General features: G+C 41.0%; 1 protein-coding gene across 2 annotated transcripts; it reads right to left on the bottom strand.

Moving 5' to 3' along the window:
• Positions 1 to 2412: 2412 nt before the first annotated feature.
• On the bottom strand, positions 2413 to 38271 carry SNX9 (sorting nexin 9). 2 transcript variants are annotated; one of them, XM_077925870.1, is made up of 16 exons: positions 37838 to 38271; positions 27125 to 27211; positions 25741 to 25815; positions 24824 to 24931; positions 17260 to 17343; positions 15994 to 16147; positions 15435 to 15588; positions 14311 to 14395; positions 12395 to 12520; positions 12104 to 12221; positions 9516 to 9646; positions 7596 to 7699; positions 7231 to 7334; positions 5030 to 5107; positions 3765 to 3841; positions 2413 to 2982 (listed from the first exon to the last, which is right to left on the bottom strand). In XM_077925870.1, exons 1-16 carry the CDS (start codon positions 37847 to 37849, stop codon positions 2863 to 2865), a joined length of 1617 nt encoding a protein of 538 aa, XP_077781996.1. In that variant the 5' UTR covers positions 37850 to 38271; the 3' UTR covers positions 2413 to 2862. The 2 variants fall into 2 exon arrangements, with proteins under 2 accessions (XP_077781996.1, XP_077781997.1); XM_077925871.1 differs by lacking the exon at positions 17260 to 17343 and having other exon boundaries at positions 37838 to 38267.
• Between the last annotated feature and the right edge of the window lie 12822 nt (positions 38272 to 51093).

Here is a 51093-nt window from a genome sequence, read left to right on the forward strand (position 1 = left end):
TCAAGAATTTACAAAGCGTGGAAGGAGGAGTGTTGTATGCTAGGATCAACCACCACATACTTAATTTTCCTCCAAACCAATTCACACAATCATGGGGCATGCTATGGGAACTATAAAACCAAGCTGCAATGTACACTAGTTTTGTGCTGCTATTTATGCATGCAGAACTGCAATCCTCTGCACAGCAAGCAGCGCTGTTGCAAAACTGGCTTGGGAAAGGCAGTGGGCAGTAGTTTCAGGTCATCATCAGATGACTATGAATCTGCCATCAGTAGTTTCAAAATTAAGTTTAAATTTAAGCTACTAAGATACATTAAAGCATAGCCACTAAAGATGCTTAGCCATTTTCATGTATCCTGGAGGGGGCAGTCACAATGGGTAAACACAGCTACAACACAGCTACAACACTGTTAACACCTAACTTGTCGTAATCAGCCTGACTTTGAATAAAATGCCTGGGTTTTGTGGGGCAGATAATCAACCAAAATTAGAGGTTGTCTATGTGGATATTTAATGTCTTAAGGCTAGATTCAACTAAGGACTTGTGCTAGCTCAAAAGCATTTTCTCAGCTTGCCAACCTCTCAACTGGCTCTTTGGGTGGTCAGGAAAACCCCTAGAACAGCATATGCAGGTGGAGGAGAGGGAGGATTGTTTCATCTGGCAATGTGATATGCTTGCACTGATGGAACAATTTCCATAATGTTACGCTGAATTGCTCCCCAATAGTTTCTTCCACAGAAAAGTGCTCCTGAAAGTCCTCTCAAAATAGAGACTGAAGCTCTCAGCTTCCATCACACTTTATAAACCACAGAGACTATTTGGGGTTTCCTCAAGTGTGAGAACTATACAGTGCACACATACTCTATGCAGGCTTTCTAATCTTGGTCTTCACAGGAAGCTGCCTTGTTATGAGTCGGACCACTGGACCATCTAGCTCAGTAGTGTTGAAACTCAGTGGCAGTGGTTCCCCAGTATTTCAGAAGATAATCTTTCTCAGCCACACCTGGGGACTGAAGCTGAGCCATTTTGCCTGCAAGGCAGATGCTCTGCCACTGAGCTATACCCCTTCTCCAAATACCCTAGGACAGGGGTCTGCAACCTTTAAGACAAAAAGAGCCACTTGGACCCGTTTCCGAAGAAAAACAACAACTGGGAGCCGCAAAACAAGCCAAATGTAAATAACCACACATTCTTCCCCTTCCCCCATTCTCTCTCTTTTCCCTGAGTCTATTTCAGATAGCAAAGAGGGGTATGGTACCTCTCATATCCATTTTTTGCAAAGCACCATGTGCATAGAGGGCATTATACAAATTAATACATAGGAAAGTGTCTGTCCCTCCCTGCAGTTCAACTCCCTCTCTTTTTGCTAACAGCTCATATCCATTCCTTCTGCTGGTGCAACTTTCTCATCATTTCTACATAGCAGCATTTATAAACCAGTGCCAGTGAAACTGGGTGAAAAGAAGGTGAGAGGGAAGAGATATGAATATTTATGTGTGTATATGTATACATACATACATACACCTACACAATTACAGGTTTGAAGCCAACTTAAAATAAAAAGAGCTGGTAAGCAAAGGAATCTGTGGTGCTTTCCATGGGATCCGGGGACATGTCAGCTAATACTCTTCCCTTTCTTCTTCATTTGCTTGTCTCTGCAGCAAATCTCGAGGGGGAAGGAAGAAGGGCAGGAATTGCATAGGCACGAGAGAACGGGGGAAATCCCGCATGCAGGATTTTGGTGCCTAACAGCTCCCCCTCCCTCTGCAATTGCTCTCGTGCTCCCCGCCTCTCTCCGAGGCCGAGATGCTGCATCACGGCACCTGCTGGCTACCTCTGGACCCCCTCCTCGTCACTGACGTAATTCACCCCTTCCTCCCTGACAGGGAGGGCGGGCCCATTTTGTGGTTCACCTCAGATGCTCTCCCTCAACTCGGCGGCCACTCAGAAGCAAGGCACGGAAAAGGATCCCGAAGCACCACCGCCACCCCTCACACACACATACACACACACACACACACACACACACCCCGCCCCGCCATTTCCCTCGAGCGTGCGTGCTCTCTCTCTCCCTCGCCTCAGGTGCCTCGCACACGGGGCTGAGGAGAGCGTGGCCTGGGAGAGCGTTCCCCCTCGCCGCCTCCGCTGCCCGTCCTACCCCGGGGGAAGCTATGAGCCATGAAGCCGCCTGGCAGAACTTCCCTCCGGCGGCGGCAGCAGCAGCAGCCCTTCTCTGGCCGCCGCCGCCTCCTCCTCCATCCCAGCAGCCGCCGCCTCTCGAGTTCCGCCGCCGCCGCCGCCTTGCTTTGCCCGGCTCGGCTGCCCAGCTCCATCCCCCTCCTCTTTCTGGCGCTTCTGCTTTTCTGCTCAGGGTCCCCGAGGATCCCCGCGGCAAAGGTGTAAAAGAGCCGCGGGTTGCTGACCCCTGCCCTAGGACAAGAACCCCCAACCTTTCTTGGTCTGCAGGCACATCTGGAAATCCAAGAACCTGCTGTGGGAAACACAAAATACCCATTTCCCAGTAGAAAAACTGGTGGTGCTCAGGACTGCTCCCCCCCTGCAAAAAAAGCACCCTGCAGACAAAACACATACACCCAAACCAAAAAAAGCAAACATCAAAAGCCAAACCTCCAAGGTGTAAAGCAATTCCCCAAACAATGCAGAAAAGGGCAGGCAGAACACCCCTTCACCCTAAAAACAAGCAGGAAAAATACTTCCATCCACTTCAGCAACCAATCAAATACAAAAACTAACTAAAATACACACATTCCAAAACTTAGGTAGTAGCAAGACCCCTTTTCCTTTCCTGAAGAGACCGAGAGTCTGCATAAGTTACACTATGATAAGCAGCACCCACCTCTTTAAAAGTCATGGTGAAAAAGGCTCCTTACCTTGTGAGCACCTATGATATCTGGGAAGCAACCAAGAAATCCTTTGTATTCATGATTGGTTTCCATTAGAAAATGAAGATCCTGCTTTGGCTGATAAAGAGGGGGGAAATCCAGTTATTGACTCCATAACAATAGGTCTTACAAACTCCACATCTAAACTGAAAATCAGAAGACTACCAATGGGGAGGGGACCATGAAATTTTGAGTGCTGAAAAATGGCAGCTCATCTACAAATTGCAAATGGATACATGTAAGAAATTGTTACTTTAAAAAAAGATAGCAAATTCAAATATAAAATCAGTGAACATAAATCACTGTATTTTACCCAATCTTTGTACAAATAGGCTTTAATACAACAGGGGGTATAAGATTTCAGGGGTTTTTTTTGCCCATGGCCCTTTAGAAAGAGGCACATATCCTGCAAATCATGTGTTGGTGTGGCTGAATCTAGCCCCTGCCCCCTGCACTTTATAGAGCTAGCAGGTTAGGAGTTGCATGCCCAGCTCCCAGTTACACACAAATTTCCCATTCATTTACTGATACAGAAGCAGGCCTCTGCATACCATGACTATGGTGGTAGATTTTATTTTGTAACATTTATATACTGCTTGATTGTAAGGGGGGGGACCTCAAAGTGTTTTTTAATCACCAACTCTTGCTAAATTCTTAGCTCCTTTATAATCACTCAAAGTATGCTATGCATTCCTAGGGAGACAGCCATCCAGTGAGCTTTGCCCACTTGTACAACATGACCTCTTGTTTCTCTTCTCCCCAACCTGCTTCAGAAGAAGGTGGCTCACCATGTAAGCAAACACCTGCTCCATTTGGACTCACCCATGGACTTCCCCCCAAAATGTAGTAGTATGACATACCTGTTCTGCTACAAGACTGGCAATTTCTTCATATGTTTTTCCTGCTTCTGTTATTGCTTCATGGAGGTCAGACTCTCCTAAAAACAAATGCGACACAGAGGTTTTCAAGTACGTCAAAATGAGTCACTGAAACAAACAAAAATGGGACATATAGAAACATCTACATTTCAAAGTAAATGTTTGTTGGTACATGCAGTGATTTCTATAGTAGAAGGTTTAATACTTCAATACTTAATATAAAAATCTTACTTAAGACTTACTTCAAATGTGAAGAATAAACCAATCCATGAGGAAAAATAAACTGCCTTTAATTATACCAGTAATTATAAATTTGAAACTAGAAAACTATCAGGACTAAGATGACAAAATTAAATGATAGCATCTTTATATTTTTCATATCCTTCCCTAGCCACACATGTTCAAATGTTTCTGCTGAACACATCAACACAAGGCTGGGGTTTAGTTTGGCACATTAAGTTTTGGGGCAAAACAGCAGGGCTTTCATGTAGTCTAATTCACCTATTCTTTGTTTACTGTTGCAAAGAAATGCTGTAAACATGTTTATGTTTGGAATGAAAACATGTTCTGTGACTTCTGCAACAGAGTTCAAAGCCTGCAGAGCTGATACTGGAGAGAGGAGATAGCTGCTTAAGATTTCATTATACAGGGCCTGGATCAGGTAATTTTAGTCTGATTGCTCTGGGTCACAACAATTAACTGGATGTTCCAGACAGTTGGGAGTTAGCTATCGGTTAGGGAAAGGCTGTTGAGGAGCTAGATGAGAAGCAAACAGCTGAGGCAGGTGTGTGGAAAAGGCCTGAGTATCAATACACAATGTGTGGTTAATACATGTCTGGCAAAAAAATCAGAAGGGAGCCAGTGATTGAGTTGGTCTGAGAGGCTGTCCATCAATATAACTCTCCAAACAGAGATTATATTAATAAATCGTATTTCTAATATTGATGCCTTTGCTTAAAACAAGTATTTAACCCCAATATCTAATCCTTATAAATTGGAGCATGACAGGGAAGGACTCATAGGCATCTTGGTAGCCACTAAGAGAACAGCGTGTGGGACTAGGTAAGTCTTTCGCCTGATAGGTAAGCTCTTTTCATATGTTCATCTTACCTGCCATTTGAAGGAAGTTTAGTCCATTAAAAACCCAAAATATTTATTCCAAGCTCATCCAATTAATGCAGCCCAAATACTAGAAACAGGTGAAGTTGCTTTGAAAGACAAATCAAAACAGAGCTAGAATGAAGTACCTTGATAACCACTGCTATGGAAAACCACTGCTAAACCCTGTAAAGCTTTTCCTATTTTCTGGTATTCCTTGGGCAATGCTGAAAGAAAAAAAAAGGATTTAACGTTAAGATATAATCTGGTAAAGCCAGAAAAATGCAATGAGCTTGTTTAAAAGCAGTGCTAGTGTTTAGTGGCTATGCAGGGTTACGTAGATGAGCTTCAATGAGCCCAAGTGAAGTACAGTACAGATCTCATACAACTCCCCTCCCCATCCTCCCATCAGGGGCGGAGCAAAGGGGGGGGGCAGAGCGCCCCGGGTGCCATCTTTGAGGGGGTGACAAGAAGGCACCCCATGGGGGAGGCTCGCCCTGCCACCACCTCCCATGCGGCAAAGAGGAGGACTTCTGCTGAGATTTCTTTGTTTCAAAGAAGCTTGACTTAGCATTATGCATGTATCAGAGATCTTGATTTACTAGCAATAGTTTGTTAAACCAGTCAGCTTTACTTGAAGCTGGCTTATGAAACCATTTGTTTGCTTTAATCCATCATTCCTGGCATAAACAGGAGGAGACATGGGGAAGCTCAGTGCTTCACTTGGGTTTGCTGAGATTCCTGCATGTAGCATTATGCATGAGCCAACTCAGCAAATAACTGACTACAAAACACTACCTTAATCAGAGGTGGGCAATCTTATCAGAGGATGGGCTGGTCGACGCTCCATCCGTCAGAGGATGGGCCGGAGCGTGTGCGTCCGCGCACTCTTCTGGGTTGGAGGAGCATCCGTGCATGCGCATGGGCGCTTCTCCGTCCTGCACGCGTGTGCACATGCTATTTCCGACACACATCCGAGTTGGAGCAGCGCCCATGCGCATGCACACAGGCACCCTCAACCCGGACGTTGGTCCCTGCGCTGGTAAGAGCGGGGGGGCGGGGCGGCGGCAGGTGCCGACCCCTGACCTAAATTTATGGCAGGCAGCCAAAGTTCTTTCTGATAGTCTCTGTATTCTCCACCTCTCTCCTCACATTTACAGTGGTACCTCGGGTTAAGAACTTAACTTGTTCTGGAGGTCCATTCTTAACCTGAAACTGTTCTTAACCTGAGGTACCACTTTAGCTAACGGGGCCTCCCGCTGCCGCGCGATTTTTGTTCTCATCTTGAAGCAAAGTTCTTAACCCAAAATACTATTTCTGGGTTAGCGGAGTCTGTAACCTGAAGCGTCTGTAACCCGAGGTACCACTGTATTTCACGTTCACTGGCTTGATTACTAGTACTTGCACTGCCCTCTTGGTGCCATTAGTTCATTTCCTTTGATCAGTGGGTATACGAGTGCTTCAGCTGCTTGGCCCAAGCTTGCAGTGTCCCCTGTGACCTCAAGATCTAATGGGAAACTCATTTCTGAAGTCCAAGGTCTATGGGGCTACATTAAACAGTTCTGTAGTGTATTTACTTTTCAAATGGCAGCTTGGTGCAGGTCAGTTAAGCAGTCTGAGTCTTTCACACAGAAAATGCTTTTCTAGAGAAATTGTGCTTTTTAAAAGACATACTACAAATGGCTAATGAATCATGTATGCAAACTGTCACACTACACAACCATACCAGTAATATGAACAATAGTTCATTTCCAAATTCATTCAAAAGGTGGATCTTGGAAAATTGGCATTAATCCAGCTATACCAAGTTGGATGACTCTGTTTATTCTGCTGTGATCTTTTCTGGCAAGCTCGTTTATGCTTTCAAAACACCAAGATCTAAAACATTTACTAGCTTTGAAAATTCATTTTGTTCGCCAAGTATTCTGTAAATAAAGTTGCCTACAGTAGATAAACACATGCTCATTGCAAAATCACGTGAAGGAGAAAAAACCATTCTGTAAGAGCTCTTTATACCCAGAATACACACTCACACACACCCCTTCCAAATCTTGAGAACTTATTCAAACATCTTAAAAAAACAAGAAGCATGGTTAAAAAATAAGAATGCATAAGCTGTGGGGCAACTTCCAAAGGCAACGTCTGTCAGAACCAGAGCTTTCAAGTGTTTATGAGGCAAGCACAGTCACTTTTGTGGATTGCATATTTTATATGGAATTGATTCATTCATTTCATGAACACTGCACTAGTAGTTCTAGTCTTTTGCCAAAGTAAGTCCTGTTACACATTGTATAAACACATTAAAAAGAAATGACAAATTTCATTGTGTTAAATATATTCCAACACTTACGTCCTGTACAGCGTTTCCAGTGTTCGTGGCCCACTGTCAACAACTCCTTAACTCCATCATCCATGGCTTTAGTGAACTTCCCAACTGCATCACATTTCTGTTCACTGTATAATAAAGAACTGAATTATACAGTGTTTTTTTCATTTTCTACTGTGAACATTTTGTATCTGGATTTTTTTTTCTTTTTGCATACTGACTAGGCCACATGCCCTCAGCATAGTTTACATCCCTTTTGCAAAGTGAAAACTACATTTTAGTCCTACATTTTTGATTAAATATGCTTTAAAAACAAATGCACCTTTTTTAAAAAGCAGGCAACAGCAATTTTGAAATAACACATGACAACGAAGAATCCAACACCTTACATTTCTAACAAATCCAAGTCAGGTGCTTCTGGTTCCATAGTAGAAAAGACCATAACACCCACAACCTCATCTTTTTCTGCCTTCCTTTTACCGGTTTTCCATTCCTAGGGAAAAGAACAAGTGTGGCAATGTGAGATAACACACTCTTGCAGTGACATCTTGAACAGTCTCAATCACATAGGGACTTTGGCCTGCTCCCATACGCTTCTTGAGCAGGGCAGGGGCCTGCCATAGATCTTCAGATTCCTCCCAGTCCTCAATTCAAAACTGGTATGAAAAGCAATAATCAAGCATGAAAGAAGCCGTGATCCAGACAGCCACCTATGTGACTTAACATCTATTATTCTTCAGCTTCTTTTTCAGAATGCTCCTTTCTGCAAAAATATCTTTTTAATCTTGGGGAAGTTTCACACTGAATTTTTAATGTAGCTATTTGAAAGCTGAGTGTAGCTCATTCACTGGTCACTTTAGCACTGGATTACTGCAATGTGCTCTATGTGAAGCTTCACTTGTGCTTGATCTGAAAGCTGCAGTTAGTGCAGAATGCCACAGCATGATTGCCGAGAGGAGTGAGACTCTGCCAGCATAGAACACCCCTGCACAGAGATCTGCACTGGTTGCAGATTTACTGCCGGCCCAAGTTCAAGATGTTCCTATTAATATATGAAACTTTTAACAGCCTGAGGTCATTTACTAGTGAGATTGCCTAACTTCATACATACCTACTCGACCACTTTGACCTGCAAAACTGGCACTGTTACAGATGCCACATAACTCTTGCTTCACGTTTGTAAGAAATCAATCATTTAGTGTGGCAGTCTCCACACTTTGGAATTCCCTGCCTATTGATGTAAGGTAGGCCTCTTTCACTGTACTCTTTTCGGCACCTGCCAAGAATATTTTTGTTTAGGCAAGCCTATCCGGATGCGTAGAATGTTGACATGTTTTTAGCTTATTGTTTATTCTAACTTTTTATGTTTTAAAAAGTTGTTTTTAACTTTTTTGGGGGTAATTTTATTGTTTTATGCTTTTCGTAAACCACTTTGAGGTTTTATTACAATCAAGAGGTATAAAAATCCTCTGAAATAAATAAAACAAGAACTATCCAAATAACTGCAGCAACAGCTTAAGCCCTGACCATGCACATAAAGGGGCTCTTTGCCTTATAACTTGGCCTGGAAAAATATATTGCCCAAACTTACTCATACATTTTCCAGAAGGGAAGCCATGTTAATTTGGTGTTTCAGTCCAGGGGTCTGCAACCCGCGGCTCTGGAGCCGCATGTGGCTCTTTTACACCTTTGCCGCGGCTCCGGGGCAGATACTAGCGAGGGGAGGAGGCGCATTGTGCGCCCCGACACTCCCCACTGTGGCGGGCGCTGTACTGGCTGTGATGTCACATGGGGGCGGTGCGTGCGTTAGTCACGCACCGTCCCGACGTCACCTTCCCGGTTTTGCGGCTCCCAGGTTTTTTTTAATTCGGAAACGGGTCCAAGTGGCTCTTTTTGTCTTAAAGGTTGCAGACCCCTGTTTTAGTCATACATATATAATATCGCTTAGCACTCTCAAGCCACCAGTACTTTAGACTTAAGTAAGGTTAGGTAACAACTTTACCAAATTGCTGCTTGAAAAATGTTAGTGTTTGTAAGCGAGGTGCTTCTACAAAAAGCCATATTCCTACCTGCCTTTGAGAAAATGGTCTTCTAGAAATAACAGTGTTCCATTTTATCCCCTTTTGAACTATGCACCAAAAGGTGCATAGGCGTCATCCCCTTTCTCACAATCAAGCTGTATATAAATTTTATGAAATAAATAAATGTTAAACCAGGGACTACTCGCTACTGCTTTTGGAGATGCATATCTAATGGCACTGTCTAGAACGATTTCTCTCAAAGCAATTAAAAACAATTGAATGTAATACCTTTTCATCACGGAAACTAAGGAACTGCTGAAAAACTTCACTTTCTGAAACAACTGGATGACGACACATCCTGGTCATCCATGCCTGTAGCCTCTCCATCCTCATTTTGATGAATTCTTCCTCGAAACGCCCTGCAGGCCAATTAGTAACAGATACTGACATTCACACTTAATGCCATCTATCCCCCCCCCCCCAATAAGACATAAGACAAGCAATTTTTAGCTCGTTTACTTATTTGAAGCCTTTTAGCCTGCCCTTCACTAAAAATCCCAGAGCAGGGTACAATATAATCTAAAACAAACAGCAAACATCCAAGTCACATGAAATTCAACAAGGGAGGAAAATACTTCTAAAATTAGCTCAGTCAAATGGTTAGGGAAATAAATAGGATATTCAAAAGGTATCTATAACCCAGCAGGGTTGGCACCAACTGTTTTGGGGGGGGACTCAGATTTAAGAAAATGGGAGATGTATGTATAAGATGTCCCCTAATTTTTGACATTATATTTAAGGTAAAAAACCTAGTCTTATACATGGAAAAATATGGTATATTGGGGGGACGGGGATGGACATTTTACAACCTAGGTGTGATGATCAAGACTGCCCTCTTATACACGATCACATATTGCATGCTATGTGAGACTGTTAAGAGGACATCACCACCAGATCTCAAGGACCCTACACAAAGCTGTATAGAGTTAATTCTTTGGTTTTGCATAAGCTGCAAGTTAGTCAGCTTACAGATTCTATGTAATGTTTCAATTTATTATAACACACACACCTGCCTGTGAAACTTAAGATGTACTTCAATTTAAAACAGAAGATCCACTTGGCTTAGGAACACTTAATCTCCCTTTGAATAATGGTGGTGAATTGTTAGGTTGCTTGTTTTAGAAAGTGGTAAGTATGGAAGGTTAGGGAAAGAAAAGCTATGGTCAATGACAAAAAAATAGAGGAATAGCAGTGGTAATGTAGTCCATTGCAACTTGTGTGCCATTTGCAATCCCAGCAGTTACTGACCCTTGGAAGGGTAAGAGTTCTATTTAAATCATCCACACCCAGCAGCATGCTATAAATTCACTCTAATTTTCTCTTTAAGTCACAGTGAGGCAGTGGAGTCCTTGACAAGATGCTGGAAGCTAGTAACATTGTGCCCATGGGTACAATGGTGCCCTTGAAGTCTTCTCCTAGTGCTCATGAAGCCTGAAGGCTCCCCACCACAGCCTGCCCCCTAGTCATAAGTTGAGGCGTGGCAACTTTTTCCTCCCTTTAAAAGGTACATACAGCTAAAGGACAAATTTGGAAGGGCAACACAGTTTCCTACTTTCTCTTTCAGTTCTATGTGCTTTTCAAAGTTCAGATTAAATCTACTGGATCCAACTTTTACCTAGACATCAAGGAAAAATGAAGTGTTTCTGTGCATGCACTCTATTTTAATTGTTTTTATTGCTTTGGGCTGCAAAGCAATAGATTAATGTGAGAAGCGCCACAGTAAAATAAAAGGCAGTGCCAAGTCTCTCATTTGTTTTGCATATGCTAATTGCCAACATTAACACTGTAAACATACTTTCAAAAAAACAACAAAAAACAGTGCATTTACCAAAGAAAATAGCAAGAAGCATACAATTTCTCTATATTGCCATTTAACAAGGTTAGAGGGAAATAAACACTGATTGGAAAATAAGGTTTCTTTCAATCTCACAATACTCAAAATAATGGAGAAAAAATTCTCGAAATCTTAATCAGTGATTCCCAATGTGCTCGTCTGCTATGGCTTTCTTTCAAGCTCATGTGTGCACTTCAGAAAAAACTGCTGGAATTCTAAGCTTGAAGCTCTAGCTAAGGAAAAAGTAAATCACTTCCTTAGTTTTCCACTTCCTTGGCATGCATCGTAGTACACACATCAATGCTCAATTTCCTTCTCACGCAGTATGCTGCTTGCATTTCCAGCATTACACAGAGCTATAGAGCAGGCTGCACATCAGATTCTTTTTTACTGGCTGGCTTTAAGATATCTGTTTAAAAGCTCATACTTTAGGGGTACAGAGAGTCAAATGGAAAGAAATGCCAATTAATCAGAACAGAAGTGGTAAGCTTAGTTGCCCCACTGCAAGAAGAGTGTTTTCCACAGCATAATCCTTCGACATTACATGCTGAATTACTTTAATCTTATATTTTATAAAAACTGGACCATATTCCAACACTCCTTTGGTTTCAGAATAGCCCAATCAAGCACATAATGAATGGAAATAAAAGCCTCAACTCTATCAAGGCAGTATAAACAAAATATCAACATCTACTTTTTTCAGGAAGTGTAGCATTCGGAGGCAGATTAAAGAAAGACTAGTGCAGGCTCTTAAACAAACCAGCAACAGCATACTCTGTTCTCAACTACTTTGTTGCTGCTCTTCATTTTTATTCCTCCACTGTTCTTATGAAATTTAAGGGGATGGTCAGTTTTAAGCTGAGAAGTCCTCATTTTCAGAGTGACCCTCTTGCATTAATATCATCTTTCAGAAAAACAACAAAGCTAATCATAGAGCGACAAAACTTCCTGTTTCAAGAACCATCAATTTGGAGAAGGTTACCTGTCACTTGCTTGTCTGGAAGAGATGGAATTGGAATGGCTGATCCAAACTTAATCAAGAGGCGTTCATATAACCAGTCGAAGTGCTTGTATCTGTGGTTGACAGCTCGATTAGTGTTCTGTAAGACAGGCAGACAAAACACTCTTGCTTACGGCTTCCAAAATATATTTACTACTATGTCTGTATAAGTCAGGGTTATTTAACTGTATGATGTAAATCATAGATAAACGATCAAAAGAATTGGGACATTTTGAGATGTCACCTAAACAAACTTCTCTGGTACGCACTTACTGTACATGTAAGCTGATATTCGATGTAGCTCTTCAAACCATACATTTTAGAACCTTTTTTTGGATCAGCCACAACACAGTCAAATGTAGAGGTAGGATACACCCACATTGGCCCATAATCTCCAATCTACAGGACAACAAAAGTATTTATTAACTCTAAGCATGCTACACAAATCTAAAATATGCAATTGCATTTAATGCACACTAAACCTACATGTGGAGTCAATGATGTATCCATTCCATACCTGAAAGTAATTACTACAATAAGCAATCCAGAGGCTTAGCAGGCTGCATTATCAGGCATAATACAGAAATGGGCCACACAGAACTTTACACCTGGATGCCAGTTTGAAGCAGGTGCCCAAAGCACCTTTTGCAAACAGCATTTTAGGATCTCTCAATGATAGTATAGCATTTCAACTACTCGGCACAAATAGCTGCCTAGGAAGAAAATTGCTCAAAAAGTTATAGTGGTGTTATTGTGCTGTAGGGTGATCAACAAAGACTTGAATCCTGGTCCCTGTGAAATACATGCTTAATTTCTGGAAGAGTGCCCTTGAGCCTTCACAGTTCCCATGGAAGTATGCAACATACTCAGCATGTTCAAGGCCAGACAGGCTTTTCATTCAAGAAGCACTTTCCTAAGTACATACTGCTTTGGCTAAAAGTGAGTACAGTGGTACCTCGGGATAAGTACTTAATTCGTTCCGGAGATCCGTTCTTAACCTGAACTGAAGCACCACTTTAGCTAATGGGGCCTCCTGCGGCTGCCGCGCCACCAGAGCCCGATTTCTGTTCTCATCCTGAAGCAAAGTTCTTAACCTGAAGCACTATTTCTGGGTTAGCGGAGTCTGTAACCTGAAGCGTATGTAACCTGAAATGTATGTAACCCAAGGTACCACTGTATGTACCGTATTTTTCGCCCTATAGGACGCAGTTTTTCCTTGCAGCCCGAAGCACGGGGCGCGTTGCGTAGCACGCCCCCTACTTCGGGCAGATGTCCGCAAGCCTGGAGGTCCCACCGGGTGCGCAAGGCTTGGGGCGGCAGCCTGCAGCCCGAAGCAGGGGGCGAGCTGCGGAGCCCGCCCCCTGCTTCGGGCAGATGTCCGCAAGCCTGGAGGTCCCGCCGGGTGCGCAAGGCTTGGGGCAGCAGCCTGCAGCCCGATGCAGGGGGCGAGCTACGGAGCCCGCCCCCTGCTTTGGGCAGATGTCCGCAAGCCTCGCGCACCTGGCGGGAGGTCCCGCCGGGTGCGCAAGGCTTGGGGCGGCAGCCTGTTCTGGGGGCTGGGGTCAGGGGAAGCTCAGGCTTCCCCCGCGCCTGGGGGGGAAATAAAATTTTTTTCCTTTATTTCCCCCCCCAAAAAAACTAGGTGTGTCCTATGGGGCGGTGCGTCCTATGGGGCGAAAAATACGGTATATGTTTACACACTAATGCCACATGCAGTTGCCAAAGATAGATACAGTGGTGCCCCGCAAGACGAAATTAATTCGTTCCGCAATTTTTGTCGTTTAGCGAATTTTTCGTCTTGCGAAGCACGAAATCCCATAGGAATGCATTGAAAATCAATTAATGCGTTCCTATGGTCAAAAAAAGTCCAAACAAAGCCAAATTTGGTACAACAACAGTTTATTAACTGCTCTTTGAAGTCACACATACTGTAAAGAGCAGTTCAAAAATTGAAGGGAAAATAAATTAACTTTATAAACAAAAACATGTCTTTGTTTTTAGACAAAGAAAACAAAGTCGCGAGACGTTTTCGTCTTGCGAAGCAAGCCCATAGGGGAAATTCGTCTTGCGAGGCAAATCGAAAACGGAAAAACCTTTCGTCTAGCGAGTTTTTTGTCTTGCAAGGCATTCGTCTTGCGAGGTACCACTGTATGAATACAACACACACACACACAATATTTTAAACTTACAATTATAGGAATTTTCTCTTTGGGTTTTGCTAGCTGCTTTGACAAGAGATACTGCTCCACTCCAGGTTTTGCAAATCCAGGAAATCTGATCAGAGAAATTAAGTGTGTGAATCCTTCTTTCATAGGCTCTTTGGCAGATTCAGAACTGCTTGCCATATTTTATAGACATTTGGTGTATCCAAAAAGGTAAATACGTCTGTTACTAAAACAATGGTGCTGAAAGGATCTAGTTAATTACAGACCGAGCAACAACTGCATTAGGAGTATATAAATATGCACCTACAATTAAGTCATTGCTGATTGGCTGAATTCAGCCAATCAGAACAAACGGTGCAGAGGAACTGTTAGTACCAACTGCCACTATAACACCATATAAGAGGCCTCTTGAATTCTCTTCTGTCATTTGATAAACTGACAGTTACATTCTCCCGCAGTTCAGAATCCAGAAATATTTCAAGTACATGAAAAGGCCCAGTCCTTAGCAGGAATTTCATCTCCTCACTTCCCAGTCAACCCCCACACTCCTGACTGTATTACTAACTTTCTTTTTTATAAGTGACAGACAGACAGACAGAATATCCAGAATGTATATCTCATTGCAGAGCCGGACAACTGGGCAGAAGGAGGCTGCTGAAGAGTGGGGGTGGAGGTGCATACAAAAGCCCCACGGGGCAAGGGAGTGCAAAGGATTTATATCTCTGGCTGTAAGCAAGAACTATCCTGTTAAGACACTATCCTGTAAAATCCACTTGTTGCAGAAAATGTGAAAACTAAACTATATTGTCAAATCATTCCAGCTGTTCAAAACCACTTAAGGGACACCAACATTTTGGTCCAACAGGTCCACACAAAAGAGATGATAAAGCTCAATTGAAGGGCATATTTTATTTGAGGAAATAAGTTTTGTTTAGGACTTATAAATAGGTTTTGTTTTTGTTTTTTACTATTTTCTTTAGCTGAATACTGATTTTGTTACCCTTTCCCACTGAAACAAGTTTATTATTTGTAAACTTTACATGGAAAATGCACTACAACTTGTGAACACAGTCAACTATTCCATTTTAAATTCCTCTTTAAATTTCTATTTCCCCTACCCCCACCCTATTCAGTGCTGCAGTTTTTACTTGTTAAGTGGTAGCTTCATAGCAGCTCCACGGCTATTGCCACGCTGAAGCCCTGCTGGGTCGGAAGGCTCTGCCTCTTTATAGCCAAGATAGGGTGCAGCCGTTGATTTTGGGTCATCCCAATCATCATCCCAGTCATCGTCATCAGCAGCCGCTAAAAAAGAGACAATACTAGTTGCATACATAATATCTAAACCACACTTAACGTGAACAACAGTGCATCTAATTAACTGGCATCTTTCAGTTCTACAGTATCCTAATGCAACGTTCAGATAGCTGTCAAGACTAAACAGCATTCTGGAGCATTCTGGGGATAAGGGTATATTGTAAGAAGTCCAAATCAACACACCCACACAAACATCTAATCAAATTGGCATATTATTATTATTATTATTATTACACACAACAATAATCTTCTGATTGTCTCTTGAGTAAGTTTACCATGTAGTTTTAGCAGAATTCTGAAATCAAATATCATTATTTACTTTCTGAATTATGTTTATCTGGAGTCCTACCCGACCCCAATAATCAGCAATGGCTACGGAAACACACAGCTGACCTGGACCTTGATAAGCCTGTGGATGACCAAATGCTGCTGCATCCCAGTTGTTTGAAGCGCTGTTTTTCTGCCTATTTTCAGGTTTTGCTGCCCAGCCATCACCACCTGTTGTGTTGTCCCAGCTTGACCAGGGGTCGTTTGCATTGCTGGTAGCCTAAGTTTAAAAATGAAAAAAGGTGGGATATATATGTTTTTTGAAAAATAGCACAGAAAAAGTAAAATTTTAGTCACAAATGTTACCAATAAATTCCCTTTTAAAGTAAAATAGTGAAAATTGTTGAAAAGCAGAAGCATGTATTCGATTATTTTCCACACAGGTGCATATATAGGGTGCTATTTACTCAAAACAGACCCACTGCAATTAATATGACTAAGTTAGTAAGCCCATCATTTTCAAAGGGTCTACTCCTGAGTAAACAGTAGTTGCACTCCCTTATTTAAATCTACAAATAAAAGTCAAAAAGCAATTCTAAACAGTTAAAATATAAAAGGCACATTTTTACGCTTTTAGATAACACTATGGCATAAAAAACAGCAGCTCATTAGACGCCAACAGTCTGATCCTAGTTGGAAGCAAGTGTTATTCTTTTCAATGGAGTTTGAAATCAGCAAAAACAGAACCTGTTAGTAGGCTAATGGTGGTTCTACCCAGACTTTGAACACAAACACATGTTTAGGTAACAAAAGAAGCCATTATAGCCACAAATATGTCCACTTTAATATACAAGCCCAAACATCATTTTGTAATAATCATAATCATCTAAGATACACTGTTTCATTGCCCTGGTTGTCAATTTGATTTGAGGGGCAACTCAAAAGTTTTGGTAATTATCTTTAACGCCCTAAGCAGCTCAAGTCCAGGATACCAAAGAGACTGCCGACTCCCATACCAACCAGCCTACTCTCTGGAGATGCCCTTTTCTGTTTTTCACAGGTTCTTTTTCAAAGTCTTATTTTGCTTACAGGTGTAGCAAAGTTTTGAAAATGATTTAGCCACTGCCTTAGGGGTTGAGAAGAAAGCCTGTCATTAGTTCTGTGTATCTTCACAAGAACACCAGCAGCTCACCAGTGACTAAATTTAGACATTTCTGTAAATTCTACTTTATGCAGGTAGCGTGTCACATCTTCCAGCAGTGTTATTAAAATTCAGACTCGCAGATGAGATTTAAAAAAAAAAAAAAAAGTGAGAAAGAGATCAAGTTGTATGGGTATACTTTTAGTATACTTTTAAAGGGTATACCCTTTTAGTAACTTTTTAAGAATTACCTTTCTTGTAGAAGGAGTTGAAGGTGGAGATTGAGTAAAAAATTCCAAAATAGAAGTATGAGTGGCAGATGGCTGAGAATCCACCTTAAAAATAAGAAGCACTCAGTAAAGGGAGAAAGGCAGAAGTATGAAAGCCTGATGTCGTTTTCAGCTCTGCAGCATAGAAAGATTCTTGCAGGCAAGGTGAACTGCTGAAATGCAGGCATGCCACACAACTGCCACACAATAATCAGAAGCAGCATGCATGTAAATAAAAACTCTTCTCTAAAGATTGCAGGATTTTTCTCTCATAGCCTATTAAAACTACACTATTGTGTTCGGATCCTAGATGTTACACCAAGCACAAAAGCAAACAAAACAAAACAAAACTTAAGTAAAACCATGCAACCATGAGACATAACTTCCAAAAGCCAAGCAATGTCTCCCACATCATGAATAATCATACAACAAATACTTCCTGATCTGCTTACAAATGAACTTCATCTACAGGGCCTTCATACCAAGTATCACAATGCCATTCATGAACACCCGGTCTTAAAAGCATTTGTTGCCACTGTATTGGCATCAATGAAGTCATTCAGTGTTCTTATTCCTCAAATGGAAGCATTTATATATTGTTGTGTTTTTATGGCATTTATCACATCAGAAGCATTAAGAGAACATGAAACTGTGAAACCAACATGTGTGGTTAACATATGAAGGGAGCCTTTGTTCACACGCATTTATAACAATCAAAACACATACTAGAGTATTTTCTTGAAAGTGCTACTGAAAAAATATAAATGATGCAGGAATTACTGAGCCCGAGTCCTAGGCTTAGCTCACAACGCTAAGTAATTTGCTGAGTAACTTGGCTAGATTATGTCTTGCCTCATTAATTTTTACAGGTTTTCCTGAAACAAAAGTATTTTCTAAGACTTTGGAATTGACATAACTACAATTATACAGCCACTGTATATTGTTTAACCATGTTTAATTTAGAAATGATAGTAGTGTATCCCAGTCAGATGGACAGGGCACAAATAAAAAAATTGTTGTTGTTCTTGTTCCTCTCCTTCATGTCCAAAGCAGATCTCCTCTAAAGTAGTATCGTTGTCGGAAGGAAGGGAATAATTTACATTCTGGGAGGAATTCAACATCTCTCCTGAATGCCCCATCAGTACAAGCATTTCTGCTTGCAAGACAAACAATTTCCCCTCATGAGCCATTCTGGGGATTTCCTGATCCTCCAGAGTGGATTGAGGGGAGCATAAATCCAAGTGCTGGCTTCTGCTAGCACAAAGCTAGCATATGAGTACTAAAAACAATTTAAACATAATGTATGAAGCCATCAACCAATACTAAAGTCAATTACAGTGGTACCTCAGGTTAATAAGTACTTAATTCATTCCGGAGGTCCATTCTTAACCTGAAACTGTTCTTAACCAGAAGCACCACTTTAGCTAATGGGGCCTCCTGCTGCTGCCGTGCTGCCGGAGCACAATTTCTGTTCTCATCCTGAAGTAAATTTCTTAACTCGAGGTACTACTTCTAGGTTAGCGGAGTCTGCAACCTAAAGCATATGTAACCCGAAGTACCACTGTACTTAGACCTTAGGGCAAATGTAATGCTTAATCATGCTTATTACCAAGCAGCATAGGAGCCAACTCCTAGGGGCCAAGGTCCCTTGCCCCCCTAAAATATTTGAGGGGGCTGCCCCCCCCCCAAGTTGACGGCACTGCCATTCAAATGGTGTGTGTGTGCCACATTTCGTGATCAATCAGGTGGGGCAAAACAAACTGAACACCCAAGCCTCCCTGGACACATTTAGATGGCTATAAAATGTTAACACAGGTCTTTCAGGGACTCCACTTTCCACATCCCTTTACAGAGAGAACTGTCCATTTATTACTCTTTGCTTCTGTCTCCTAAACCAATCACTGATCCATAGGAGGAACTCTCATCTTACTCCATGACTGCTAACCTTATTCAGGACTCTTTGGTGAGGTCGAAAGCTTTTTGAAAGTCCAAATTCAGAATATCAGCTTTATCTATATGCCTGTAGATACTTTCAAAGAACTCCAATACATAATGACACAGGACTTACCCTTGCAGAAGCCATGCTGCTTATACTTCAGCAAGCCTTGTTCTTTGATATATGTAGCAGTTTTCCCAGAACAGACATTAAGCTAACTAATCTGTAATTTCCAGAATCCTCCCCTGGATCCCTTTTATACAAAATGATATCACGCTGACTGCTTTGTAGTCAACAGATATGTAGGTTGATCTTGGGAACAAGTTACAGGTACATATTTTTGCTAGAAGATCAGCTATTTCCCATATGAGTTCTTTAAGGCCTCTCAGATGGATGCCACATGGACACGGTGATTTGTAAGTTTTTATTTTGTCAACAAGGCCTAGGACTTTGTCTTTTGCCTATTTGCCTCAGTTCCTCTGTCTCCCTTCCTGTGCTCTATATATGCTGCTCTGAAGATTGATGAAATTAACCCATTCCTCCTTTTCCTCTTCTAGCACACCTCTGACATCCTTATGATCCATAGGTCCAACCACCTCTCTAGCTGGTCTCCTGCTCCAAATGTATTTAACAATTTTTTTATTATTGTTGGTATTTAGATTTTTAGCATTCTTGTTTAGCATACTAATTATTATGTAGCATCCCTTATTGCCTGCTTGCATTTCTTGTGCCAATATTTATGTTATGTTTTGTTCCCCACATTTGGTCAAGGCTTCTATTTTCTTACTTCTGCAGTGGTTTTAGTATTAAAAAGTTTTAATTTTTACAAATCAGAGATGAGACAAAAGACAGGAATGATTTCTTTTGAAATTCAAATAATTATATGGAAGAAAAGAAAATAACTTAAAAGCCTAAATGGGAAAAATGTTAAGACATGCCAATTCTGAACACAGCATCAGCAAAACACAGTCATAAAAGGACCATAGCTCCTACTTCTATAATAAAAAAAAATCACTACCACTTTGTTTACTATTTGCATTTAACTCCACATCAATTAGCAGTGGAAATGAAGTATTTTAGATGTGTTGCAAATGAAATTTGACTTTTCACATTTAACAGACATGCTCCAATTTAAGATATTTTGGAGAAAAATCTTTTACATTATCAGTCCGATGATTAAATAAGATCTGCCTTGTGATCAATTGAATATTTTGCTCGGGAGTCTGAAATAAGCATTTTTGAACTGGTGCAGGACACACTGAATTAGATCCTGTGACACTCCGGCTGCAGGAAGCGAAAGGTATAGTTAAAGGAGAAACTGTTGCATTTGATCACAGTTCATTTCATGAATGGAAGAAGCTGTCTGTGAAAACTGCATGCAGGATTCAACTTATTAAGTGTAGCAAAAGTATTACTGGCAGTGGTATACCTCTTCCTTTAAAAGATAAAGTTGCCAAAGTCAATGGAATGTGTTCACGTGAGAGAAAGTAAACAATGAGCAGAGATTTAAGAGCATAATGGTTACCCTATACTGACTGGCTTACAGACTTCATCTGAAGCTGCACCTTGTCAGCAACCTTCTGGATCTCCTGAGAGGGCTTACTTGTGGAGTTTCTTCGCTTTGGCCAGCTCCCACTTCTCTCAAGGAAGAAGTTTCATAGTCTAACTCATTCTGGTTCACTGTTTAGATTCCATTGTCAGCCTGGGTTTGGGGTTCCCAACACTTCTGAGAATGCAGTACAATTTGAGTCTCAAAAGGAAAACTAGATGAGTTGGTTGCTTTTTCGTGTATCAGGATTTTTTGTGAGCAGCCACAGTAGTCCAAGGAAAAGATTTGCTTGTTTTCTTGCTTCAAAATTATATTACAACAAAAATACAATGTTTGGAATCCAATTTTAATTTTAATCTAGGTTCAATAACTTTAATGTGCCTACAGGAGCTAATTTATGTGCCTTGAATAGCAATCATACATGCCATATCCTTTTTGAAACTGAGGGTAGTTTGTGATAGGGTATGAGAATCTACAGTTTAGAGAAAGAGCCAGTAACTTCACCAGGCATACATTAAAAAGCTCTTCAGATCCCTGGCAGTGTCCAAAAGTACTCCTTGCCTTTGTGTCTAATGTACCTCCTCTTCACCATCTCTGTAAAATTCTTTGGTTTACAATTTATTTTGCTATTTGTCTCCCAGTCAAGCTAACTTCCTTTCTAGCAGGGAGTATTGAAGCAACCTTGTGGCTGGGTCCAAAGTCCAAATTCCGTCCTCTACCTTTACGACTACACTGGCTGTTATTTACATTTCATCTGCCATTCTGCTAGGTCAACTTGTTTAAAATTTTAATTTTATAAAGGCTATCAAGTGATTGATTGCTTTGTATTACTATACTGAAGTATTACTCGCTATAGTTTTCAGCAGTGCTTTTTTCTGGGGGTACGCATACCCCTAAACATTTTGTGAATCTAAGTTTGGCCTCATTGAGAGGCAGTATTTCAATACGAGTAGGAAAATGAGAATACCCCTAAACATTTTTTTTAGGAAAAAAGCACTGGTTTTCAGTCTTCACCGTTTTAAATAGCTAAGCAAACAGGCTTATCAATTTACACTGCAAAGCTGTGCAAACAAATTTGTTTTTCTGAACAACAGCAGTGTTCATATTTGTTAAAAATCCTTGCACTGAAATTAAAAAGCTTCTTCTTAGAATTTTAGTACATTTTAATTTTTCAGTTATTAATGAATGAACTACCCTGCCACCAACTCAAAAGTTTGTTTTCGTGTTACAAGACCTTTGACCACCACTACCTGCCTCTGACCTATGGACTACTACAAAGATTTAGGCATGCTGAAAGATATTCCTATCCAGATCCAAGTCTCTATTACAATACAGTTATGGGGGTTGTCACAGTTGTCATGAGGCCTTTCATAATAACTGGTTGAACTGCTCTAGTATCAGAGCTGCAAAGGAGTCTACTGCTATAGGCTGAGCCTTCTGAGCCTCACGGTCTCTGTTTCCCACTAACTGAGCTGCTCAGGCCCTAACGAGGGGCAAGATGGACAAGCACAGCAAAAGCTGAGGGAAGCAGAAGTTGGGAGACTCAAAAAGCAGCACGGTAGAGACTTAAGAACTCACAGTTGGGATGAGCAAGAATGAAGGGTCCAGAGGAACCAGAGTATGCAGGCAGACATATTAGGGGCTTTGGGATGCAGAAACAGCTAAAACATATTGTGTCACAGACTTGAGCAGTTCCTTCAAAATCTAACAAAGAACAAGGTGGGGGGGGGGGGCGGGGAGAAGAAAAAGCAAGAGAAGAAGCCATTAGCGAAGAAGAAAACTGAAATAGGTGAGAAATGAGAGATTTATGTCCAAGAGCTGGAGAGGCAAGGAATTGCATATGTATTTGAAATAACCAACCAAAACTTTAATTTGGCTGATATGAGACACTGAAACATTTCAAAGCACCTTTATGCATTTGAGCTTACATGGTCATAGTATATTCAGGTGTGGCGCACCAGACCTCTCCATCTGGCACTTCAATGTGTATATAAACTAGTAAATGTACATTCATAGCTCCACCTACTTTGGCCATTTGCCCTGCCCACACCGGCATTTAGCCCTTCAAAGGTTGCCCAGAAGTAAATTCAGCCCTTGAACTGAAAAAGGTTCCCCTAACATGTGCATGTAAACCAAATGAGCTAGCCCCACCTTAATTGACGCCTGCTCCCTTGATGTCCACATATTCAGCAATGACATCTAGGAAGAGGGGCCTATATGTCAGCAGCTATTTATACAGTGGTGCCCCGCAAGACGAATGCCTCGCAAGACGAAAAACCCGCTAGACGAAAGGGTTTTCCGTTTTTGAGTTGCTTCGCAAGACGATTTTCCCTATGGGCTTGCTTCGCAAGACGAAAACATCTTGCGAGTCTTGTGATTTTTTTCCGCTCCCCCCCCCTTTTTCTAAGCCGCTAAGCCGCTAATAGCCTTTTAGCCGCTAAGCCGCTAAGCCTTTAATAGCCGCTAATCCGCTAAACCGCTAATAGCGCTAATCCGTTAAGCCGCTAATAGGGTTGCTTCGCAAGACAAAAAAAACGCTAGATGAAGAGACTCGCGGAACAGATTATTTTCGTCTTGCGAGGCACCACTGTACATATTGCTCTTTCCAGATATTTAAAAATTTGGAATGGGCCTGCTGTGGTGGTTGGTGGCATGGCTAGCCAGTGGAGCTCCATTTCAGCCTCACACATACAAGGGATGTATAGGCTCTAATGGGAGAAGGGGACTCGTGTTTAGGAGAACCAAATGGGTAACATGGAATATTCAGAGTTTCAGGCAGTGACAGCGACAATGGATCTAGCGACAAATGGAGCTACTTGGCCAAGATATGCAGGCTGAATGAAAAGAGGTTAGGTACCTGGAGGCAGGGAAGAAACAGGAAGAGAGCAAACTCAGCAATCGGCTGATACATTACAATAGAAAGGAAGAACAAGTGGAGGCGACAGAGAACTGAGCAACAGAAAGGCCAATAAGGAAATGGATTTCAGAAATAACTCACACAGGAACTAACAGGTCAAGAAACTGTATTTTGTTTCCTCTTTCCTGCCAACATGGACAGTCAAGGATGCTGGCTGGTTGATGTGATATAGACACATAGGATCCAAGCAGGGATAAGAGAGAACCTGGGATCAATCTTCATACAGGGGTGCTTAAGATCTGGCACAAGATGTTCAACTGCTAACAGCTGACAAAGAGCTATCAAATTCAACACATATTTATGTGAACAGTTGGATGACTCAGTGGTTATAGACAGTTGTTAATACTAGTTCTGATAAAATGTATACCGTACATATTAGGAAAGGTAAAGACAAGTCCAAGAGGATACCAGCATGGTTAACGAGCAGAGTAAAGGAAGCTATACAGATTCATAGAGTTGTAGTGTTAGAAAGTACCATGAAGATCATCTAGTCCAACCCCCTGCAATGCCAGAATCTTTCACCCAACATGGGGCTCAAACTCACAACCCTGAGATTAAGAGTCTCATTCTTTACTGACTGAGCGATCCCTCATGGAGAAGAAGGAAGTCTTATTTTAAAGAAGGAAAAACAAGAACAAAGAAGGAACAAAAGCTGTGGCAAAATTAATACACGTGAACAATAAAGAATTGCCCACCACAAAGAGAGATGAGACACATTAATGGAGAATAGGTTTATCAACCACCATGATAACTAACTGGAATCTCTATGCCCAGAGAATGCCAGTATCTGGAGTGCAAATAAAAAAAAAGGAGAACCTTTGGCTGTTTATGGCTTCCTAAAAGAAATCTGGTTGGTCATAGAAAAGCGATTCTGGATTAGACAAGAGCTTTGGTCTGACCCAGAAGAGATCCAATGTAATGTTAGCAGAACTTTTCCATTCATTTCCCTTACAACTATGTCAATAAATGAGGAGTTAATTTTCAAAGGATTAAAGAACAGCTGAGGTTGTCTTTTCCATGCAGGTTAGAGTAACTCACAACAAGGGACTTCAACAAGCTTCTTTGGTTCAATACAGTCTGTCATGCTTCTGGTGCTCAAGAAAACATGCTCTAAAAAAGGGTTTTTTGAAGAAACAAGACCTACCTGGCTATTGGGTTTTGCTGCTTGCAAATTAGCCTGTGCAGTAGAGAGACCATCAAAAAAGGCTTGGTCAGCTACTGAAATTCCATCTTTGGTACCTTCAGGTAGAATCTGAAAAACAGAATGCTGCTGAAAATACATTTCTAAAATAAAATGTCAACTTTATATTAAAGAAAATTCACACTCTGAACACACTCAGTGGTATCAATGGACTTAAGTTCTCTGTGAGACTCATTCAGATGGCATAGTGTGTTTATGGCTGAAGACAGGAGGCAGGACACCCATCACCCTAAACACTCGTATTGATTTTAATTGTATTTTTATTGCTTCTTTTATTGCTTATATTGTATTCTATTATACTATAATACAGAATTCAAACTGTAACACAATAAAATCCATTATGTAAGAAATTAAAGAAGCAATAAAAATACAATTAAAAATAATACAGCATCTAGCACAGCACATTGTGACTGCTACAAGAGGCAGAAAAACCATTAAATGATTCACAAAGATGCTCAGCAATTGTCAAATGGTCCCTGTGAAAAACGTTTGAGAACCACTGCCTTACTGTATCACTCTATGTGCATGCATTGAACATACAAGACGGGAACAAGCCCTGTTTCATTCCATCTTCCATTTAAGTAAGAACAAGCTGCTCCTTTTAAGTGAGAACAACCCTAATTCAATGGAATTTGCTCCCAGGTAAGTGGAGTTAGGACTGCAGCCCCAATCAGACTGCAATTTGGTTTTTAGTGTACTATAGGCCTCTTATATGTACAAATACAGAAACAATGGTGTGATACTGTATCTCACTTACTGACTTACAAGAGTGTATGTTTCCAGTTTTTAAAAAATGGTTATCTATAGAATATGTAGTAATCTCACTTTATCTCACCGATGAATATCATTTTGTAACTTACTTCAACATAATCTGTGGGAACAAGTCCTCGTTCTCCTTTGCTGTTTTTGCCTTCCAGCCAGCCTCCACCTACATCCTACAACAAAGACAAACAAATGTGTTAAGTAGTTAAAATTATGAAGACAATAAATTATAAGTTTAGTTATTTTAAAGAAATGCATTCCAAATGTCTTTTTAGCATATTCATGTTTTCTTAGTATCACTTTTTTGTTCCAAGCTTCTTCCAAAGCACAATGGGGTCTCCCAATTAATAGAGCAATCTAAACCCCTGATACAATGTGCTGGAAAGTTTTTAATGCAGCACATGTATCCCTCTACTCAGAAGCTACTGCCACTGGCGTCTCCAAAAGCTGCAGTTGATGACCTCTCCACCCCCCCCCAAAAAACTCAGCATTTCAGCAGTGGGGCTGTGATGGCACAGGATTTGCTGGATACTAAGGGGCTCTGCTGCTGATCCAGGCTTCTTAAACATAACAGCCTAGGAGCCGACACAGCAAAAGGGCATTGTTTCCTGCACCCCCATCTTCTGTCCTGGCTGGCATGAATGGTGGGACTGTTGATGCAGCACACCATCAAGTCCCACCACTGCCAGTCAAGGGATAGCATTGCAGTCTTATTATCACAACCACCATAGGAGCTAGGTCAGGTTGAGAGACAGCAAAGGCTGTCTATTTCATAGCTGGATGAAAATCGGAATTTGAGTCCAACATACGACATCATACTGGCTCTATGAAAACCTGACGCAGCTACAGTCCTACACATGTTCATTTTGGAGTAAACCCCGCAAGACAGTGTTTAGGCTTGAGCAGTTCAAGTTGGATCTATTCAACTTGCCAGCAATTTTAGCTGGCAGATTTGATGGAAGCAGATATACCTATTGAACTATTAAATTTTCCATAGTTTTTTTAAAAACTTCGATTATGAATTTTGTCACTAAGAATGCAAACAAAACACAAACCTGAGCATGCTTAAGCAGAAGCAAGTCCAAAATTCAATGGGACTTCCTTCCAAGTAAGGCTACATTTAAGTTATAGCTCCAATATCATTATATCATATGTATGTTTGCCCAAGATACATTTGCAACTTTGAGGCACAGTTCAAAGAACTATTTGTAACTAATAAGTCTATAGAATTCCAGTCCCGCACCCTTAGAAAAATGCATAACAGTGACCCACTCTTTTTATGGCTTCCTTTTAAGTAAGTAAGTAATGTATCTATTAATTTGGAGGATAACGGCAAATCTACTAAGACAGAAGGGAAATGTGCAAGTTGTGTATCTGTAGGTTTCAGGTTCAATATTATGGTAAATACTTGATGTTTCTACACCAAAATTCCAGGAAGTAGCTTTATGTATGGTACTTTGATTTCCACTGACTGCATCTTACCGGATTGGTAACTGTGATGATTTCTCCTTCATTAACTGTCAGCTCATTGTTTCCAGGTTCAGCAGCAAAGTCATACATAACCCGAGCCTGTAGATGTGCAAAAACTATATCAGTGACAACACTTCTGTGTTTAGTTAAAGGTTCATAGCAAACATTTGTAGGAAACCAAAGTTCAAAAGAAATGACGTAACAGCAGAGAGGAATTGGTGACACATCACTTGTTACAGTTAGCACTTTAAAAAACTTGGAACTCCAAAAATTTATGTAAAACCTGCTATCAGTAAAAATCTAAACTGTAGACACAATCAGGTCTCAAGTACCAAACCTGATTATTGCCTAATTTTCTGAGGAAATTTAGGAATCTCTCCACCACCAACCAACAACCTCAAGTCTACACTGTCCACGCAGCCTTTTAAAGCACCTTCACAAGGACCAGAACAGAAGTTTGAATACCACATTCAACCTAATTGGTAGCTCACACTCTTATATATCAAAATGCCCTCACTTAAGTCTGAGGATTGATCTCATTAAAAAAATGTACTTAATGGATGCATGACAACTCTACCATAAATTGTTCTCCATCCCCAAGGATGAGCAATGTGGGGCAGAAATAGGGCCCCTTATCCACATGATGTATAGGTAGCCGTCCAGTTGTAAACCTTTATGGGGTGAAGTTTTGGTAATTACAAAGGCCTGGTTAAAAAGGAAAGTTTTTGCTTGGTGCTTGAAGATATAATTTAGTCCTGGAAACCTCATATTATTTCAAATATGCGATTTTTGTTGTTACTGAATTATATCTCTGGTATTTGAAATTTAATGTCATGCATGGTGCCTCAAGCACCATAAAGGAGAAGTCGTCACCTTCTATACAGCAATGGGTTAACTATTTGATCCCCTGCCCTATCCTTATTTAAACAAGCAATGTGTCAGTATGCGAAGATAGCATGTCAATTTCCACTTTTAGTTTTTGTATGAATATGTATTTGCATTGTTCAGAAAAACATATTGCTGAGATCAGGAATCAACAAAATCTACAGCTCTCCACTCATTTATGTGCCATGAGTAGGGAACAGGAGTCAACAAGGTCTCTTTTCTCCCTATGGAACTAATTACTTCACACAATCAAAGAAGTAGAACAATAACTCCAGGGCTTTGTATTTTATTATAAAAAATACTTATATCCTGCCCCACAGAGCATACAATCTAAGATTGGACACAGGAAAAACAACTAAGGGGAGGTAAAGGGAGGTGGAGGCAAATGGGAATGCAATATGCAGTTGTTTCAGTTACATGTGCTTAGGCTTAATTACAGGTTTGGTTTCAATCAAAATTGGTCCCCAATGTGGCTTACAAGAATCATGCATTCTGTGTTGTTCCTGCTCAGTTAAAAACACAAGAATAAGTTGGTTTTTAAAAAATTAAATTAAAGCCACTTACTGAATCTTCATAAGATATACTATCAGTTTTCTGGTTTTGTCAAATGCAACAATGTTTATTAGGGACTGGCAGCACCCTAAGAAGTTGCTGTGAATCAGCAGCTGAAAATTAGATCTTATTCTGGCCATCTTATACCCATCCTCCATCTGCTGGACTCCACAGCATCTGGTCCTGATAAGGGTGTGTTTCTTAGAAATGAGCCCCAACAATGCATTCAGTTGTGGCATACACTATTTAATAGACGGCTGTGCTATTCATGCTCATTTCCATGCTTTAGTCAGGGATGGGAACTTGATCCAACTGGCAGGTTTCCTCCAACCCTGTAGGCCAACTTTGATCGGTGGGCACCTATTTATCAATCAGCTGAATCATTTTTATGTCAGATGACAACTTAAAAAGGGCTCACTGAGCAGCTTTGAAGGCTAGCTGCAGCACCAATCAGTTGATTGGTGATGACAGGAAGTCCCACTTACCAAGAAACTGACCAGGCCCAGAAGTCAGAGATTCCTGACTGCCTCCTTATTAAGTGTAGACTAAAACGTTGAGGGTGTTCTACTGCCAGGAAAAATAGGGCAGTTCATCTTCATATTACAGTGGTACCTCAGGTTACATATGCTTCAGGTTACAGACTCCGCTAACCCAGAAATAGTGCTTCAGGTTAAGAACTTTGCTTCAGGATAAGAACAGAAATTGTGCTCCGGTGGCGCAGCGGCAGGAGGCCCCATTAGCTAAAGTGGTGCTTCAGGTTAAGAACCGTTTCAGGTAAAGTACAGACCTCCGGAACGAATTAAGTACTTAACCCGAGGTACCACTGTACTGAAGTGCCTTATGCATGATAAAAGTAAGTTGCAGCAGTGTCCTTCTCATAAGCTGTTTGAAACCTTGAAAGCTAATGGGTTGTGGAACACAGTGGTGGACAGTGTTGCTAGCTAGTCAAATTTTGACTGAAGAAACACATGCTGATAATGCTGTTGTGTTGTATAAAGTATTAACAAGAAGACTGTCATTCTGCCGATATCATGCTATGAAAGAATTCAGTAGATCAGGTGATAGTAGAAAGTTGTCCTTACTCCACTTCCCTTGTTTTGGACTTTTTGCTTGCATTAGTAGTGTAAACCAGTAATTCGCGCGTGCTTTCCATTTGCCTTGAGCTCCCCAATTTCCTTCTCTACTAAGTTCATTAAATATGTACTTTCAGAACTTGCCCTAGTTTTGCATATTTCAAAAATGAAATATTGTTAGAATTAACTTTTGTTCAGAAAGTATTTGTTCACTACAAAACCAAAAACTAATTTCTTGGTAGAGCATGAGACTCTTAATCTCAGGCTTGTGGGTTCAAGCTCCACGGTGGGCAAAACATTCCTGCATTGCAGAGGGTTGGACTAGATGACCCTGGTGCTCACTTCCAACTCTACAATTCTATGATTCTATGAAAAGTACGAGTCCAAATTAACTATATCTTTTATAATGTAGCATGGGAAAGATGATAAATTCTGCCTAATTTTTATGTAGACCATATATTGTCTACATTTATTGCCTGGATGATTATGTGAGCCTTGTGCAAGGCACAGATGTTATTTAAACAATTATGAATATACAAACATATTGTAGTAAGGAATTCATTCTTAGCACATAAAACTGGTTGGATTACTGTCAGGAAACCTGCCTGGGTGCTTCAGAAACAAATAGGGATGCCACTCTGGGAAACAATTACTAGCACTGTTGAGTGGAAATAAACTCTTCAGCAAAATGTAATTGCAACATGTTCCAAGTCTTTTCCAGACACAAAGACATTCTCAGAATGATATTTTTCCACATGGTTTCTAAAATCTCACTGACTATGCAGAATACATATATTTTAAATATATTTTAATGCTGTTTTAACCACTGTTTTACAAATGGACTGTATATCTAGCTGTGTGTCAGCGGCGGCTCAACGAATGAAAGGCCACGTCAGAGTCTACCTCAGCGCGGTGTGGGGACTGTCCAATCAGTCCCCGCGCTGCTGAAAAGCCGTGTTGGGGTTGCTTGCCACCCCGTACTGCGCTAAGGAAAAGCGGACTCTCAGCGGGTTTTCAAATGGTCCTGCGGGCCAGATTCGCAACTCAGTTGGGTCCTGCAGACCATAGATTGAAGACTCCTGCTCTAATGAGTCAATAAAATGAGCACTGTTCCAAGATGTTTTGCTCCTACATTGTTTTCTTAAGTTCTAAAATATCTTGGAAGAATTTTTTTTAAAAAAACTGCTGAGCTTCACCAAGCCTTTAAAAAACGGAAGGAAGAAATCTGTTCTGTCAATTAAGGCCAAAGCGAAGAGTTTCATTCCCTACATGCAAAGATTCCTTGCCCTAACCAAAAAGAAATAGGGGGGTGGGTGGAATCCAACACACAACCACATTTATGGAAATGTTGGGTTACCAGCACAGCAAGTAATGCCATTAAAGTTGCAGGGAAAATAACCATTTTCAGGAATGAACAACACCCCATATGGCAAAATATACTATTTCTATCAGTCAGTAGCATAATGGAGCATAAAAGGACAGAACTTTCACAATTGTTTTCTTGCTCATCCTTGCAACAGGATGAGACTGCAAGAAGAAAAGAATGACTGTCTAGGATACATAGTACATCCACATGAAGTAGAAGCAACAATGGGGCTGTCAATAAAGCTTCCATTAAGCACTACACACTGGCCACACTCACACACAACACTAAGCCAAACCAAGGCATAATGTAAATAGGCTGTTCCCAGGAAGAAAATCAGTCACTTTGCTGTTCCCCAGTCTTTTTAGCTCAGTTTGGCTTAGCATGTCCATCTGAATCGTGGTTAAGCTCTCTTTTCCTTAACTATGATCTGTAGTCAAGGATTGCCCTAGGGTTACAGATCATGGTTAAAAAGGAGAGAGCTTAACCATGATCCTGGGTTCAAGTGACAAACTAAGCCAAACTTTGACTTAGTTGTTGCACAGAACAAAAAGGACCAGGAGGGTGGAAAGTAGATGCAAGCTTGCCTCCAAGAGAAAGAATGTTCACAGAGTCCCTGCAAGCCGCAGTCTGGCTTATTGCATGGGGAACCCAAGCCATTATCATTTAAGAGTCCCAAGCAATGAGGAAAGGGTAGCATAGCTCAGTGGTAGAGCATATGCTTTGTAAGTAAGAAGCCCAGGCATGGCTGGAAAAGACTTCTGAAACGCTGTAAAGGCACTGCCAGCTGGCATAGTAGACAAAAGTGAGCTAAATTGACCAATGGCTTCACTCACTGTAACACAGCTTTCTATTTATCCTTCATTAAGTTTGATATCTCCCCTTCAAGTACATGAGGGCTGCTTACAATAAAATATTAAGCCACTATAAAATAAGCTAAAGACTGAAAATCTATAAAAGCAGTGTAACATTAATATTAGAGTAGAAAAGCCAAAAATTTAAAAGCCTAAGGAAAATAAAAATGACATTACCTGACACCAGGCACATCAAGTGTACTTTTCTGGGGAGAGCATTCCAAAGTCCTATGCTTCCTACCATGTGAAATAGTTCTGAGCATTCTTATAGGACATGGGAAAATATGGCATGCTATCACAAATGTGTCCTAGGAAACAGTCTAGCATAGGCCCTGCCGCAATTCCTGACACTGCTGCAGTTAGGTTTTGAGAAAGGAGGCCTTCAGTTCTTTGCATCACCAGAAACCTGACTGAACTGAACTTTGGCAGGGCAGGGTGGGCTTGATTTTCCTTTGTTTCAAAACCTTTTTTCCCTGACTCCATTCGTATCAAGCTGAAGGAAAGGGGAGGGCTCACCATCATGAGTTCTAATATACAGTAATTGAAAAGTATAAAGTCACCATCTGGCCAGAACAAAGGAAGATTGTAACTGAAGTCATGTGTTCATGTTCCAAGAAGATTATTTTTGTATCATCTGAAATCAATTCATGCTTGTTCATAGACTCCATTTGTAACTATAGGAAGGCATCTTTAAAAGGGATGCTCTACATAAAAATAATTATGTTTTATCCAGATGATCTCCAATTTTCTCAAATTTATGCCAAAGAAAAATAACTTCATTTCAATAATGGGAATGTCCCTTAACTTGTTACATAGGGATGCAAACAATGGCACTTATTAAGAATGGTCATTTCTCAACAATTATGAAAAAAATGAGGTGTGCTTGTTTGCTGACACAAGATATTGGAAAATGTGGCACAATTCACATTTCATTGTAAACCATAGTTAATGATTTACAGTAAATACACAGTTGACTCCCCTTGGTAAAGCATTATGTCTGAACTGGGGATCGTGGTTCATGGCAAACTAAGCTTTTTGGTGTGCCACAACACTTCCAGCTGTATTGTGTTTGTTCAGCATGTCATTGGAAATATACCAACTATTGTGAATAAATTAAGAGCATCCAAAACTTTTCTCCCCATGGACCACTTGAGTGTGGCTGGGGGTCTCTGCAAACAACTTAATGGTTCTTCTGTCTCTTGCAACAATTGTAGGAACCTGCGCTAGATGCTCTTATGATTTTTAATTGCATTTGTATTACTTCTTTTATTTCTTATGTTGTATTGTTTTGTATTACAGTTAGAATTTTATAGAATTATCATTGTAAAGGTTCTTCACAGAAAACAAACTACTGTAACTAAATGAAACTTAGTCTATAGACCAGAGTTTGGAAAACCCTGCAATAAATGTCAAGGTTTTGAGGTGTTATCAAACTATACCACAACAAACTAGCATGGTTATCTCACTAGAATTAGCTATTTACAAAAGCAAGAGACGTTGCTTGCTTTTGGGGCACCTACTCTCAGATCACAGTAGTGTAAATTCTTACATTTACTGACAGAGTTGATGGAATGATGGTCCAGTTTTGCAACAACCAGCTAGACTAATGGCCTATACAGTGGTACCTCGGGTTACATACACTTCAGGTTACAGACTCCGCTAACCCAGAAATATTACCTCGGGTTAAGAACTTTGCTTCAGGATGAGAACAGAAATTGTGCTCCGGCGGCGCAGGAGGCCCCATTAGCTAAAGTGGTGCTTCAGGTTAAGAACAGTTTCAGGTTAAGAACGGACCTCCAGAACGAATTTAGTACTTAACCCGAAGTACCACTGTATTAGTCTCTTCTAACCTTATGAGATCCTGACTATCCTAACAGACATTTCCTCAAAAAGGGCAAAACCCCATTCTTGATTATGGCAAGAGAAACATTACCTCATTAACAGGAGGTTTTTAAGAAGAGGTTGAATGGCCATCTGTCATGGATGTCTTAGCTGAGATTCCTGTATTGCAGGGGGTTAGGCTAGATGACCCTCGGGTACCTTCCAACTCTGCAATTCTAATATTCTATATGTCACTTGCTCACCTAAAGCAAACAGTTTTCCCAATTGCAAGAGCCAGGTCATTAAGTTGCACCCACCTCTCTCAGGTTAACTCTGGACACAAACACATGCATGGAAATTCTACATCATTGCACATATAGTACACTCATTTCACACAGAATGTGAATGAGAATTACATGGGTAGACTGAGTTGTCTGTCATTTAGCTTTACAGAGCCATTGGTCTTTTCAGCTTTGAGAAGCACATATTTGCAGCTAACCATTTTAGGTTTCTGGCTGGCAATTTTTATTGCCTGTATCTTATCATCCATGGACTTAAATGCTGAATTTCAATTTTTGAAATAACCAGGTTTAAATAGCACTTTAATTTTTTTAAGTTAATTTTTGAAAATGTGAACCTGCAACTCATACTGAGAGTCAATAATTCGAGAATGTAAACAAAACAGACTATGAAACAATGTAGCACAAGCCTTCCATTTTTAAGCTTTTTATTATTCCTGAATGCTTCCCAGAATCTCAGATATATATTTTTATTTATTATTCACAGTACAATTTCACGTAAGCAAAAGATAGGGCAATCCTCATTTGACTTTAGAAAACTAGCCAAATAAAAGGATGCAGCAAGCTTCTATGTTTACACAATGAAGTTGCATTTGTTTGGCACTGAAACAATGATCCTTCACTTCCTTTCAACACTGAAGTAAGCAAGCACCAATTGGACTACGTTTCTGCTACTGCCTAAGCGGAAAACCTTCAATAGCTTTGGCTTTCAACAGCTGGCAAGAGGAAATTCACATTGCACTCTGGTATTAAAAGTGCTTTGTAAATATATTTCCATGCCATACTGGAAAGGGACATCAACAGAGCACAGCACTATAAATCTGCAAAAGCAAGCAATAGCTTTAGATCTCCTCAAAGTGTCCAAAATCTAGGTATATACTTCCACTGATGAATAACTAAGATAAGATTTTTTTCCCCCACAGGAGGCATTAGACTCGAAAAAAGTGCCTATGCAAGTCAAATAGCTTATGAATAGACATGTCACTGTACCCAGGCTCTATCAAACAGGCACACAGTGCATCTCAAACTTTGGCTTCTCTTCCAAACTTACTCTACCCTTTGGCCCCTTCCCTCAGCTGATTGGCGTGTTAGTGCACAGATTCTGTGAGCATGTGCATGTGAGCATGTCCACCACTTTGCGTAAGGAATCACAGATTGAGGCTGAGAGACTAAAAACTTTCAGCAGGAATTCCTTCCTTCCTCTCATCCCAACTCATGCCAAGCTCAAGTACCACTCACCCAATGAGCTCTTGACTGGACTGCATACAAGAATGACTGCAGATTATCTTTACAACAACTCCTTCTCCACAGGTGCCTGGAGTCCTTCAGTAAAAATCTACATATGCCCCATTTTAAAGCAAGCCAGTAAAGAAAAAGTTATAGCAAATTCCACTGAGTGGTGGCAAGTGAAACAAAACTGCATTTCCAATTAGTGGCCTTTCTCTCCCGCTCTTCTTTTTCTTAAAGAAGGAAAGCACGTTACTTCATCAACTTTTTACTCAACTACTGCCAAAAGATATTAAAACTATCAAAACAGTTATTTTTATTTTTGTTGATTTGTTGATTATTCAGCTGTCATTACACTATAATATTATATTATCCGGTGTCTAGGTCCAGACAAGGAAAGGAACTCAATTAAAATAAAACCAGAGCAGCAAATTAAACAAAAAACTCTTCCATTCAAATTTTTGCTGTAAAATGGAAACCACTTGATTTCCACAGCCCTATTCACAATTATTTTTAAGACCTCATAACTGCACATCCTAGACTAGTAATAATACAGAATACCAATAATTTTCATAATGAAAGTGTAAGAAAACAATCTACCTTGGTCATATACTTTAAACTGAGAACTCACACTGAACTTTAAACTGAGAACACACTGAAGGAGTTTCAATACTCTTTCTGTGGTTATTATACCTAAAAACACCACTTCAAAGGAAAGAGCTATCTATAGCCATGGATGAGGTAAGAGTATTACTCAGCAATTGTTCCTTGTGACTAGTTTTTTAAAACTTTGTTTTTACTCATTTTTTCCTTTCCTACTTGAATGCTGAGTACTCAAAAATAAAGGATAAACTACAAAGAACTTGATGCCTTTCTGAACATAAGGATCAATTTAATCAGTACTTATATCCAAGTTCTCTCTAATTTACCTTTCCTTTTTCAGTACTCATAATTCAAGCAGGAAAAGGAAAAGGAGTTGGGACCAACTTTTTAAAACTTGTCAGAAAAGTAACACGAGTGCACAATATGGCCTGAATTGGTCTGCAATAAAGAAGTGGACTGAGGCCCATTGTGATTGATCTGATTCAGTCCTGCTTATGCCATGGATACAGTAAATCCACAGATATATTTGCTTTGGCATCTCGTCTATAAAATGGGATGAGTTGCCTGAGGGATATTGCAATAATAATGAATTCTGTAAAAACACTTTTGCAAAGTTAGAGCATTCCACATCACAGACAGCAGTAATAATTACAGTGTTTTAGAGAGTGCTAGGCCTGTTGGTCTTTTGTTTTAGTTTCTGAAAGACTATTTAAGAACTCCAAGAATTAAACCACTTTAAAAAAAAGTCAACAGCTTTATCTGGGTAACAGAAGCGTCCAAAAGCATGTCTAAACTAAACATTAAAATGCCATTCTAAAGCATATGCATAAACTGAGAAGCAAACATGGTCTCTTTCTTTAAGGATAGATACACCACATTTCATTTTCCCCTCATCATGTGTAGGTTGGAAATACTAGTTATAAATATACACGTGATCAAAACTAACATATGATGTAATCAAGGAAAGGAAAAAGGACGTATTAAAAACACCTGGTGGCCAATTTTTTACTGCTTGATCTTAGAACTAAAAACAGTAACAGAATGAAGTAGCTGTAGAATTTAAACATTTACAGTATGAAAAACAGTACTGATTTTTAAAAATAAGTTTCCACACAGACTATGCTAACATCAATCAGCTGCTGCTCCCTTGAGATATCTTAGCACTTTTCCCCGCCCCAGAAAAGTATTTTTGAAATGTTTTCTTGCAACCCAGAAAGCACATGTAGGCTGTAACTCAAAACACACTAGTAGGAAAGACCAATTGAACACTTTGGGTTTGCTTCCTGGTAAACATGCATAGGACTTGGCTGTTGGGATACTACCAGCTGTAATGTCTGCATTACTTCAAGCAACTTTTCAGAATTACAAAACGGAACAGATACTAGCACAGGGACAACCAGTTAACACGCACTGTGTACAAAATGTGATGACACCTAGGAATGGAGTTGGGAAGCAGGTTTTTTCTTTCTTCACTGACACATATTACTGTCTTCAAACCCTGAACTTGGGGAAAAGTTACTCATGGAGGAGTTTGTCTCCTAGAAGAGAGGAGCCTTTTAACACAGCGAGTCATTCATTTCACTGTTTACCACGGATTAATGAAAACATCGCCAGTGGAAAGGAAACTCTTTCCAGAGGCACTCAGAAGTTTGAAGGCTGCTCTTCGCCAGCCATTCCTCCCGTTTGCTGAGACCACAGCGGAGTGTTGTGCTGGAGGCCCAAACGCACGTTTGCCCGTCTGCCCGGAATAGATTAAACTGTGCCAAGTGACTTCAACTGGGGGGGGGGGGATGCCCCTCAGACGCCGCCCTCCGCCATGCCCCACTCCTCAAGCCAGCAGCGGACCCCGGCGCGGGCGGGCAGGCAAGCCAAGAGTCCCGCCAAAACGCCCTCCGGTTCCTCCCAACCCCCAGAGAAACGCGCCCCACTTGCGAGCCGTTCCCTCAGAAACTACACCCCTCACCCACCCGAGTTATTTGAAAACAAACAAAAAGCGGGCGGCGCTGGGGAAGGGAGGCTGCCGCGTGCAGGGCTCGCTTTCTGCTCACCTTGGTGGCCATGGCGGCGCTGCGTGTGCCACCCCCACCAGCAGGGAATGAGCTCCGGGGGGCTCCTCTGGGTCCCTCCTAGTGGGCCTCGGCGCTGGGGGAGGAGAGAAAGGAGGAGGAGGAGGAGGAGGAGGGTGGCGGCGGTGGCTGCCGCGGCTCCTGCGCCCTCAACCAGCCAACCAGCCCCCGGCCGCCGCCTCTTCCCCGGAGTTGGTCGGGCTCCCCCGGCAGATGGGAAGGCGAAGCAGCTCCCGAGCTCACGACAAAGCCGAGCCCCCTGCGCTTCCTTTCGCCTGCCTTTCTCTTTCCCTTCGCCTCTTCCTCGTTCGCTCGCCCATATCCAGGGGCGGAGTTTCACGGAGGGCGTCCCGAAACCCAGGCGAGGGAAGAGGGACGGGAAGGAGCCGCGGAGCAGCCCTTTCCGAAGGCAACCCGCCCACCGACCCACCCTTCGCCGCGCGCACGTGATGCCTCCCGAGGCCGCCGCCGCTGCGGGCAACTTCTCCACAGAGAAGAGCCGTCAGCGCCCACTTTTCGGTCCCCGTCGTCCCCACATCCCGCCTCTGCCGACGTGGTTAGGACAAGCCCTAATACTCGTCGGCTAAACTTTTTCCGACAGTGTTCAGCCATAGCATCGAAGTGTCTGTACTCATCCCGTAGCAAGCAGCAGCAGCAATAATAATAATGATTTCGAGCAGCAGCTAAAAAGCTGCGCAGTGTCCCCACCCCATGTCTCCCGTGACACCGGCAGGGTTAAGGGAAAACGCACAGCAGATCCTCAATTTGTCAATTGCATAGGAGGAGCCTAGAAGGTGGGGTGAGGGGACCCGTGGCCTATCGGATGCTGCTGGATCCCAGCTCCCATCATGCCTGACTTACGGTATTTGCTATGCTGGCTGGGGCTGATGGGAATTGTTGTGCAACATCTGGAAGGCTAAAAGATCACCCATCATTGCTTCTAGCACACGTGGGCTGGCAGCTCACATGTGGGCCCCGATTTCTTCTTCAGCCTTGACTGCTGAGGAGTGCTCTAGTAATCCAGTGTAGGTGTGGGGTAGGAGGGGATAGTTGTTTAAGGGCCAACCGGCAGCCTTCACAGACTAGATTCCATCTGCATGTAACAATTCTCTGCTCCTTACAATGAACTAAACTCAATCCTAGGCTGTTAGGTATTCCTAAAACCCCTGAAATAAGTTGATCAACTGCTCATTGCTTGCTCCTTAATCTTAAATACAGTGACTTGAAGGGACACTCCCTTTATTTCATTACAGCTTTATGACATCCCCCCCCCCCCCAGAGTGCTTCAACTCTTCTATTGTTGGAGGGTGAAAAAGTCATGACAACTGCAGATCTCAGCAGAATGTGGAAAACAGGCAAAACTTTTTAAAAAGTTTAACTGCGAGAAACTGGTCTGACACACAGTGGCGTAGCGTGGGGGTGCAGGGGGGGCCAGCCGCACCAGGCGCAACATCTGGGGTTAGGGCAAATCCACAGGTTAGGGGGCGCAAATCCACGGGTTAGGGGGCGCAAATTACTTGCCTTGCCCCGGGTGCTGACAACCCACGCTACGCCACTGCTGACACAGGAAAAGCAACCACATTTCTCCCTCATCTCATGTAATTTCATATTTGTTCCTGTTATGTATTGGGTTTAACACATGTTATGTTACAAGGCGTTCTAACCAATTGTATAAGCATTGGTAGATGAATGCGCCTTGTAACATAAACATGTGTTAAACCCAATACATAACAGTTCCTGGAAGTGAGATTTCTCCCCTGCTGAAATAAGGTACCGTAATTAGCAGATAAGCCTCATTTTCAGTCCTGCCACCTTTCTAGTCTCTTGCTACTAAAGCTGAGTTCCATAAAGATTTTATGATGGAAGTGTGGGGTGGAATCTACTTGGTGGGCAGGGACACATAGTGGAGGCACTTTTCTTTATGTTTCACAACATGAATTATTCTAGTCCAGGAGCACTGTGGCCTACTGAGATGATAACCAGCACATCATAGGATATGTGTAGTCTAAAGCACAGAGTTCCAAAATGATTTTGGGGGCTATATTCTCCACCCAGCAAATAAATGAACGTGTCCTACTCGCTCCATTTTGTGGCAATGGCCTTGTTAAAAACTTTACTTCTTAAAAAATAAGTTGTGACAGAGATACAGTATATATCAGGATGTTCTGTGGTTCATATTTCAGGTTGAAGAGGAATGTTAAAAGTGATTCACTGATTTATCAAAACTGCCAAAAATCTTAACTTCGTGCCACTGCCCATTTAATCCAGTGGAGGAATCTGATACTTGGTGCTTACCAACTCTACAGCCTCTGATGATTATAGAAGCAGAAGAGAGCTGAGTAAACACTGTCAGGTATGTTATATCTCCTAGTCATCATCAGCATGTGATGAACACATAGTGCAGTGCATGATGATATCACATAATTACATCATTATATAATGACTTTTTAAAAATTCATCCAAAATCAGGTAAGATTTTTAACACAAAGCAAAGAAAGAGCCTCAAGTGCCCCGAGCAAAGTGGTTTTAGAAAATATAAAATTAAATCAAAATTGGAAGGTCAGAATTGTTGAAAGCTGTATGGATACCAGAGAAGGTGTAGGATTGCTACTCCCACCTTTTCTGGCAGTGCTCCTGTCTTTAAGACCTTTGTGAGAGGCTCCAAGTGAAGCATTTCTCGTCAGCACATCTCCATGGTGGGGAAAGCTAAAAATAACTGATCAGTAATTTAAAGATGATGATTGTAACTTTTAATCACACAGACATAATGATCCGTTAAAATGAGTTTTGCAGTGCAAAATGCGGAGCAAAACTTGGTGTTACTAATTTTATCAAGGAACCTGAGAGTCATGCACTAACCATCTACCTCTGCCCAAGAGGGAATGTAAGTAGCAGCCATACCTGCGAAACCACTCCAGTTTAAGACAAAAATAGACAGGTACAGGTTTTTCACCATTTGTTGCTCTGAATGTTCTTTTTGTCTGATGTAATATGTAACTTACAGTGTAGTCGTGCTATACATGTCTACTCAGAAGTAAGCCCTGAGTTAAATGGGACTTACTCCCACATGATGGTGTATGATTGCAGCCCAGTGGCGTAGCGTGGGTTGTCAGCACCCGGGGCAAGGCAAGTAATTTGCGCCCCCTAACCCGTGGATTTGCGCCCCCTAACCTGTGGATTTGCCCTAACCCCAGATGTTGTGCCCGGTGTGGCCGGCCCCCCCTGCACCCCCCACGCTACGCCACTGTTGCAGCCTTAAGCATTTGCATCACTACAGAAACCAGAACTTTAAAAATAGATGCAATGAACTATGCAAAGCATAAACATTCAGATATAGTCATTTCATCCTTTTTAAGAAAAATAAATAAAATTAATACTATGAGACTCTAAAGCATATTATAAAAGTATAAGATCCTGCTATCTTTGCAACCCTACCTTCAGGTACAGTCTTTGTTGTGAAATCGAGTTACAAATTTATTTATTTTTGTGAATAAAAATAACTGTGTATGAATTGTTACTAATAAGAACACTTTCCTTATTAGTAAAAATACACTATTTTTATTCAGTGCTCTAATCACTCATGCATGTCACCCTATTTAAAACTCCCCCAGAAGGAAACATTAACGTCATGGTATTTCCTTTTAAGTACTGTAGTTCATCTGAGTAAATTTAGCTTTTCAGATAGGGCAGCAGTAGTACAAAGCAGCCCCATCTTCCTCTTTCATAATTTCCCCCCATCATTAAGAAGGCATTTGTTGGCCTGATTACAGCCTGCAAAGGATCTAAATACTGGTCTGCATTTTAATGAATTGCCTTTCTCTGTGCTTTTATGCAGATATAAAATGACAACAATTCTACAAAGGCATTTTTAATAAGCTGACAAACTTACACAATGAAATTCAGGTTTTAATTGTAGAGACTGGAGGCTGTTACATATTTCCAAAATAAGACGAGACAGTGTTTCATGTAATTTTGAAATATTTTATTTGCAGGACAATCTCACCTGTGCCCAACACAGGTTATTGTCAGTGCTTTTTTTTTCTAAAAAAATGTTTGGGGTACTCTCATTTTCCTACTCATATTGAAATAATGCCCCTCAATGAAGCCAAACTTATAGTCACAAAATGTTTAGGTGTATGTGTACCCCTGCGTACCCCCATAAAAAAGCACTGGTTAGTGTTGTGTACATAAGGTTTTTTAAATAATAAAGTTCAGCAGAATCAGAATCATTACAGAAATACCTTTTCTGAAAAATTTTTCCCTTGTATGTATGAAATAAACATATTCACATGAAATTTCCAGCAATAAAATAATTTTGTAAAACCTATCGAGTCTTTGTGGTACAATATACTCTTGATACAACATTTTATACTCAAGGATAACACAACCAATATGTTTGTATACAGATTTCCAATAATGGAAGATGAAATTACGCCCAGTTAGAGTAACAAGTTCTGATACCCATGTGTTTTTGTTACACATCATCCTCTTAGATGGTATTTGACATAAGCCCTCACATTATTGCTTCTTCTTGGTATCTCACTTGCAGTTTTTGTCCAGAAATTTTGAAAGCTTATAGTTATCTTCTGAGCTTCCAATCTGTTAAAAAATCCTTAATCTGTTATTAAAGTTTAACGCTAGCTCCTGGATAATTGAGGCCAAAGGCTAAATAGCTGGGAATAGAATTTTTACTTACAGATTCAATGGTTCAAAAATAGGAAAGTATAACCATATTAATGCAGATTGCTCTCAGATAAAAATAATAAAGGATAAAACATACTTTTACTCCAAATTATACCATACCAAGGATGAGAACCAACAAACTGAATCTAAATCCAGATGTGACTGAGGCACTGCTTGTTGGTTAGTTCCCTAGACTTGATGGATGGGTAGTAGCCTGCTCTTGATAGGGGTACACTCCCTCTAACGGAGCAGGTATGTAGCTTGTGGTTACTTTTGGATCCATTGCTGTTGCTTGAGGCTCAGAAGGCCTTGGTGGTACAGAGTGCCTTCCATCAGCTTTGACTGATGGCCCAGCTGCATCCCTATCTGGATGGGAATTGCCTAACTTCTGTTGTCTATGTTCTGGTAATCTCTAGGTTAGGTTGTTGCAATGTATTATACATGGGGCTGTCTCTAAAGACGTTATGAGAAACATCTGGTGCAAAATTTAGTGGGCTACTGTTGCTCACCTGGGCAATACAGTTTGAGCATATAACACCAGTCCTGGCCCAACTGCACTGGCTGCCAATCAGTTTCCAAGCCCAACTCAAAGTGCAGGTTTTGACCCATAAAGCCTTAAACGGCTCAGGACCACAATACCTCAAGGACTGCCTCTCCCCATATAAACTGACATGGACCCTGCGATCGTAATTTGATGCCCTTATTCATGTGTTCCTTCCATGAGAAGTCCAGTGGGTGACAACACCAGAACGGACCTTTTCTGCAATGCCTCCCCATTTGTGGAATGCTCTTCCCAGGGAGACTTGCCTGGCGCCTTTGTTAGATATCTTTAGGGACCAGGCAAAAGCATTCCTCTTCTCCTGGGCCTTGGAGTAATTAAACAATCTATGATCTTTTAAACTGGGGGGGGGGTATTGTTTTGTTTGTTATTATGTTGTGTATTTTTGTGTTTTTATATTGTGATCCTTGGATGAAGGGCATATAGAAATTTAATAAACAAGGAAACAATGCCCTGACATTCTCTTTATGAAACAGTTTTATTAGCCAACCACTTAGAGCAAATTTTTAAGATTGGATATTGCTAAACCTGGTTCAACTAGCTTCTGGGTTTTTGTTGCTGTCAAGCTTTAGCTCTTCTTTCATTCCCAAATAAAAGCTCCAGGTTTTGGGCAGCCCTTAGCAAATGATGGCTTGTGGGCTCACCTTATCTGCCAGACAGAAGGAGACAGTTGTGTCAGTGGTCACTGTGCATTATGGTGTTGTGAACAATGATGGACTTGCTCAATGGCAAAGCTGACAGGATGATATTGTGCCACTCCTATTCTTTCAACCTAAACTACCTCAAAGGAAATTGTGAGGGGGGAGATGACATAACCTGATGTTTGCCACTTTGAACTATTCGAAGAAAAGGTCGAACCCAACAGCATTGCTTTTTCATACCAATTTTGTTTCCAAGAACGCTAGTCACCACCAAATTGTCTAAATGCTTATTTGTAGTGATGTAGCAAATAAGTTCTCATTGACAATGTTTTCTTATGGTGAAAAATGGCTGTAACAGTCCCTCCAAAGGATGATTTGAAGCCTCTTGTATTATAAATGTAGAATATGCTCCTGAGTTTCAAGTAGTAATTGCATCAAATGTAATACCCAATAACTATAATCCTGGGCACAGTTAGACTGTTAAAACCCTTTTGTAGTTGGAGGGATAAAAGTAGCTGAACTGTGCATGGGATTGCAGCCAAAAAGAGCTGCCAAAACAGATCGCTCTCCCCACAACTTGCAGCACACAGTTTACTGGATAACATTCTGCTGCTTGAGTGCACCTAAGAAAGATGACGCCACCATACAATCTACTTTACAACTTGTCAGATTTAAATGGCACATGTACAATCTGTCTAGTCTTCCACCTTAAAATGCACTTGCAAATTTTGCTCCCAACTCATCCCAGCTGTTATTGATGGTCTTATTCTGCAAACCCTACAATCATTCTGCCATTCTTACAATATAGCTTCTCAGACCCACAAACATGGGAAATGGAAGTAGGAAGAATGGGGGTGAAGGAGTAGGCTCAAATCTGCCAGCCACACTTATTGACCTAGAACAGTTGCATCCAAATGTTTTTTGATGGGCTGAAATTATTGAATGTACCCTTCAAATAAATTTAATATTGCTGATGGTTTTAATATTTCTTGTAACTGCTTAAAGGATTTTTTACAGTCAAGTGGTATATAAATTTTGTTCAATAAATAAAATAACAAAACCATGCTCAAAGGTACTGTCTTACATATTCCAGGGCTGATCAAGAACATTCAGTAGAAGTACTGATACTGGATATTGATTGAAACTAAATTTTGGTCTTTACATGAAAAGTAAATTGGTAGTGGGAAAGAAAAGTGTGTTTGTTTCCATGCTGACCAGTTATTGCTCAGTAGGCAGCAAAACAAAGTAGGTGTCCTTACTTGCTGCAATAGATTGTTAGGTTTGAAGGTTCACTGTCAAACAGCTCAATCTTCTACATAGTTATTCAGAAATAAGTCCTACTGTGCTCAGTGAAGCTTATTCCAGGATATACATGCATAGGCTTGCTGCCAAAACCTATATAAAGCTAGGCAATAACTTTTCACAACGATAACACTTCTCAATATACTTTTAGAACATTATTTTGTGGATAATTCTAAGATGTTACATTTTGATTAGGACATCATATTTTATAGGGCCATGCCTAGGTACTAATGACTTAAAAGAATGTTGTTGGGACAATAAAATTAATATGCATTGTAAATCTCTCTGAACACCTTGATTGTTTTCAGGACTGGCTCAAGACATTTTGCTGCCTGAGGCAAAGGGCATCATGATACCCCACCCCACCCTATTCCATTCACAGAAGTGAAGAGATAGACAGTTGATTGACATACATAACTCCAGTGCTATTTTTCTAGAAAAAGAGGTGCGGAACTCACCATGAACGCCTCCCTTGTTCTCATATAATTGCAATGGTGCTTACCTGAGAGGTGCTGGAACTGAGTTCCAGTGAGTTCCGCCTGAAAAAAGCCCTTCATAGCTCCATACATATAGAGGGATGTGTACACAAACACATGTACACACACTCTCTCTCTCCTTGTTTGAAAAGCATTTCAGATATAGTATAGTATAGTTACCACAAATACATTAGTTTCCCAGGTTTGAAAGCATAATCTAAGATAACAAACAGAATAATGATTATGGCAAAAAATCTGGAGAATGTACTTTCATACACACAGTGTGCACTAATTGCCAAGAAACACAACTTTTATTAATGTAATTGTGGTTTATTATTTATGCCAAAATACACAAAATCACTTGCAGAGTACTCTTCCAAATGTTGAGATGTCTGTGGACAAGTAGCTTGATGGGAATGTGAACAAATGCAAGATTGTTGACTATAGGTAAAAGTAAAGGGACCCCTGACCGTTAGGTCCAGTCACAAACGACTCTGGGGTTGTGGCGCTCATCTCACTTTACTGGCTTCCGGGTCATGTGGCCAGCATGACTAAGCCACTTCTGGCAAACCAGAGCAGCGCACAGAAATGCCGTTTACTTTCCCGCTGGAGTGGTACTTATTTATCTACTTGCACTTTGATGTGCTTTCGAACTGCTGGGTTGGCAGGAGCAGGGACTGAGCAATGAGAGCTCACCCCATCGCGGGGATTCAAACCGCCAACCTTCTGATCGGCAAGCCCTAGGCTCAGTGGTTTAGACCACAGCGCCACCCGCATCCCATTGTTAGACTATAGTGCTTGCAAAATGTGAGAATGTATTTCACTCTGCATTCCCTAACGATCCAAAATGGATTCATTCAAACAACTTTGACCAAATGGTCCATTGTCCTTGCAGGAGGTTTTGCTTTGCACTTTGTTTCTGGTAGTCCAATCTGTATAGGCAAGTACATGGGAGTGCTTAGCGTCACCCTCTTAACAGAGGGTGGATTAATAGAATTTGGAAAAGTAGTAACAATGGCCAAATTCTCTTCTCAAAGTGGTGAAAAGGGAAATCCTGGTGGTTCAGATAACGTTCCCCTGTCTAGTTCCTCTTCTTATGTACAGAAATACCTGAAAAGAAAAAAATACATCCTGTGGGGGTGTATTCTGATTTGCTTTAATATCTGTATATAATTGGTTTTCTTTCTTGCAATATTTTCAGTAATGTTTTTTAAAGGGAGCGGGGAGAGGATAATCATTTTGAGGTTCCTAAGCAGTTTATCAAAGCAGTAGAAGACTTGATACACAATAGATATATTGCTGCTTAAGTGAATTCGCTATTTTACATTTAAGGATTCAACTACTGTATACAAAGGTAAAGGTTGTTGTTGTTGTTGTTTAGTCGTGTCCGACTCTTCGTAACCCCATGGACCAGAGCACGCCAGGCACTCCTATCTTCCACTGCCTCCCGCAGTTTGGTCAAATTCATGTTGGTAGCTTTGAGAACACTGTCCAACTATCTCGTCCTCTGTCGTCCCCTTCTCCTTGTGCCCTCAATCTTTCCCAACATTGGGGTCTTTTCCAGGGAGTCTTCTCTTCTCATGAGGAAAGGTAAAGTTACCCCTGACCATCCAGTCACGGATGACTCTGGGATTGCTCATCTCGCTCTATAGGCCGAGGGAGCCGGCATTTGTCTGCAGACAGCTTCCGGGTCATGTGGCCAGAATGACTAAGCCGCTTCTGGCGAACCAGAGCAGCGCATGGAAATGCCGTTTACATTCCCGCCGGCGCAGTACCTATTTATCTACTTGCACTTGATGTGCTTTCGAACTGCTAGGTAGGCAGGAGCTGGGACCGAAGGGGAGCTCACCCCGTCATGGGGATTTGAACCGCCAACCTTCTGATTGGCAAGCCCAAGGCTCACTGGTACAACCCATTTAATACACAATTTCAGATACAGTACTTTTTAAAATAATGATGCTAGTTATTTTATAAATTTTGGAATTTTTACATTGCAACATGGACTCTGTTTTGTATGAAGGTCATGGAAAGGACAAAATTCAGGAAGATACTTTTTCAAGCACCAGAAAGGAAATTTACTTGTCATAGTCCCCAACAAGATGGATAGTATCCTGCATTTGTTTATTCCTTTATCGTAGCAGATAAGTTTTTCCCCCTTTTCCCATTCCCACAGGCTTGGCTAAAAATCTTGGAATCTTCCTCAAATTCTTACCTTTCTGTGCTGTTAAGATTGTAGCAGGCACACATTAATTTTCCTTCTGTGCAGAACCTTAGTATATCCAATAGGCACTTTATGAATATTTAATTCTGATGTGCTTAAAACTGCAATCAAATTTCCCTTTTTTAATGATATTTTTATACCACTTTTCAGCATATGCTTTTAAAGCAGTTTAAAACATAAAACAAAACAAAAATACCATAATCATTAAAAAGCATTACTCTGGAGCAGCCGCACTGAAGGTAATAATGGCACTACTCCAAAACTAAATGATTTCAGAATTGTAGCTTTATTGCCTAAGGGGGTAACAGGAAAAACCTGACCAGTCTCCTTTTTTGATTAAGAGAACAGTACTCCAAGAATATCTGTCTTGCAAGTCACAAATAAGCAGATGGCTAAGTAACTGAAACTTCTTATGGCACAAATTTTTCTATGTGGCTTTAACTGCAGAGGATAATAGAAAACTGAGTGGGTTAAATTAATTTCAGAGAACACGTTTCTCAGAAATGTTGAAGAAGAAAATTTCAATGTTCTTAAGCAAAACTATTTGACATCCTGAAACTATCTTAATTTTGAATGACAAAAACATTTTAAAATTGAAAAGCTACATTAAGGAAAACCACAGATTATTGGTCCCAGAATGTTGGTGGGAATTGACATTTGATGTTTGTTTGGAGATAATAGATCACCAAAGTCAACATTTTCTAACAGAAAATGTTGATCGTGCACTAAACTTTAGCCTGGATTAAACAGAAAGCAAAATTAGTAATGATTGTGGAGTTGCAGAGCTTCCTCACTGTAATCAAAGGGACTTTGACATGCTTAACTTAGGCGAGAACATGCTCACTTCTTGGAGTACCAGTAAATATGTACGTGGCATTTAGCAGCTATTGTTTGCACTACATCTGCATACAGTGTAGTCTAGCAAAACTCAGGTCATGTCTCTAAGACCACTTTGTATAAGCCTTCAACCAGTTAGGATTTTTGTTTTTTTTAAGGGACTCAGGCTCTGAACTGTTTAGAACAGGGGTAGGCAACCTAAGGCCCGGGGGCCGGATCCAGCCCAATCGCCTTCTCAATCCAGCCCACAGAAGGTCCAGGAATCAGTGTACATGAGTAGAATGTTTCCTTTTATTTAAAATACATCTCTGGGTTATTTGTGGGGCCTGCCTGGTGTTTTTACATGAGTGGAATGTGTGCTTTTATTTAAAATGCTTCTCTGGGTTATTTGTGGGGAATAGGAATTCGTTCATCCCCCCCAAAAAAAATAGTCCAGCCCACCACATGGTCTGAGGGACAGCCCACGGCTGAAAAAGGTTGCTGACCCCTGGTTTAGAAGCTACAGAGCAACATGCCACTTAATCTGGATGTCTGACAACATTTACTGGGGAAGCACCATAGCTCAGTGGTAAAAGCATCCATCTTCCAGGCAGAAAGTCTCAGATGGCTCTCTAGGTATCACCATCTCTAGGTAGGACTGGAAATATGTCTGAAATCCTGGAGGAGAGAGCCATGTATGACTTCGTGAGTTCTTTGGAGGAAATGTAATAGCAATTAAACATATGGTTACAAATGAGTCTATTTCTCCCCAATGCATGTACTCAGGTATGTTAGAACACACACATATTGTTCCTGAAGGACACTGTGTCACTGGTGTACCTTAAGCACAATTGTTGAAAACAGCATGGGGCTACTGTCAGTCAGAAGCACTATTGTTGCTTCATGCGTCCCACTGACGCATTCAGAAGAGATTCTGGCTTTGAGCCCTGCTGGCTTTGTGATTGTCTACAACATCAGCAATTCGGAGCAATGTGCAATAGTGTTGTCAGGTAATACATTGCTCTAGTTCATGGTGGACAACCTACAACCTGGGAGACGCATGCAGCTCCCAATCTCATTTTATGTAGCCCAACACCTCCTGAAGCCACCTGTTCTTCCTTCCCATCAGACTTTCCCCCTATTATTTCTTTTAAAGTGTCCCCCCCCCTTTCTTGTGTGGTTGCAGAACAATTGAAAGGGGAAGGATTAAATCTGATAAAAAATAACTTTATTTTCAAAAACTTCATTCTTAGATGTATGTCTTTGGGAAATAAGTCAGCCGACTGAGGACAAATTGGCAGGCTTCTACCATATATGTATGAGTGTGTGCTAATAATGTGTGCACTGGTTCATATAGGCGTTGAAAAGTCCTCTATACTTATTTGGGAGCTACCCCCTCAAACCTCATGTGGCTTACTTGTGAGTACTGCAACGGAAAAGTTTGTTTTCTTTTTCTTTTTTTTACTGCCAGCAAATGGTTAATGAACAGCAGCTTCTGATTGGCCGAGGTTCCAGGAGTGGGGAGTTGAAAAGGAAAGGATTTGGAGATGACAGTTGGGTTAGTTGAGGGAGTAGGTTGGGAGGATAGGTAGGAAGATAGGGAGTGAGAGAGTTGGTTCTGGGTAGAAACATCCACTCTGAGGAAAATAGGAAAATATCACAAGCTAGAGAAAGGAGTCCCTGAGCTTAGTGTGAAGGACAGTGTGTGGTGTCCTGTCAGAGTAATTAGGCCAGGAATTAACTGGGAGGCTGAGGCTGAGACAGGAGAAGTAGAAGCTGTAAAGAGACAGTCTCCTTAGGTCTCATTCCAGCCAGGAGGGGAGAGATTATTCTAGAAAGAGAAGACTTCCAAACCAGTGAAACCTTGAGTCTGTTACTTTGAGTACCTCAGGAGTAGGGTTGTCTATGCGGTGTGTAACTGACAGAAAATACCACCTTGTTTAAGAACCAGAATATTAAGTTAAGAACCAAAGTATTAAGCAGTAACAGCTATGCAACAACTGAGAAAGCACTGAAGTGAAATAACATTATAATCTGAAGTATCCTATGTTTTACCCACTCATGTCATAAACTTCCATTGTTAAATAAAATCTTTATTGTTCATTTGTGGGTTTTTTAAAATAAGTTTTTATTGTTAAAATAGTTCATCATTAATACACATATACAAGCATACAAACATACATTTCATACAATCCTTAAAAGTGTTCAAACATACTTACACTCAATCCCACAAATAGTTCCTTTCTCCATCACCATCCACCACCCCTCACCCCACCTTTGTGTTTGACTTCCAATCTACTCAATTACAATTTCTTTCCACTTCTATTACTTTCTTTCACACACCTTTAGCCTAATTTCATACTTCTTTTTCTATTACACATTGTTATCCATCTTATTTGATATTTCAGCATTTGAAACGGAACTTGTTTATTCTAATAGGAGTTCTGATTTTTCGATATGATTTTGCAAGTATCTTTTAAACACTTTATTGTTTATTTGAGCAAATGCTGCCTGAGACTCCAAAGTTTTACCTCACATAG

The sequence above is a fragment of the Podarcis muralis genome, chromosome 3, assembly GCF_964188315.1.
Source record: "Podarcis muralis chromosome 3, rPodMur119.hap1.1, whole genome shotgun sequence".
NCBI classification, from domain to species: Eukaryota; Metazoa; Chordata; class Lepidosauria; order Squamata; family Lacertidae; genus Podarcis; species Podarcis muralis.

What these genes read in the sequence shown, in the direction of transcription:
- SNX9 (XM_077925870.1), bottom strand. An exon ending in TCATCACAGTTACCAATCCG is followed by an intron (nt 25,816 to 27,124) that starts GTAAGATGCAGT and finishes TCTTTGTTGTAG; the next exon opens with GATGTAGGTGGAGGCTGGCT. An exon ending in GACTTGGATTTGTTAGAAAT is followed by an intron (nt 7,335 to 7,595) that starts GTAAGGTGTTGG and finishes TTTATTATACAG; the next exon opens with TGAACAGAAATGTGATGCAG.